The sequence below is a fragment of the Cibotium barometz genome, chromosome 3 (genome assembly GCF_041138505.1).
Source record: "Cibotium barometz isolate CiBa-2024 chromosome 3, ASM4113850v1, whole genome shotgun sequence".
Classification (NCBI taxonomy): Eukaryota; Viridiplantae; Streptophyta; class Polypodiopsida; order Cyatheales; family Cibotiaceae; genus Cibotium; species Cibotium barometz.
In genome coordinates this window covers 41,059,721-41,131,809 of record NC_141048.1, presented here as the reverse complement: position 1 = coordinate 41,131,809, position 72,089 = coordinate 41,059,721, and positions in this window count along the sequence as shown.

The following is a 72,089-nucleotide window of genomic DNA, read 5'->3' as shown; positions in this document are numbered from 1 at the left end:
CAAACATGGGTCTCAGATGTGTAATTCCTAGAGGATCATGCTCTTAGATGTGTTAATCCCAAGATACTAGATGTGTAATTTTCACAAAACTAATAATCTCATATGTGTCAATCCTGATAATCTTTCGATGTGTCAATCCCAAGACACCAGATGTGTAATTCTCAAAAAAATGAAGATCTCAGATGTATTAATCCTGACTGCCTTCAAATGTGGTGCTATGATAAGTATTTGATAGTTTTGAACTTTTAATGGATACAATGAAAGAAGCAAGCTCACCCTTGCTCGTGTCTAAAAATCGTAAGAAATGCCGAATTAGTTGGAAGCACTGTTGTCAATCTAACCATAAAAGTACACCTTCGTGAAAGGTTTTGTCCTCTAGGATTTCAAGAGGATAAAATGAATGATTTTTTTGAGCTAACCCAAGAAGGGAAGACCCTAAAAGAATACCACCAAACTTTTGTTAAACTTCTTCGATTTGCTCCAGAGATGGATGAGGTAACTCTTCTCCATCAATTCATTTGGAAGCTTAATCTATCTTTGAATAACCTCATCAAGAATGTGAAACCATCCTCTATTTCAGAAGCCATAATTATAGCCAGAGACTGTGATATAAAGTCTTTTTATATAGAAAGTGTCGAGAAGGACATGAGCTGTTAATCAAGAAGAGGTTCCCTAATTCAAGAGGAACGTCAAGTCCACTCTTGGCTACAAGGAATCATGAGCTAGAGCAAAAATTAGGTCAAGAAATAGGGATAGCAGGGTTAACGATAATCGAATTCAACAAGTATTTCTATACGTAAATAGATGATTGGTGCAAGATTCATGTGAAGTAATATGCATGATGAATAGAAGTATTCTATAAGACGATTCTAAGATTATGAAATTACTATCATAGGATAGATTGCGTAAAGAATTGATTTCCTTACGTTTTTCCATGATAATTTGTTAAGTACCATATTATATGGGGGTATAGAATAAGGAATTCGAAGGTCCATACCATATGAGAGGTATTTGGATACATGAAATTAGGATAATAATGACAATTGACTTTAGAATAATAAAGACCTTTTGGAGGTAAAATAAAACAAGCCAAACACATGAAATAAGGGACTCGGAACAATGTTTAGATAAAAGAAGATTTTTAACTAGTGGGGACACCGCTTTGAAAGAGACAGGAGGATTTACTTAGATACTACCCTAGCTCGCGAGATGAGGACATCTCGAATCTTTTAAGTGGGGGAGATTGTAAGGTCCCTCCCAAGCCATGTATGTATGTGTCTCTTTTAATATAGATTTCAATAAGAAAAGAGAATGTAATTAGAAAGAGTGAGACAATAAGGCTAGAAACATTAGAAAAGTGTTAGAATAAAAATATTAGCTCCAAAAATCCTAAAAGAAATAAGAACATAAGAATAGTTCTATTAAGAGATAAGTATCCCCAAAAAAAGAATTTTGATTTTAGGTGATAAAATGTCATATTTAGAGTACTTTTACACATTTAGAGTCCATGCATACTAAAAATGTGAAAAAACAACGTGTTTCCAAAGATGGCGCGTTTGTGGCTATATACACACGTTTTTGCCTATTCTGCACACGTTGGCTTGTAGACCAGATACCTTCCCGTTCTTTTGACTGGTTATATGACCATATTCTGAGTTTTTATCAGAGAGTTATGGCCGAAACAATTTACTGTTTCTGTCAGGGTCTTTACATAGAGAAAACTATGAGAAGACAGCAAGTAGCCTCAAGGTAATCCTAGAGTTTGAGATGCATATATCCCTTCATTCTTATCTAATATCTCAGAAAAGAAGCTTAGATTGCTATAGTCTTTCGGAGGAAGAGACCAAAACTCCATAGCTTTTCTTTTAGAGAAAGAATAGTATGCCGTAGTCCTGTAAGAGAAGGCTATTTTGCCATAGATCTTAGAAAGAGAGAAGTCACAGTATGAGTAAGAGGAGATAAAGCTTGAAGATGATTGGCTGATTTCAATCATAAGAGAAGGTATTAGAAGACTCTATATTCTAAAGCTCTTGTTAATAAACGAGCAAAGGCACAACGATAAATGACAAATTTCTATGAGGTATATACATATTTTGTTTTTCAATTATATATCATTCTTAGGGGTTGAGGTATGGTCCCAGCTTCTCTATTAATTGTTAATAGTGATCTATTTGATTGATTTACTATTTAAAGTTTGTATTCTTTTAAGCAATAGCATATGCCTTAATAAAGAATGTCTTATCGCAATCTCAAGTTGAAATGCTAAAATCTTTGTGAAAAAGATTGTTTTCTTAAAGAAGGTGACATGGATCCTAGTCATATGATTTAGTTGAGTAAATCTTGGTTAAATTAAGGTACAGGAATAACTTCTCCCTGTCTTGACGCTGCCTCGTTCTTGTGCTTGTGTAGCCGGACGGCGGAGACGTTAGTAAGGCCCGGAGTTGGCCCATGGTATCCCTCATACCATCGGGAGAATGAGGTTTGCCGATTGAGGCAAGTGATTGTGATGATGCTGCCTAGTTGTGAGGGCCCAGGCTAGTGCAGTGAATTAGCCCACCCTAGTGCGCAGACATCCCTCTGAGGGGCGGGAGGATCGAGCGATGGAGCCTGAGAGGGCGACAGGCCGGCTTGAGTCCTCACCAGCGGCCGACGATGAGGTGTATGGTCCCGTAGGGTTTTGCCCAGCATGTGGAGGCTAGAAGGCCAAATTCTAGATCATCGGTGGTATAAAGGAAAAGAATAAGAGAGCTAGTTTGGCTTCTATGAAATTGATTCATGTTTAAACTTTGTTTTTATAAATCTTGTCTTTGGCATTATTGTATTGTGAAAAAAGGATGTTTTAAAAAAGGGCCTTAATTAAGGAACATGTTTATTTATGTCAAAAAGTGTGGTAGGATTAATTAGAAAACAAATTGATGCATGAGCAGGGTTGAAAGTGGGAGGATGGAATGCCCCAATGGCACCATCCTACGGACGGGTGGACCCGATTAGTCGGGTAGCTTTCCAACAGATTAAGTGAAAGTCTTACGCTAGATAAATAGATTCTTGGGTAACTCTATTCTAGAAGACTAGGCCATCGGGCTGTGCCTTGCATGGATGAGGAAAAAAGCGTTGCCTCTAGAAATCAAGTCTTGTAGTTACCCAATTTATGTGATCAATTATCCTATTGGTGATTTGATTTTAGAAGACCATGCTCCCCCTACGGCGGGATAGAACTAGGTCTTACCTATGAATTGTATCCTTGAATCTCTGTATGGTCAAGGTGTCGATGAGTAGGAAATTTTCTCTAAGATAAGACTTAGTGGACTATCTTAAGTGTTTCCCCTATTTTTGGAAGGGGGGAACCTTACACCACCTACTTCTTTCCCAATCTTTTTCCTCAGCTCTCAATTTCCCAACCCCTCTAACGATGCCCTACATCTCATTAACAAAGGGCCTCTAGGAGCCTTGGAATGTTCCTCTCCTTTTAAGTCTCTGTACTGCCTCTTCAGTTTGTCTTATAAATACCACATCCTTAAGAAACAGGTTGTTTACTCTTAGTTTTGTAGTAGGAAACTTGTTTAGTTTAGCCTCTTCCCATCCCATTATATGCCAACCCCATTTCAGAGGCATATAATCAAACAAAGTAGTGCTAGAGTCAACTGCCATCATGAGAGTCAACTGCCATCATGAGAGTATGAGGAACGCATATAGCTTGTTGATGAAAAAAAACCCTGTCTATTCTAGATGTTGATCCAAAGTACTGTAAGCTAAAATAAGTATGTCAAGGATCAGAACCATAGTCCCCCATTTCCCATCCATCCCTTAAGCCCATTCTCCTTCTCAGACCCTCGCACCTCATCTTTTCTTGACCCATCAAGACAGTACTCCCCCCCCCACACCTATCCCTCTACTTCTCAACCATGCTAGAATTCCCCATAAAGATGCATTGACCTTGAACATTCAGATTAGCAATCCAATCCCACATCCCACTTCTAATTTTATGATTATGGGTACCATAAATATTCACTAGCCACACTCTTTCCCCATCTATTAGTATTTCCACAACCAAAATCCTACCATTAGGGTGGTTAGCTATAATATTAGGCTTCAAGCTACTTTTTACAATAGTCATTACTCCACTAAATCCCCCATTCACACCCCCATATAGCACAACCCAATCTTTAAATCTATCTTTCCTAAAGGTTTTAAGCCCAAACAAGTTACGTTCTTGTATAGCCGAAATGGAGAGACCCCAATCCTTAACTAAACCCCAAAAGGCAGAGTTTTTCTTTTTATCTTTGATTCCCTTAGCATTCCATGCACAACCATTAATCTTCAATGACTTACTCATGTTAAGGCAGTTTGAGGTACCATGTCTACTTCCTCACTCCCTCTATGATCCCCCGCCTTATGTATCTCTTTCTAGGCTTCATCCACCTGCTAATTAAATTTGAAAGTCAATATTAGATAAAGTGGAAAAAATCCCATTCCCATGCAAAAAGTGGGGGTATGGTAAACTCATCCAAAAGTTTGTCAAAACATATTCATGTGACATATCATTGGAAAGAGCTTGAAAAGTAGAATCTAGATCTACCTTGTCCGACAAATTTGGAGTTTGCATGTTCAAGTTATGGCCAAACTTTTTTTTTAAATACATTCCCATTTTGAGGGATTTTTCCCATTTTATCTAATATTGACTTTTGAGGTACCATGTCTACTTCCTCCTCACTCCCTCTATGATCCCCCGCCTTGTGTATCTCTTTCTAGGCTTCATCCACCTGCTAATTAAATTTTTGAATAGAGGAAGTCCCACTATCCTCCTCTCCTAGGGGACTAAAAGTATTCGAGTATAACATAGAACTTAGGATACTTGGAGTTTTATTTCCTTGATTATCCCTAATCACCTCTTTGTTAGACGTTTTCCTTGCCTCTTCTTTAGCGTGTCTCAAGCTAGTTTTCCCTTTAACATTTTTCCACACCCCTCACCCGAGGAATCCCTTCATTGAATAAGATCCCCTTTCCTTTTCCTTCTTCAACATTATCCATGCATGTCTCCTTTCCCTTAGTCGTATTAACTCTGCATGTTTCTCCTTTCTCCTTGGTTTCACTATTTGATTTTACTTGTACCCCCTGGTGCAGTTTCTTGCTATGTGCCCAAATCCACCACACCTAAAGAAAGCACCTGGGAGTGGCCCAAATTTTTAGTTTAGTTCTAATTTTCCCAACTCTCCTAAATTAACCCCTAATGTTTTGGGGGTTTCTACCATGGTGCTCCAAGAAATGCAAACATTATTAGCATGGCAGCCTCCACCATCTTCTTTGGGAAAATATAAGACCGAGCCAATAGCACTACCTATCTCGCTCAATGCAAACCTTAACCAAGGTGGTAACCCCACTATCTCGACCCAAATAGTATATGCCTTAGACAGACTTTTATTTACGTCAAAGAAAGGATCAAAAGGCATTGCATGCACCAATCTATGATCCATGAATAAAGGTGCTTTAGCAAAAAGCTCAAAGACTACTTGACCCTTGGTGAACAGAATATTAAAGAACCCTTTTCCTAGATTAAAAACCTGAGATACCACTCTATCTGAAGGTATTGTCTTGTAGCCATTTACCAATGTCATCTTTAGAAGGAGGCTTACCACTAGAGAGAAAAAGACGATCACACTCCACAATGAGAAAAGGTCAACTTGGCTCCTGACTAGGTTGGGAGAAACTTTTAGACATACCTTCCTACCCCTCGTTTGAGGCCTTTGAGATTATGTGATGAGCCTCTCTACTACCCACTCGGGAATAGCTCTCTTCCACTCCCTCTCCTCATCTTCCTGAGCATGTGATCATTCCATGTCCTCAGCACTCTCTTCTCCCCAGTCCCCCTAGCCTCCCATATACTCCTCTGATTGTTACATCCAAGTCTCCTCCATGCATGCATAAAGAGAATGTGGGGGAGAGGGAGAGCTTCAAACCCTAGTAAGCAAACACACAAACACAAGAGAGAGAAAGACACAAGAGAGAGATGGATAGCTGAATTTTCTCCTATCTTCTTCTTCTCTACTCAACCAACATAACATAACGATAAGAGTACACACTATATGGGTTAGTACTACAACATACAAGGGCCAGTCCATAATGTGAACCCAACTAAATGAGCTGGTGCTATAACTATGCCAATCTCTAGTAATCCAAAATGGCTGTCACACAGCCTGTCGTCCCATTGGCCACATATCACCCATAATCTCACCAACCATGCCAGTGGTGTAGATGCGGAAGCTATCACCCAAGCGGATCATCAATGTCCGCCATAGCACCAGTTGAGCTTGATATCTCAACACCTCGAGCTCAACTCCACACACTGCACCCCAAGTAAGCTCCTAAACTTGTGGAGCTTCTCTGTTCCCAATGCCTTTGTGATGTCAACCATCTGATCCTCTGTGCTGACATATACCAGATCTATATCTCCTGATAGAACCTTCTCCCTCACAAAGTGATAATGCACCTCAATGTGCTTTGTTCTAGCATGATATATTGGGTTACTGGGCAACTGTATGTTTCTCATGTTTTCACAATATATGACAACTGCCCTATCCACAGGCTCTCCCATGTCTCCTGATAGAACCTTCTCCCTCACAAAGTGATAATGCACCTCAATGTGCTTTGTTCTAGCATGATATATTGGGTTACTGGGCAACTGTATGTTTCTCATGTTCTCACAATATATGACAACTGCCCTATCCACAGGCTCTCCCATGTCACGAAGTAGCTTTTGAAACCAAGCTACCTCACAAGCTACCATAGCAACACCCCTGTACTTTGCCTCTGTACTCGACAAGGTAGCTATTGGCTGCCTTGTACTTTGCCTCTGTACTTGACAAGGCAGCTATTGTGGCTGCCTCTTGTACTTTGTCTCTGTACTCGACAAGGCAGCTATTGGCTGCTTCTACTACTCCAACTCATAGCAGCACTCCCAGATGAGAACATAAAACCACTGGTAGATCTCTTGTATGCAATACTACTAGCCCTATATCTCTGTAGTATCAGCCTCATAGAAAAGTCCATAATCAACTGTGGACTTTATGTACCTCAGGATCCGTCTAGCCGCATCCAAGTGTGGCTTCCTAGGGGCCTGCATAAACTAACTCACAAGTCCAACATCATAGCTCAAGTCTGGGCTTGTAATGGTCATGTAGATCAAACTACCCACTATGTGCTTGTATGCAGTGGGGTCCTCCAAAAGCTCATTTGTATCTGCGAAAAGCTTTGTGTTCTCCTCCAATGGCACTGAAATAGGCTTACAGCCTGTCATACCATACTTGGACAACATGTCCAAGCCATACATCCTTTGCAATAGAAAAATGCCATGAAGTGATCTCACCACCTCTATGCCCCAAAAATATCGCAGCTCACCCAAATCCTTCATCTCAAACTTCTGCTTCAAAAGCATCCTGACATCATGTATGTCTTCATCACTATCACTAGTGATAATCAAGTCATCCACATAGATGACTAATAGCAAGATCCCTCTGTCTGTCTTTTTCACATCTAATGAAAAATCTACATTGGATATCTGAAATCCAATGGTAACAAGATACTCCCTAATCTTGTTTGCTGGGTGCCTGCTTCAAGCCATACAACTGAAAGCTTTGCATAACCTACACACAAAATCTGGATGTGCATCACTCTCATAACCTAGTGGCTGCATCACTCAACCTGTGAACAGAGTATCTAGCCCTCATAGACCTGCGTTCACATGGATCACTGCCAGGTGTCCTCAAAATAGCCCTGATTCTCCTTACACCAGGAGTAACCAGAGATGGAATTCTAAGCTCCTCATCAAGGTTCTACTCAGAGCCACTAGAGTCGCCATCCACATATGAGTGACCTACTGACAAATCAGGCACAAAAGGTTGATCTACATTTTCCTTTCCTTTCCATGATACATGTGTACCTGCATCATTCCTCAACCTGCCTGACCATGGGCTAACATTGGATCCAGTGCTCGAGGACTCCCTAGGTACACTCAGCACTTGTGTGATTGCTGCTCTCTACATGTGGTGCACCATCAACACTTCTTACATTTGCATCTTCTATTGCCTTCACTACTGGTACATACCTCTCATCGAAGACAACATCTCTTCTTAATTGCATCTCATGAGTGGTAGGGTTATAGCATCTACAACCTTTTTGCTCCATAGCATAACTAATGAAGATGCATTTCTCTACCTTTGGATCCAACTTTGTTATCACTTCATCAAGAACATGTACATATGCAATACACCCAAACACTTTCAAGTGAGACATATCCGATCTTATGCCTATAAACTTATGTTCAGGAGTCATACCTTGAATAGCTATACACGTATTCATAATGTACATAGCTACTGCTTCTACCCAAAATTAATGTGGCATATTCTTTTTAGCCATCAAGGCACGTGCCACTTCTGCAATGTGCCTAATTTTTCTTTTTACAACACTATTCTATTTTTTGAGTGTACTTGCACGACGCAAACTGCCTCTTGATTCCTTGCTTTCTCAGGAAATCACTGAACTCATTGGAGAAATATTCTCCCCCACCATCTAATCTTAGGCATTTTATTTGCATGCCTTTTTCCTTCTCGACCAAGGCTTTAAATCTCTGAAAGTGAGCAAACACCTCACTTGTATCCTTCATGAAATAAACCCACACTTTCCTAGTGTGGTCATCCATGAATGTAACATAGTACCTGCGACTTGCAATTTTTGCAATCTTGGCCGGCCCCCATACATCTGAATGTATGACATCCAATGGCCTTGCACTGACATGCTTTTCATGTGGGAAAGCATGTTTGGTTTACTTACCAAGTTGGCATGCTTCACATACCTTATGCATACCATCAATCTTAAACTTTGGCAAACCTGCAACAATATTTTGGGCTTGCATAGACTTCAGTCGTTGTACATTCACATGACCAATGCGCTTATGCCATATGTCAATATTTACAAATGACATCTGTTTCATGCAGCACAAACATAACTGCCTTTATCTCATGCATGTTCACATCCAAAGTAAACATCTTGCCATTTCTATTACTCTTTGCAACCAAGAGACACTTATTTTTGAAGTCTTCCACAAAACATCCTTGAGGATTAAACCTCACTTGCAGACCCTGCTCTCAACCATCTGTCTAACAGAAACCAGGTTCTTTGTAATATTCGGAACATGAAGTATATCAGCCAAGTACTTCATTTTGCCATCCTGCACATAGACAATGGCACTTTACCAACATGCACAATGGGATGCGTAGTATCATCACCTGTTTCTACATAACCTGGTTTTTTCATTTTTGCATATCTCTAAATCACTCAACATGACTGGTCATGTGGTTAGAGGTTCCAGAATCCACATACCATATATCTCGAGATCCTGACACATCCCCTGTTATGGAACTGAGCATGTGATGCATCACAACCCGCTGCTCACTTTTGTCATCACCTCCATATTTCCAGATGATGCATAGTTGCCTTGCTACAACTTCCCACTTTTTATGTCATTCTGCTTTTTGTAGCAGAATTTACCATGTGTCCTGGTTTGCCACAGTAATAGCACTCTATGCTATTTGCATTTTGATTTCTTTCCCAACCACCTCGGCCTCTTTGGCTCCCCCTGCCTCAAGACTGGCCTCTTCCACCTGTGTATGATTGCTGATGTGAATCATTGGACTGTTGTTGTCCAAAATTCTAATTTCCTTATCGGCCACCATCTCAGCCTCGCCATCTTGGCCTCGACCATGGCCTCTACTTGAATTAGAGTAGAAGGCATGTTCCAATGTGTTCTTGGTTTGTGAAGAAGAATCTCACCTAAAGCCTTTTCTTCTATGATCAACATAGATATCAAGTCCCGAAAGTTGGGAATATTCTCCCTAACTACAATGGAGGTCTTGAATGGCTTGTACTCTTTGCCAAGCCCATTCAAATCGACACTCACCAAATCATCATCCTCCACTGATACATTGATAGACCCAAGGGATTCAACAATGCCCTTGATCTTTAAGGCATATTCATTGATGGTGGATAAATGCTTTTCTTTTCCATAGTATGCAACTCTTGCTTTAACTGAACTTCCGTGCCTTTGTGTTAGTCTAGAACATCTGAACCAGATTCTGCCGCTGCTGGAGTGTTTGCATCCTGTATGTGTCCTATCATAGTGTCTGTGACACTAATTGAAAGCCAATACATGACTTTTCTTGCACCCTGATTCCAATCCTTGAATGCCTTTATATCTGCAGGAGTGGCATTCTCCTCAGATAACTCTAGAGGCTTCTTATTATCTCCTTCTACATAATCCCAAAATCCTGTACCCACCATTAGGAAATTGTTCATTCTAAACTTCCAGGCATGGAAGTTATTCTTATCCAGCTTCTCACTAACAATCTGATTAATTCTGTCAGACATGTTTTCCTGTAGCAATCAAATAACCTGCAAACAGACAACTTCTGTATGCAAACTATAAGACAGCAGTATCTCCTGTAACTATTGCAAGTAGCGGTACTTCAGCATAGCCTGTGTGTCACCAAATGTGACCACAGTACATGTACATACACCCAGTATCAACAATACCTGTGCAAACCATGTCTGCACTTCCAAAATGCATTACTGCACTGCAACCAGATTTTGAGTAGAAACAGTTCTCTACCAGAACTTTCAAAAAACTTCTGAAAATACCATGTAGTGACGAAAGGGGTCCGTAACGCACCTGAAACACGAATCTGACTTTAAAAAATTATCCAATAGGACAATATATCTGCCTTGTAGCTCCGCTCCTACAAAGATAACTCCTCAATCAGAGATGTGTAGCTCCCAGAAATACTGAGGGGGTGTTGTACCTAAACCAAGAAGGGGAAAGAGATGATGGTGCTCTTACCCGTGTAGTGCCGCTTCCTTCCTTGCTTCTTCTTGCCTCTTGCTTGCCTCCTTAGCTCTCACATGAACTAGGCTCTAATACCATAAAGAGAATGTGGGGGAGAGGGAGAGCTTCAAACCATAGTAAGCAAACACACACACACAAGAGAGAGATGGATAGCTGAATTTTCTTCTATCTTCTTCTTCTCTACTCAACCAACATGACATAAAGATAAGAGTACACACTATATGGGTTAGTACTCAACTACTACAACATACAAGGGTGGGTCCGTAATGTGAACCTAACTAAATGAGCTGGTGCTATAACTATGCCAGTCTCTAGTAATCCAAAATGGCTCACACAGCCCGTCATCCCACTAGCCGCATATCACCCATAATCTCACCAACCATGTCAGTGGTGTAGATGCGGAAGCTATCACCCAAGCGGGTCATCAATGTCCGCCATAGCACTAGTTGAGCTCGATATCTTAACAATGCAGACTGTCACCCGCCGACTAGCGTACGGGGACATGCACCTCACATGCGTGAAGCAATGCCCACTCACCCACGTCCGCCCAAAATCGTGCGTCTTACCTAGTAATGATAACTCAACTCTCTCTCTCTCTCTCTCTCTCTCTCTCTCTCTCTCTCCTCTCCTCTCTAAGGTGCTCACATCTCTACCACCTCTCCAAATTCATCAATTCAAACAAATAAATTGCAACATTTAAATCATCATTAAAGATAATTTCAAACGTGCTAGAAGTATCAAATAATTTTAACTTCTAAATGAAAATTTATTAGCTATGAATAATTGGAACTTCCACGGGGACATGCACCTCACATGCGTGAAGCAATGCCCACTCACCCACGTCCGCCCAAAATCGTGCGTCTTACCTAGTAATGATAACTCAACTCTCTCTCTCTCTCTCTCTCTCTCTCTCTCTCTCTCTCCTCTCCTCTCTAAGGTGCTCACATCTCTACCACCTCTCCAAATTCATCAATTCAAACAAATAAATTGCAACATTTAAATCATCATTAAAGATAATTTCAAACGTGCTAGAAGTATCAAATAATTTTAACTTCTAAATGAAAATTTATTAGCTATGAATAATTGGAACTTCCAAAAGTATCAAACTTAAAAACTTACATTATGAAATTTACAAGCACTACAACAAACGAAGAGTACAACCGTGAAGAGCTGCAAAAATTTCAAAGGATCTAAAAATGGAAAAAACATTCCCATGACTATACACACGGCTATGTATGCGGGCACGCGACTATAACCATGCAAATAACCACACTTATAGTCGGGCTTATAGCAGTACTTATAGCCATGCATATAGTCGTGGTTACAACAGCACGTATACTGCAGGCAGCTATAGCTGCTTACTGTCTAGAAGAAAAAGGGGACATAATGGGTGAGATATGTGAGGACACATGTCCCCACATATCTCACCCATTTTGTCTCCATTTTTTTTAATCACATAATTTAAACCTTTTTTTAAGACAACATTTAAAAACACAAAAAACACTTAAAACACAAAAAAATTACAAAACAACAATGTCATGGTTTTTATTACTTTGCAAATTAAAGTACAAAGTTACAAAATAAATAAAGTGTTGATGTCCCAAAAATGAATAAAGACAAAGGTACTAATTAAATTAATTCATCGTGGTGCGTCTTCATGTTCATGTTCATCTTCATCTTCACCCATATATTCACCATGTGCACAATCGCCTTCAACATCACCATCACTTTTAGCATCCTCGTCTTCCTGTGTTAAATAGTGATACAACGCAAACATTTTATCCACACGCAAAACAAGTTGGGTAATTACAAATCAAGTTTATAGACTCACCAAGTTTCCCTCCCAAGCTCGTTCGATATTTGTTTCAGTGAGCACTCCATGATCCACTCCCAAGTGTCCGCTTCATTGTGGTGCTTGCGGAACCTGTTCTCCCCAGACGTTGTAAGGTGACGAGCAACAATCAGTCTTTTCCCTACAACTCTCCTTTGTCAAACTCTCAACCCTTAAAACATACAAGAGGAACGCCCTATGATTCTTTGTTGAACCCCAAAAACAATCATGCCACATGAACTCCCAGCGATATGGTATAATGCTAGATATTGGGTAAGTATGCACCCAACTAACAAGCAATCCACTGACACACTTGAATGGAATAAAACCCATAGATCTAAGCCTCACACATCAAATCCCATGAGAGTGATAAATAACTAGCCCATCACCATAGTCATCCTAAGGAAGACAAACACTATTGACAAGGAAGACCACTACTGGATATATCCATGAGATAGATACATGATTTTGCTTTACCACCACAAGATACAAGATATCCACATAAAATTAGTTACTATCCACATCTTCTTCTCCACTATTTCTGCATCAATGACCCATTCTGGAGCAATATGTACATTACCCAACACATCCCAACAACAAACTATCTCTAGGCTTGCGAGACAAGATTTCCACAAACACAAACCCACTAGCTATGAAATGAGCCATAAAAAACCTAAGATTGTTGCTTATGTTAACCTTTGTATCAGTGAGAATGAGAGGGATTATTCTTCACATGAACACAACACCAAAGAGTATGTGGCTAGCAAGACCCAAGGACTCTTTTTGATGAATTGTAGCTGATCATAGCTTCATACTGTTTCTGAACCTCCATGATTCTCATCTCATTTCATAGGGCGACCCTTCAACCAAACAGCATCCCGACCTTCATACTTTGATCATCAACGACGGTAGCTCATAAGATCACCACCTTCAGCGTTGCACCTTCTACCAAACTTGAGTAAAGATCTTTAGTTTTTGAATAGTAGCAAATAGCTTCAAGCTATACACCAGCCTTTGCTTTTATGGCATCTTTTAACAATATCTAGAGAAAACCTGAGAGAATCTTCCCTCATGTTAAACATTAGAATGGGTAACATGAACAAAACTAATCTATGCTCTAATCTATGCTGAATCTCCACAACAGAACATACTTAGCTCTCTTAGACAAAAACCAACATCGTCTCCTCCACTTATGGCAAAAACCCTTGATTGTTGTCCTACCACATCTATTTATAATAATTCAGGCCCAAGAACCTTGTGAGGCAACCGGGTCTTTCCTTGCTATTTGTGATGCCAACTGTGTCGGCTATATCCACATGCCTCCCATACTACTCTATCATAGGCCTCAGATGGTGGCCTTGCCCTTCTCATGTTGCTCCCATGCTCCTAATAAACATGTCCTCCTCACTTCCTCCTTGTGGTCGAGATGATTCTGGTGATTCTCCTCCTATTGACTCCTTCTTGCACCTGCCACCTTTGACGTGTTGTTTCCATCAAACGGTGGCCACGAACTTAGGTGTAAAACCATCAAAATTCCTTAAGAGTCTACATTTAATGCCTTTATATACATGATATAAAAAACCATCTTGTTACCACCATTGACCATTACCAGAACCTTATCACATCAAAAGAAGCCCCAAAAATAGCCTTTGTGATGATAAATTCTTAAAATGATGAACCAGTGCACCTAGTCTTCTAAGGCAACCATTGTCAAAGTTTACTATCCCTAGATATCATTACCAATGTGCTACTATTGGGTTCAAAGCATATCAACCATGGAGATCTCTTGGCAAGGTACATTATCATCTCTTAAGCTATGATGTTCACCCATACAATGCATTAAGCACAATGCTATAAATATTCAAAATCTAATGATGCATGTCAAGAAACAACCTCCTCTATTCTTAAGACCAAACATGCTATAACACCTTCCCTAAGTATAGCCAACCATCATTACTTAACACACAAACATCAGGGCTCTATACATATGTACATGTTTTTTTTGGGTTGTTTTTCTAGCCTCACTTATTTTTCCTGCCCCCCAAACTGCTAGAGCATTTACGCTCAACAGTAGAGAATAAAGTACATATGTCAAAGTTTCCTCCTTCTTCTTGTTGAGAAAGGTATTCAAATGCAACTTGGACCCAAAACAACTCATTTTTCATTATGGTCATGAGACGAGCTATGTACTGCAATCTAAATCCATTTATTCTCATCTTGTGCCCCTTCCTATCTAGATTTGCAAGTTGATAGGTTCCATTTTTGATCTAGAATTTTGTTTGAAAGGTACTATCTAGCATGTTGTTATATCTAAGTACAAGATCCCCTCTTCTAATGCCTTTGTCTTTGACTTCTTGATTGAACCTCTCTTGATTCCTCAGCAAAACTTTAGCATAATGCTCAAAAGCTCATATCCTGTCAAGTTGTAACTCCTAAAAATACAAAAATGTTTGTTGTAAGGCATTACTACTTACTTCTTCATGCTTCATCAATACTTTTACATATGGTATCTCCACTTCCATAGGTAGCAAAGCCTCCTTTCCAAACACAAAATGAAAAGGAGAAAACTTGGATTCTTCTTTGATTGCAACCTTGTAAGCCCATAGAGCTCCAGGCAAATCTAAATCCTAAGTTTTACCATATCCTTCCATCATTTTGGTTACATATTCATAAGTTTACCATTGAATCTTTCATTCATTCCATTACACTGAGGATAATAAGCAGTAGTGTACTTATGTTGCATTTTCAACTTAGCACACAAGTGGGTCATGAGATCTCCTCTAAATCCTGGTCCATTATCTGACAAAAGCTCTAAAGGCACACCAAACTTACAACAAATGTCTTCATACACAAATCTATTTACTTATTTAGCTTCAACCTTCTTCACAGCTTGAGCTTCCACCCATTTTGAAAGATAATCCACAATAGTAAGAATGTAGCACTTCCTCTTGATGTCACGGGCAAAGGCCCCATTGCATCAATACCCCATCTTTCAAAAACATCAAAAGACAGAAATGTATGCCTGAGCTCATACCTTAACACTCTCTTGCCCAATTGTTGACATTGTATGCAAGACATGCACTAATATGACACATCTTTTTGAATGCTAGGCCAGACATAACCCTCTAAAAACACTTCGTGTAGGGTTATTTTCATAGCATAATGATCACCACATGCTCCTTCATGTGATTGACTTCAAGGATCCTATAAATTTCCTCTCTACAGGGCACCCTTCTTTCTCCAAGCTCTCTGGAAAATGACCTGTCAACAAAAAATGCTCTTCATGCTCTAAGCTTTCCCTTCCTTGTATAAAGGAGAATTAGCCTTTACAACCGTAACACCTCTGAAATGCTTTGCTGAGTTGCTGCACATGAGCTTCCTCATTCTTCTTCCTCTCCACATGTTTGAGAGACCATGCTTCAAATTTGTTTAACAACCTTTTAATTTGTTGACACATCTTTTTCAAATCTATAATTTTTCATTGCCATACACCTAATACTTGTTTTACAACAAGTAAGGAATTACCTTTGATTTTCAATTTCTTAATTCTCATTTTTAAAGTGCAAAGATCAGACCTTTTTCCAAAGTTGCATATTCAGCCTCATTATGACTTGTTACCTGCAACTTCACAGTTAACTGTTTCACTAGGATCATACAAAACAATCCATCCTGAAGCTTCATGATGAGCCTTCTTGTAAGAACCATCAAAAAACATGGTAAAATCATTTGCCATCTTTGCATCCTCGGCTTCTTCCATTTTTGGTTCCACCTATTTATGATGAATAGGGCCCGCCTTATAAGTGAGTGTATCTACAAAGGTAGCTCTAGTTGACTCCTCTACTAGAAAAGAGTATTGGAATTCTTACAACTCCACAACCCACTTTATCATTATTTTAGACAGAACCACATTGTTTATAAGCGAGGAAGTAAAGCAGAGCTAGTTAAGAACACAAAAGGCTTTGGAAGGAGATAATGTTGAAACCTCCTATAAAAGCAAAGATTACACTGATTATCACGTGCTCTACTTCATTATAGCTTCATTATAGCTTCTTTCCACTGTAGCTTTCACCCTGCTTGCATAGTAGATGGGCTTCATGTAAAGACTTCCCTTTCCTTGTTGGAGTAAGACTGCTCCCACAACATCAGCACCACCTATTGAAGGAACCTATTGAAGGATTTACATAATAAAACACTTTGTCCCAGTCAAGAGCTTACACCGATGAAAGGCTACAAAGCACCTCCTTGACCTTGTTGAAAACCTTTTTACATTCATGGGTCCACTTTAGAGGGTCATGCATGATAACTTGTTGGAGAGGATACAAGACTTGAGAGGCCAAAGGAGTAAACCTACCTATATACTTGACCTTGTGAATTAAAACCATTAATTGCTTTGTGTCTTTAGGAGAAGGTAAGAGCACTAAAGCATTCATCTTGTCATCATCTGCTTCAATACCATTCTCTGAAATAACATGTCCAAGCAACTTGACTTTATGTTGAGCAAGGAAACATTTTTTGGGTTACGTTGACCACCAATCCTATCCAATCTTTCAAATGCAAGCTTCAGCATTTCATAATGCAAAATTCTACTACCGTATATGCAAATGTCATCAATGAAAACTTTGGTGAACTTCCCAAGATAAGGTGCAAACACATAATTTATCACCCTTTGAAAAGATTAAGGACCATTGGTTAAACCAAAAGGTAACACTTTGTAGCAAAAACACCCCCAAGGGGTTATGAAGGTGGTTTTCTTTTTATCTTCAAGAGAAATTTGAAGTTGAAAATACCCTAAATAACCATCACAAATGCTATACCTTTCATGGCCTGCAACAATTGAGTCCAATACTTCATCTATATAAGGAAGAGGATAATGGTCCCTTTTTGTAGCTGCATTTATTGGCTTGTAGTCCACACAAACTCTCCTTCTTCCATCTTTCTTTGGTCGAATGACCACTGGACTCACCCATTCAGAAGTTGTAACCGGGTAGATCAAGTTGGCCTTCAACAACTTTTCTACTTCATCCTTTAATGCATCTTGTTGACCTTTCCCTAAAGGCCTTAGCCTTTGGCCGAGTAGCTTGACACCTTCCTTGAGTTCAATATGAAGAGTCTCTCCTTTAAAGCCTCAAATCTCTTCATATGATGTGATGAAGAGATTAGGAAACTCTTGCAACATAGTTTTGTATTGATGCTGTTCCACAAAAGTAAGATCAAACATTTTGTCAACAAAATCTATCTTTACATTCTTTTTGGGTTCAAGAGAAACTCCTCTATTTCTTCAAAAAATCTCCTCTCACTACCCATCACTTGTCCTACATTCCCTTCATTCATGGGTTATAAGGTAAGCATGGATACATCAACATCACTTGAGTATGAACTTGTGCTCCCCTCATCATTATCCCTTTAACTCTTATCCTCACTCTCAGTGTTTTCCTTTTCCTCTTCCTCATCTTCTCCCAATAATTTTTTATCAATCATGATGCTAAAATTTTTCCTCATTATTTTTTAATCATAAAGTGTAATGGTATCCTTTTCCCAGTCTTGAATTGCACCCACTAACCTAAGTCATGGTCTACCTAGGATCAAAGGAAAAGCACCCATCCCTGTAGGAATAATATGACAAGTCACTTTAACACTTACACCAAAAACCTTTACATCAAGATCCTTGAGGGTAACTAAACACCTTACTTTAGCATGATTTTCAAGTCAAATTCTAAACTTAGAAACCCCACTACATTAGCCATATGCATAAGCATCATGTATAAAGCCATATGCACAAGCCTTATGTATAAAGCTTATGCATATGGCTAATGCATAAGCCATGTACATAAGCTTTATGCATGAGATTTTATGCATAAGCCTATGCATAAGTGGCATACATGAGACTTATGTATAAGATCTTGCATAAACCTTATGCATAAGCCGCATATATGAGGCTTATCCATATAGCTAATACATAAGCCTCATGTACGCGGTGGCTTATGTATAAGGTTTGTGCATGAGGCTTTGCATAGTTTTATGCAAGCTAGGAATACATAGCCTCGTGCAAGCTATAAATGCTATGCATATGCCTTAAACATAGCCTTGTGCAAGCTATGAATGATATGCATAATACTAGTATGCATGAGCCTTATGCATTAGTCGAGTACTACCTAGGCATGTGGGTAGCTATCGGAATGCATTGGGAGCTCCCATTATGTGTCAGGTGCTACCTAAGTATACCAGTAGGTTAGCTACTGACATGCCTAGGTAGCTATCCAGGGTGCTACCTAAGTATGCCGGTATGTTGGCATGCATCGAGAGCACCCACTAGTGCATGCCACGTGCTACCTAGGCATGTCGGTAGCTTCTTCCAATGCATGTATTGGAAGCTATTGACATGCACCAAGAGCACCCAATGTATACTGGTAACTTTTAATGCATTCCAATAGCTTCCAATACATGCCGGTAGCTACCGACATGCACTAGGAGCACCCACCAATGCATGGCGGTAGCTTCCAATGCATGCCGGTAGCTTCCAATGCATGCCGGTAACCACAAACATGCATCGGGAGCTCCCAATGCATGTCGGGTACTACCTAAGTATGCTAGTAGCTACCGACATGCACCGAGAGTACCCAATGCATGTTGGGTGTTACCTAGGCATGCTAATAACTACAGACATGCACCAGGAGTTCCCAAGGCATGCTGGGTACTACCTAAGTATGCTAGTAGATACCGACATGCATCGGGAGTACCCAATGCATGTTGGGTGTTACCTAGGCATGCTAATAACTACAGACATGCACCAGGAGTTCCCAAGGCATGCTGGGTACTACCTAAGTATGCCAGTAGATACCGACATGCACCAAGAGCACCCAATGCATGTTGGGTGCTCCCTAGGCATGTAGGTAGCTTTCAATGCATGCCAGTAACTCCTAGCATGCATTGAGAGCTCCCAATGCATGCTAGGTACTACCTAAGCATGCCACTAGATATTGGCATGTACCAAGAGAACCCAATGCATGTTGGGTGCTACCTAGGCATGTCGGTAGCTTTCCATGCATGCCGATAACTCTTGACATGCACTGAGAGCTCCCAATGCATGCCGAGTGCTACCTAAGTATGCTGGTACCTAGGAGCACCCAATGCGGGTGCTTTCTAGTCATGCCAATAACTTTCAATGCATGCCCATAACTATCGACATGCACTGAGAGCTACCGACATGTACTGAGAGCACCCAATGCATGCCTGTAGCTTCTAATACATGCCAGTAGCTACCGACATACATCGGGAGCATGCCGGTAGCTACCGACATACATCGGGAGCACCCAATGCATATTGGGTGCTACATAGGCACTTCGGTAGCTTCCAATGCATGCCGATAGCTACTGACATGCACCAAAAGCACCCAATGCATGCCGGGTGCTACCTAGGCATGCCAGTAGCTTCCTATGCATGCCGATAGCTACCGACATGTACACCGGGAGCACCCAATGTATGTTAGGTGCTACATAGGCAGGCCGGTATCTTCCAATGCATGTCGATAACTATCGACATGCGCTGGGAACACCGAATGCATATTGGTATATTACAATACATGCCGATAGCTACTCACAAACACCGGGAGCACCCATGGGTGCTATCTAGGCATGCTGGTAGATCTAATGCATGCCAGTAGCCTATCGACATGCACCGAGAGCTCCCAATGCATGCCGAGTACTACCTAAGTATGCCGGTAGCTACCGCCATGGACCAAGAGCAGCCAATGCATTACCTAGGCATGCCGATAACTCCCCCGAGAGCTCCCAATGCATGCTGGGTGCTACCTAAGTATCGGCATGCACTGGGAGCATCCAATGCATGTCGGCGGCGGATGCTACCTAGGTATGCCATTAGCTTTTAATGCATGCTGATAACTACCGTCATGCACCGGGAGTTCTTGACATGCACCAAGAGCTCCCAATGCATGCTGGGTGCTACCTAAGTACCGGCATGCACTGGGAGCATCCAATGCATGTCAGGTGCTACCTAGGTATGCCATTAGCTTTCAATGTATGCTGATAACTACCATCATGCACTGGGAGCATCCAATGCATACCTAGGTATGCCATTAGCTTTTAATGCATGCTGATAACTACCGTCATGCGCACCGGGAGTTACCGACATGCATCGAGAGCACCCAATGCATGTGCCAGTAGCTTCTAATGCATGCTAGTAGCTACCAACATGCACCGGGGCACCCAATGCATGTGGTGTGCCATATAGGAATTTCAGTAACTTCCAATGCATGTTGGTAGCTACTGACATGGACTGGGAGCACCCCCAATGCATGCTGGTGGTGGGTGCTACTACCTAGATAAGTCGAGTGCTTCTAATGCATGTTGGTAGCTATACCGGCATGCACCGAGAGCACCCAATGCAAGATGGGTGTTATCTAGGCATGCCGGTAGCATCTAATGCATGCCGGTAACTACCAACATGCACAGGGAGCTCCCAATGCATGTCGAGTACTACCTAAGTATGTTGGTAGCTACCAGCATGCACCAGGAGCACCCAATGTGTCGGGTGCTACCTAGGCATGCCGGTAGCTTTCAATGCATGCCCATAACTCCTGACATGCACTGAGAGTTCCCAATGCTTGTTGGGTATTACTACCTAAGTCATGTGGGTAGCTTCCAATGCATGCCAATAACTCCCGACATGGGAGCTACTGGCATATGCACCGAGAGCACCCAATGCATGCCAATAGCTTCTAATACATGCTAGTAGCTTCTAGTGCATGCCAATAGCTATCAACACACATCGGGAGCACCCAATGCATGCCAAGTGCTACATAGGCATTTCGGTAGCTTCCAATGCATGCCGGTGGCTACATACGTGCACCGGGAGCACACAATGTATGCTGGGTGCTATCTAGGCATGCCGGCAACTACAGACATGAACCAGGAGCTCCCAATGCATGCCCGGTACTATCTAAGTATGCCGGTAGCTATTGGCATGCACCAAGAGCACCGCCGGTAGCTACCCAATGCATGCCACCAGGTGCTTACATAGGCACTTCGATAGCTTTCAATGCATGTCGGTAGCTCTGACATGTACCGGGAGTACCCAATGCATGCCAGGTGCTACATAAGCACTTCGATAGCTTCCAATGCATATGCCGGTAGCTATTGACATACACCGAGAGCACCCAATGCATGCCGCGTGCTACACCTAGGTATGCCGGTAGCTTCCACCAATGCATAGCTACCAACATGCACTGGGAGCACCCACCACCTGGGTGCTACATAGACATGCCGGTACCTTCCAATGCAGCGGTAGCTACCGACATGCACCGAGACACCGAATGCATGCTGGTAGCTTCGAATGCATGTCGGTAGCTACTGGCATACATCGGGAGTACCCAATGTATGCCGAGTGCTATTTAGGCATGCTGGTAGCTTCTAATGCATGTTGGTAACTACCGACATGCACCGAGAGCTCCCAATGCATGCCGAGTACTACCTAAGTATGTCGGTAGCTACTAATGGCATGCACCAAGAGTATCCAATGCATGTCGGGTGTTCCCTAGGCATGCCGGTAGCTTTCAATGCATGCCGGTAACTCCCAACATGCACCGAGAGCTCCCAATGCATGTTGGGTGCTACCTAGGCACGCCGGTAGCTTCCAATGCATGCCGATAACTACCGTTATGCACCAGGAGCTACTGGGATACACCGAGAGCACCCAATGCATGCCGTAGCTACCATGTAAGGACCCCGACCCATAGGGCGGGGAATCCTTTTGATAGGCGGTTAAGTCTCGCGTTATTTTTCGATTGACGACACCTCGATCTCGTAGAAATATGAGGTTACGAGCAAACGGACGGACCTAACTCTATCTCGCAGGGGAAGCGTAGTCATCCTAAAGGAAATTCTAATCCCTAGCACGAAATGTGCTTGGAGATGGAACAAGACCCACACTTGGTTCAAGGAAGCCAACGCCTTTTTCCCCCGTATTTCATGAGGCACGGCCGCTGGCTCGGTCCCCTAAAACAAGTCTTGTTCGGGACTCTACTATTCCCTAAGTATCGCAAGTTACGACTAGTAGAAAGCTACCCGACTGATCGGGTCCACCCATCCTTAGAATGGTACCGTCAGGGCATCCATTCTCCCACTTTCCACACACTCACCCGTTCAATTGTTTTCTAATTAAGTCCTACCACATTGTGAAACACTTAAAAACAAATTCCTTTGTTAATTAATTACACTTGATTCCTTAAAGAAATCTTCCTTAGCACAACATTGAAATCAACGAACATACTTACAGTGAAAAATATTTACAAAGACCCTGGAACCGGGCCGATATTCCAATCCAAACTTCCATGTCCAAACCATAACCACAACCATAACCACAATCCAATCACAACCACAACCACAACCACACCGATAATCTAGAATTCGATCTTCCAGCCTCAACCAACTGGGTAAACCTCACGGACCATCTCCCCTCGTCGTTAGCCAGCCGATGAGGGCCAAGCCGTCCTGTCACCCCCTCAGGTACTGTCGCTTGTACCAAACCCTCTCGCCCTTCGGAGGGGACGTCTCCTCATGAGGTGGGGGTAAAGTCACCGCACTAGCCTGGACCCACAGAACTAGGCAGCATATATACATCACCCTGGTGGTGAAATCCAATTCCCAGTGGCATAGGAGGGGATTGCCCTGGGCCGACTCCCGGCCTCGCTATATCCTCCGCCCGACTACACAGGCAAGCACGGAGTTAGCTAAGGGGGGGAGAAGCTGTACCTACATGTTAGCAATAAACCAGTAGTGTATCCAATAAAAAGAGACATAGCCTTTATTCAATGAATTCACACATTAACAAAAAACCATCGTTTTGGAAAGACAATGATTCAAAAGCAAGATTATTTTCTTATAACTTTACTTAAGAATAACCATAAGGTACTTTAGGCCATCTATACTAGGGGTTTAACCTTGGTTCCTTTCCTATTATTTCGAATCTTTGCATTCAGCTTCATAAGAGAGAATTTTACTTAAACTTGTTAAATGACCAACCTGGTTATCGTTTTTGTGCCTATTCGCTTCAAGAGGGGCGAAGTCGATTGCAAGGACGCGATTCGCTTCATTCCCTCCTTGGGCAGCGCGCGGTTCTTCACTTCGGCGGCGTTTCGGCGCCATAGAAGCACTAGAGTTTTAAGAGGATAGAGAGAGAATGGGGTGAATATAAGAGGTTGGGAACGTGGAGAGAAGAGAGAGAATTCTACTGGTTCAAACGGATTCGAAAACGGAGTCCGTTTGGGGTAGGAAAAGCTTGTTGGGCTTATGGGTAGGAACGACCTCCTAGCCTAAGTTTAAGTCGCCGCATATGGGGGGGGGGAATTGAGAGGGTGTCCTTAACTTGGAGAGCTCTTGAGAAGAGTGTACGTCTAGGGAGGCCTAGGGAAGAGTAAGGCAAGGGTTGGAGGAGAAGCACACTTTAAGTCTATTCACACGGGGGGGGGAGAAGAGTGTAGGACATGTCCTAGAGCTTGAGGGAGGGCTTGCGCCTAGGGCCTTGCTTCTGGGGGCTTGTCTGGAGAAGGGGACTGGGAGGGTCCTTTTATAGGTGCTGGAGGGTGGACGTCCGGGTGGGGGAAGGTGACACCTGGGTGGTGTAGGTGTCCGGGAGAGAGTGTGGGCGTGAGACACCTGGGGGTGGAGGTGTCCCCAAGAGAGAGAGAGCGCGACACCTGTGGATAGAGGGTTCTGGGAGGAGGGGGTACGCGTAGGGGTGTTCTGGAGGGTGCATCTAGGTCGTGTACACGCTTGGGTGTCCCGAGTGGATTGTCGGTTTTTTCACGGGCGGCGCCCGTGGTGGGACCCACGCCGGCCGCCTGCCCCGTCGTCCCGGGGGGGTCAAAATTTTTTTTGACGAAAATGTCCGGCCTTGCCCCGTGACCATGTGGGCGTGTTCTATTCGTTGATTAGACGCCTAGATACTTACTATTTTAGGTCGAAAGTTCACAGATTAAAGGCCCGTTTTTAGTTCAGAAAAAACTATTTTAAGCGTAAAATTACGCGTAGATTCCAAATTTGGATTCAAAATTACAAATTTCTAAGCAAAAATGGCTCATTTTCTAAAAATAGAAGTTTTTTTATCGTAAAAATGACAAACTAAGTTATATTTTTCAACTCTGAAGCAAGTACATTGTTATTTACAATGGGTATGTTACATTTTCCAGCTCTGAAGCAAGTACATTGTTATTTACAATGGGTATGTTACATTTTCCAGCTCTGAAGCAAGTACATTGTTATTTACAATGGGTATGTTACATCCTTCCCTACTAAAAGAACTCGAGATGTCCTCATCTCGGTACGAACTCTGGGTAATTCTTTTGGAGGGTTGACTCTTCCTCCCTAGTGGCATCCTCCTCAGGGTAATCTTTCCATTCCACTAAGTGTTCCCTAAGGATTCTATTGCGAAGCACTCTTTCTCTAGAGTCGATGATTCTATTAGGTCTCATTTCAAGGACTCCCTGAGTTGGCATTACAACTTGTTCATCATCAAGAACATGATCAGGATGAGTCACATATGGCTTTAGTAAGCTTACATGGAATACATCATGGATTTTGAGGTGGGTCGGGAGGCGAAGTTTGTAGGCATGTTTTCCCAAACATTTGATGACTTCATAAGGCCCACAATACATTGGACTCAACTTCCTAAATTTTCCAAGAGATAAAGAACTTCTCTTTGGCCGCACTCGAAGAAAAACTTTGTCACCTTGCTAGAAAATTCTTTCAGATCTTTTGGTATCAGCATAATGCTTCTGTCGATCCTGGGCGGCTTTAATATCCTTACGAATAGCTTTGGTTTGTTCTTCCATTTCTTCAAGCATTATCCTAGAGGCTTCAACCTTTAGTGTGGGGTCAGAGAAATTTAAGGGAGACAAACATTCCTGACCATAAAGAGCTTTGAATGGTGACATCCCTATGCTTTGGTGATAGGATGTATTGTAAGAGAATTCCACTAGAGGGAGATACTGAATCCACTTCTTTAGTTCACTCGCCCACAATAGGCTCTCAGGATGTCTTCTATAACCTGATTAACTCTCTTAGTTTGACCATCTGTTTCTGGGTGGTAAGCTGTACTGAAACAAAGTTGTGTTCCAATAGTCTGGAATAATGATGTCCAAAACTTTGAAGTGAAGTCAGAGTCCCGGTCACTGACTATTCTTTTTGGCAATCCATGAAGCCTAAAGATTTCCTTGATGAAAAGGCGGGCAATATCAGAAGATTTAAATGTCTTCTTTACTGGGATAATATGGGTCACTTTGGTAAGCATATCCACAACTACTAAAATAGAATCATATCCTCCTTGTGTTGTGGGAAGACTTGTGACAAAATCCATACTGATACATTCCCACTTCATCTGAGGAATGTCCAGAGGTTGGAGTTTCCCAGGCATTTTGATTCTTTCAGCTTTAATCCTTTGACATGAAAGGCATTGTCTGATGTATTGAAGGATATCTCTCTTCATTCTAGGACAAAAGTAACTTCTCCTTAAGGCATTCAAGGTTTTTGCATAACGTGGATGTCCTGCTACTACGGGGCTATCATGAGCTTCATACAAGATCATCTTCTTCAGTGTAAGATCTTTGGGAATACATAACCTATGCATGAAGTAGAGGCAGTCATCATCGAGGGTGTATCCCTTGATCAATACATTTTCCTTTTCTGTGGGTGCCTCCTTATGAACTAGGCTTACTAGCTTTTGGTAATCAGGGTCATGAGGTGAAACTTGCTTTACCTTCTCTAGGATGGGGTTATTTGGCATAGAGATTGCACTTAGGAAGGATTTGCGACTGAGGGCATCTGCTACAACATTATCCTTTCCAGGACGAAATTTGATATCAAAATCAAACTCTTGCAGAATCTCAATCCACCTCCTTTGCCTCATGTTGAGATTGGGCTGGGTGAAGATCCACTTTAAACTCTGGTGGTCAGTTACAAGAAGAAACTTATGGCCTAGGAGATAGTGTCTCCATAACTTGAAACAATGAACAACTGCAAGGAGTTCCAAATCATGGGTGGCATAATTGACTTCATAGGGTTTAAGCTTACGAGAAGTGTAAGCCACAGGCCTTCCTTCTTGAATTAAAAGACACCACCAAGTGCAAGACCACTAGCATCAGTGACAACCTCAAACTCTTTGGTGAAGTCAGAGAGCTTCAGAACTGGTGCTGAGGTGAGGATAGTCTTAAGTTGGCTAAAACTGATTGGGTGGATTGGTAACCATACTATCTTACATTCCTTCTTGAGGAGATCAGTTAAGGGTGCGGCTATCTTGGCATAATCCTTGATGAAGATCCTATACCATCCTGTGATGTCTAGAAACCCACGGATTTCTTTGACTGTCCTAGGGGGTGGCCATTCCAATATATCCTTGACTTTGGCAGGGTCTACTGGGGTATTTGTTTTTGACAGTGACCTTGTTTAGGCCTCAGTAGTCAATACAAAGACGTAGCGTGCCATCCTTCTTTCTCTGGAAAAGAACAGGCGCTCCCCATGGGGAATTACTAGGGCGAATGAATCCTTGCTCAATGAGCTGCCTAAGCTGTTCCTTGAGCTCTATGGCTTCAGCAGGAGGAGACATTTTGTAGAGTCTCCTTGAAACTGATTCAGCCCCAGGGATTAACTCAATCCCATGATCTACTTCTCGAGATGGGGGTAGCTTTGTAAGTTCCTCTGGAAAGATGTCTGAAAACTCCTGGAGCCAAGAGGGTTCTAAATCTGGGTTGCTTTCTTCTACCTTGTTGAGTTTGACAAGGAAGATCTGTTGGCCCTTGCGCACTCCCTTAAGAAGGCGATTAGCTTTGACCAAATGAAATTTGGGTTTACCTGTTTTTCCTTGGGCTGATACTACCTGTCCTTGACTATTCTTAAAGGTGATGATTCCCTCAGCACAGTGAATGTCAGCATTGTTTTTCCCTGGGCTGATACTACCTATCCTTGACTATTCTTAAAGGTGATGATTCCCTCAGCACAGTGAATGTCAGCATTGTTTGCAATTAACCAGTCCATACCAAGGATTCCATCATAAATCCCTAATGGTAAGCTCCTGAAATACCCATGGGTCGATTCATCACCCAATTTAAATTCAAGATCTCCCACACAATGTCGGGATACTTCTTCTTTTCCACTAGCTAACTCAACAATCATTGCTCGGGCTGGTTTTTGATCTAACTGTAACTTACACAAGCATTTTGGAGAAAGAAATGAATGCGTACTACCACAATCAATCAAGAGCTGGAAAGATCTACCTTGATAAGTAGCCGGAGTTTGGATAACAAAAAATTGCTGATTAGGTCCTTGATGTTCTACAGCTGCATGAATGGTGGCTTGCTCTTCTTCTTCCATCTCTAAAGTCGGTTCACCAATCATAGAGCAGACACGGGCAGTCACTCCATGACCTCTACCATGGTCCACCACAACCTCGTCCAGCCTGGCGGTTATTAGGAATCCCACGACCTTGAACTACCCGGCCGCCTTGTGGAGCAGCAATGACACTAGGATTGAGAGAGGGTTTTGCAAGTTTGGGGCATTCATTGCAGAAGTGGCCAACTTCATTGCAATAAAAGCACCTTTGGTCCCCATAGGATTCTGAAGTGGAATTAGCATAACTGCGGGGGATAAAATTATTGGGGTACTGACCAATAGTGTTGTGGCGGAAATTTGATTGGTAATTCCTCTGAAGGCGTCCCCTTGGGTTAGACTCAAGATAGACTCTCTTCTTTGCTTGACCACTCTTTACTTCTTTAGCCAGAGGTTTGGCTCAGGTAAGAGCATCTTGCAAGGTAGTTGGCCTCATTGCTTCAAGGCGAGAATCCAAAGGTTCATTCAGCCCTTGGCAAAATCGGGCCACTTTTTGAGTGATCGACATAGGTGGAGCATATTTGCCAAGTGTGACAAATTTTGAGTAGTATTCCTCCAAGGTTAAGCTAAGCTGCTTGAGGCTGAAGAACTCGTTCATCTTAATAGATTCATGAGATGGGGGAAGATAACGGCCCTTCACATCTTGCTTAATGTCACTCCAGGTTTGGGTATCTTCAGTGACGCCCTTATCTCGGCACCATTGCTTCCACCAAAGTTTGGCGTCCCCAGTAAGATGAAATCTGGCAAGCATGGATTGATTGCCAATTCCTGTACCAGCAGCCGTCCATGGCTTCTATCCAAACTTCTGCATCCCTTTCAATCTTTGAACCTGCCCCATTAAATGAGGGAGGTTGCATTTGTTTGAGGAGAAGCTTCTTCTCCTGTGTATCTGTATATAATACATTGGGAGCAAGAAGTTGACAATCCTGGTTATCAATATGAAGCTAAATTTAGAATCATGTCACTTAGGCGGTTTAATACACATAAGACAATGAGTGTGAAAATCAAAACCTTTTATTCCAAGCTTTAATATTTACAAGTGAACCAAACCATTTACAAGGATTGGACTAAATCCAATCTTATTTATTTACATGGTAGTCCTCTAGGGAACTTAATAAAGATCTGCGGTGGTAGCATTGAAAAAGTAGGGGGGTTCTCCCATGGTTTCAAGAACTCGATAAGTCTCTGGTAGGGGAGGTAAACCTCGTCTAGAAAGACGGGTAACGGCTACTCTATCAGGGGATACAACTTGAGTCACCCTATCATAAACCCATCGATTCTGCAACACGCGATTCCCATCGATAGTGACATAGGTGTTACGAGGAGTGCCAATAAACCAAAACAGGTGAACCGTCCGCAACATCTTGGCATATCGGATCCGCCTCAAGTTGTTGGTGAGATTGCCGACGTGCTCAGCTCGAATGATGAAATAGGTAGATCGACGATGCCAATGCTCAGCTCTGTTCCATCCCCTTTCGATGCGAGTGTAATGAGGAAGGGTTAGCTTGTCTACAATGTGCATCATAGTGTCACAGAACTCAAATTTGGAAGAGCGACAAGCAGTCATGTACATGCATTGGAATACCAGGAAGCGAGAATAGGGATCCATCTCGTCCTCCTGCATCCAGCCGTAACTAGATTAGTTTAACAAGAATTCCTAGCGCAACAAGAGAATACAATATGAAATCTCCCAAGTCTAAACTTGCTCTGATACCACGTGTAAGGACCCCGACCCGTAGGGCGGGGAATCCTTTTGATAGGCGGTTAAGTTTCGTGTTATTTTTCGACTGACGACACCTCGATCTCGTAGAAATACGAGGTTACGAGCAAACGGACGGACCTAACTCTATCTCGCAGGGGAAGCATAGTCATCCTAAAGGAAATTCTAATCCCCAGCACGGAATGTGCTTGGAGATGGAACAAGACCCACACTTGGTTCAAGGAAGCCAACGCCTTTTTCCCCCGTATTTCATGAGGCGCGGCCGCTGGCTCGGTCCCCTAAAACAAGTCTTGTTCGGGACTCTACTATTCCCTAAGTATCGCAAGTTACGACTAGTAGAAAGCTACCCGACTGATTGGGTCCACCCATCCTTAGAATGGTACCGTCAGGTCATCCATTCTCCCACTTTCCACACACTCACCCGTTCAATTGTTTTCTAATTAAGTCCTACCACATTGTGAAACACTTAAAAATAAATTCCTTTGTTAATTAATTACACTTGATTCCTTAAAGAAATCTTCCTTAGCACAACATTGAAATCAACGAACATACTTACAATGAAAAATATTTACAAAGACCCTGGAACCGGGCCGATATTCCAATCCAAACTTCCATGTCCAAACCATAACCACAACCATAACCACAATCCAATCACAACCACAACCACACCGATGATCTAGAATTCGATCTTCCAGCCTCAACCAGCTGGGTAAACCTCACGGACCGTCTCCCCTCGTCGTCAGCCAGCTGATGAGGGCCAAGCCGTCCTGTCACCCCCTCAGGTATTGTCGCTTGTACCAAACCCTCTCGCCCTTCGGAGGGGATGTCTCCTCATGAGGTGGGGGTTGAGTCACTGCACTAGCCTGGACCCACAGAACTAGGCAGCATATATACATCACCCTGGTGGTGAAATCCAATTCCCAGTGGCATAGGAGGGGATTGCCCTGGTGGGCCGACTCTCGGCCTCGCTATATCCTCCGCCCGACTACACAGGCAAGCACGGAGTTAGCTAAGGGGGGGAGAAGCTATACCTGCATGTTAGCAATAAACCAGTAGTGTATCCAATAAAAAGAGACATAGCCTTTATTCAATGAATTCACACATTAACAAAAAACCATCGTTTCGGAAAGACAATGATTCAAAGCAAGATTATTTTCTTATAACTTTACTGAAGAATAACCATACGAAGGTACTTTAGGCCATCTATACTAGGGGTTTAACCTTGGTTCCTTTCCTATTATTTCGAATCTTTGCATTAAGCTTCATAAGAGAGAATTTTACTTAAACTTGTTAAATGACCAACCTGGTTATCGTTTTCGTGCCTATTCGCTTCAAGAGGGGCGAAGTCGATTGCAGGGATGCGATTCGCTTCATTCCCTCCTTGGGCAGCGCGTGGTTCTTCACTTCGGCGGCGTTTCGGCACCATAGAAGCACTAGAGTTTTAAGAGGATAGAGAGAGAACGGGGTGAATATAAGAGGTTGGAAACGTGGAGAGAAAAGATATAATTCTACTGGTTCAAACGGATTCGAAAACGGAGTCCGTTTGGGGTAGGAAAAGCTTGTTGAGCTTATGGGTAGGAACGACCTCTTAGCCTAAGTTTAAGTCGCCGCATATGGGGGGGAATTGAGAGGGTGTCCTTAACTTGGAGAGCTCTTGAGAAGAGTGTACGTCTAGGGAGGCCTAGGGAAGAGTAAGGCAAGGGTTAGAGGAGAAGCACACTTTAAGTCTATTGACACGGGGGGGAGAAGAGTGTAGGACATGTCCTAGAGCTTAAGGGAGGGCTTGCGCCTAGGGCCTTGCTGCTGGGGGCTTGTCTGGAGAAGGGGGCTAGGAGGGTCCTTTGGAGGGTGGACATCCGGGTGCTGGGGGCTTGTCTGGAGAAGGGGGCTGGGAGGGTCCTTTTATAGGTGCTGGAGGGTGGACGTCCGGGTGCGGGAAGGTGACACCTGGATGGTGTAGGTGTCCGGGAGAGAGTGTGGGCGTGAGACACCTGGGGGTGGAGGTGTCTCGAGGAGAAAGTGTGTGACACATGGGGGTGGAGGTGTCCCCAAGAGAGAGAGAGCGCGACACCTGTGGATAGAGGGTTCTAGGAGGAGGGGGTACGTGTAGCGGTGTGCTGGAGGATGCGTCTAGGTCGTGTACACGCTTGGGTGTCCCGGGTGGATTGTCGGTTTTTTTCATGGGTGGCGCTCGTGGTGGGGCCCACGCCGGCCGCTTGCCGTCGTCGTCTTGGGGGGGTCAAAATTTTTTTTGACGAAAATGTCCGGCCTTGCCCCGTGACCATGGGGGCGTGTTCCATTCGTTGATTAGACGCCTGGATAGTTACTATTTTAGGTCGAAAGTTCGCAGATTAAAGGCTTAAAAGCTTAATTAAACCCATTTCGGGTGCCCGTTTTTAGTTCAGAAAAAGCTATTTTAAGCGTAAAATTACGCGTAGATTCCAAATTTGGATTCAAAATTACAAATTTCTAAGCAAAAATGGCTCATTTTCTAAAAATAGAAGTTTTTTGATCGTAAAAATGACAAACTAAGTTATATTTTTCAACTCTGAAGCAAGTACATTGTTATTTACAATGGGTATGTTACATTTTCCAGCTTTGAAGCAAGTACATTGTTATTTACAATGGGTATGTTACATTTTCTAGCTCTGAAGCAAGTACATTGTTATTTACAATGGGTATGTTACATACCAACATGCACTTGGAGCACCCAATGCATGCCGTAGCTACTGACATGCACCTGGAGCACTGTCACGCAGGCTGTAACGCCTGTGACCGACGGCGGCAGACTGGGGATGGCCAAGGACGTGGCCATCCGGGGTTCAGTGGGAGAGGACGCCCATGCGGAGTCATGGGCGGCCAGGCTAGTGTGCCACACACTATATAGACTGGGGGATGAGGGGCAATGCTCATTCTTCCTCTATGGCTGGGTGGTGAGCGAGAGGCCGTCCCCTCGCTGTAACACTGCTACGGGTGCTACCACAAGAGGGGACGGCCTCTGGCTCACCACCCAGCCATAGAGGAAGAATGAGGATTGCCCCTCATCCCCCAGGCTATATAGTGTGTGGCCTGCCGTCCACACTAGCCTGGCCGCCCATGACTCCGCACGAGTGTCCTCTCCCACTGAACCTCGGATGGCCACTTCCTTGGCCATCCGGTCTGCCGCCGTCGATCTCACAGGCGTTACAGCCTACGTGACATTACAATGTTAGATCGCTGTAACACTGCTACGGGCGCTACCGCAAGAGGGGATGACCTCTAGCTCACCACCAAGCCATAGAGGAAGAATGAGGATTGCCCCTCATCCCCCAGGCTATATAGTGTGTGGCCTGTCGTCCACACTAGCCTGGCCGCCCATGACTCCGCAAGGGCGTCCTCTCCCATTGAACCCCGGATGGCCACTTCCTTGGCCATCCGGTCTGCCGCCATCGGTCTCACAGGCATTAGAGCCTACGTGAAAGCATAGCACCTTTCTGGTCATATCACACCCACGTCTCGTGTCTAACATCATAGCCGTGCATTACACATCCCATAGTTTATGTGCGCAACGGCACATCTCTACTACGTGAACTGCCCTTAAAAGAGCTAAACCAACACGAGAGAAGAAAAAAAATTGGGCGCCAAGAATAGTCGTTGCAAAAATGGGCTACACCCACGCTGGTAAAAGTGCTCTACAGCACATTGTGATCGGACTTAGGCATGAACGTGCTGAGTGGTGGAAACAAGGCTTAAGCTTAAAGCCTTTAATAATGAAAGAAGGAAATATTTTTTTTTACAAGGTTCATGGGCCCTATGTTCTTGCTGCGCCATGCCAGCTTTATCTCCTTGAGGGTCTTCTACGACCACACGGTGGCAAGCTGTGTTAGCTCTCCATATCTACATCAGCCCAGCATAGGTGGGACACGGCCTTCTTTCCTGCAGCCCCGAATATGTGCGCACATGTGTTGACCTGCTCGGCTACCTTTGCTCACGAGCTGCGTGGTGTTCCTTTTGCTCCCGCCGACTTGCTACTGTGCTGCGGTCTACTGTTGCACGGCTCTCCACTCTGCTAGTCTCTTCCATGGCCATAGCTTGGGGGTCCTTCAGCTCATCTAGGGCGCTGCTCCAAACAGCCTACAGCCACAAACCTTCGCTCTTGTTGTTGCGCATCTACTGGTAGTGATGTGCAGCTTCAAGGCAAGCCATACCACGCTCATTTCAGCGTGACAACTACGCAGGCTGAGTGCCCTTTGCCCATTCAGTGTGACAACTACGCAGGCTGAGTGCCCTTTGCCCATTCTCTACTTAACACGATACCTGCGTGCCCGCCATGTGAGCTGCTTGCTTGCTTTCACCAGCTCCCAGGTGGAGGTTGCCTCTCAAGCCCTAGTGTTTGCCATGTTATGGCCAACGTCTATGCAGCTCTAGGCCTATTGCCCCTTCTCCCCTACTTTCGCTTGCCTGCACCCACGGTGCCCTAGCAGCACAGCGAATGCTCTCTCTTCTAAACCAGCTGGTGCGTCTACGTTTATTGCACGCAGTCCTTGAAAAGATGCAGGGGGGAAGAGAGCTTGAGCTCTTGCAAGCACACACACACACTCACAAAACCCTAATAGAGAACACACAAGGTGAGAGGCTGAAAATCTTCTTCTTCTCTACTCAACACTCAACACACCATATACAAGGATAAGAGTACACACAATATGAAAGGTACTCAACCAAATACATACACGGGTTCTCTATAGGGTGAACCCGACTAAATGAGCTGGCGCTATAACTATGCCAGTCTCTAGAGTGGCTGTCACACAGCCTGTCATCCCACTGGCCGCATATCACCCAAGATCTCACCAACCATGCCAGTGGTGTAAGTGCGGGGCCTATCCCCCAGGCGGATCATCAGTGTCCACCGCCTCACTAGAGCTCGATATCTCAACACTCCCCCTCGAGCTCAACTCCATCTCATGTACACCAAGCGAAGCCCTGAATCTGCGGAGCTTCTCTGTACCCAATGCTTTGGTGAAGATGTCAGCTACCTGATCCTCTGTGCTGACATAAACAAGGTCAAGGTCTCCTGCCAAGACCTTCTCTCTGACGAAGTGGTAGTGGACCTCTATGAGCTTCGTACGAGCATGAAAGACTGGGTTCCTGGCCAACTATATACTGCTAATGTTGTCACAGAAAATGACAACTTGTCTATCCACTGATAGACCCAAATCTCCAAGTAGCTTTCTCAACCAAGCTACCTCACATGCTGCCATAGCAGCTCCTCTGTACTCGGCCTCCGTACTCGATAGAGCAACCGTAGGCTGCTTCTTGCTGCTCCAAGTCACAGCAGCACTCCCCAAAGAAAACATGAATCCACTGGTAGATCTTCTGTCTGAGATACTACCAGCCCAATCAGCATCTGTGTACCCATGTACACATATCTCTGTCCCAGTCTCATAGAATAGTCCACAATGTAAAGTAGACTTCACATACCTCAGTATGCGTCTCACAGCATCCAAATGCGGTTTCCGTGGAACCTGCATAAACTGACTCACCAACCCAACAGCATAGCTCAAATCTGGTCTGGTGATCGTCATGTAGATCAAACTTCCTACTATGCGTCTATACATAGTAGGATCCTCCAAGATCTCTCCTGAATCTGCACTCAACTTGCCATTCTGATCCAATGGCACAGAAATAGGCTTACAGCCTGTCATACCATACTTGGACAACATGTCCAAACCATACTGTCTCTGCAGTAATCCAATACCATGTGGTGACCTAATCACCTCAATGCCTAAGAAATATCTGAGCTCCCCCAGATCCTTCATCTCAAACTTCTGTCTTAGCAAGATCTTTACATCAAAGATCTCTGCATCATGGTCCCCCGTAATGATCAAGTCATCTACATAGATGACAACAAGCACAACCCCTCTATCACCATGTCTCACATACAGCGAGAAATCTGCATTGGCTACATGAAAGCCAATAGTGACAAGATATTCAGAAATCTTGTCAGACCATGCTCTTGGTGCTTGCTTTAAGCCATACAAGGCTTTCTTCAACCTGCAAACATGCTCGGGGTGACCCACATCCTCATATCCTGGTGGCTGCAACATATACACCTCTTCTTGCAAATCCCCATGCAAGAATGCATTCTTTACATCCATCTGATGTAAAGACCATTGTTTTGACGCAGCCACTGCTATCACAACTCTCACCGTTGCCATCTTGGCAACTGGGCTGAAAGTTTCCTCATAATCAATCCCATATGTCTGCGCATATCCTTTGGCTACCAATCTAGCCTTGTACCTGTTTATGCTTCCATCACTGTTATGTTTAACTTTGTACACCCACTTGCATCCAATGGCTTTCTTGCCTTCAGGCAATTGCACTAAATCCCAAGTCTCATTTCCATATAGTGCATCCATCTCCTCATCCATAGCTTTCTCCCAATGCACATTTCCAACAGCCTCATCAATGCATGTGGGCTCAACAACCTGCACAACCTTTGCCATATATGCATAGTGATGTGCCACATAACCATCATATGTAAATCTCTGCACAGGGTTCTTCACTCTCCCTGATCTTCGCAGCTTTTCATTCATGGCTTCCATAGCCTTCTTTACACCAGGTGTTCTCATAGCTGGGATCCCAAGCTCCTCATCAAGGCTCATATCTGAGCCACTAGACTCTCCATCAACATGAGAATGCCCTGCAGAAATGTCAGGCATACCAAGGGGCTCAACCACTTTCTCTTTTCCTTTACGTGATGTACTAATCACATTTGCAGGACTGGTATTATGGCGCAACCTGCCACTCCATGGTCTATCAACAGACCCACTAGATGAGGACTCTCCTGGTCCACTCAAAGACTGTGATTGCTGACCTGCATTCTGTGCAACCACACTTCCACTCACATCAGCCCCAACAGCTTCTTTTTCAGCAGCATACCAGCTGCTCATCTCATCAAAGACAACATCCCTGCCTACCCTCAACTCACGTGTAGCAGGGTTATAACACCTGTATCCCTTTTGCTCAAGGGAATATCCAATGAACACACATTTTTCAGCTTTCGGATCCAGCTTAGTTCTCAGCTCATCTGGCACATGCACATATGCAATGCATCCAAAGACTTTCAGATGAGACAAATCTGGTTTTCTTCCAGTAAACCTCTCCTCTGGAGTTACATCATGTATGGCTGCAGTTGGAGTCTTGTTCATGATGTATACTGCTGTAGAAACAGCCTCAGCCCAATAGCAATGCGGCATATTCTTCTCTTCCATCAATGCTCGCGCAATCTCAGCAATGTGCCTATTTTTCCGCTCAGCAACTCCATTTTGCTGCGGAGTGTATCTGCATGTAAACTGTCTCCGAATACCATTCTTCTTCAAAAATTTGGAGAACTCATTGGAGAAGTACTCTCCCCCTCCATCTGACCTTAGGCACTTTACATATTTTCCTGTTTGCTTTTCAACCAAAACTCTGAAATTCTGAAAGTGAGTGAACACCTCACTCTTCTCCTTCATGAAATATACCCACACTTTCCTTGTGTGGTCATCAATGAAAGTGACATAGTACCTGCAGCCTCCCATAGACACGGTCTTCGTAGGACCCCATACATCTGAATGCACAACATCTAGTGCATTTCTGCTCACATATCTGTTACGTGGAAACACATGCTTTGTTTGCTTCCCAAACTGGCATGCTTCATAGATTTTCTGCATACCTTCCACTTTAAATTTTGGCAGCCCTGTCACAATTCCTTTTGTCTGCATAGACTTCAATCTCTGCACATTTACATGTCCAATTCTTTTATGCCATATGTCTGTGTCTGCAACAACTCCTGAACCATTTGCAAACATCGCAGCACTCATCTCAGGCATGTCTACATCCAACGTAAACATTCTGCCCACTCTGTTGCCTTTTGCAACCAACCTGCACTTGTCTTTGAAATCTTCAACATAACACCCATCAGGGTTAAACCGAACCTGCAACCCCTGCTCAATCATCTGGCCAACTGAAACCAGATTCTTTGTTATGTTCGGTACATGAAGTACATCTGCAAGGTACTTCACTTTGCCATCCTGCATAGATAATGGCACATCTCCAACGTGGGCAATTGGATGAGCAGTGTCATCCCCTGTTTTCCACAAAACCTGGTCTTTCCGGGTTTTTCATCTCCTTGAACCACTCTCCATGACTCGTCATGTGGTTCGAAGCGCCTGAATCCACATACCATACATTATCTTTTTGTGCTGCATCAACATTTTCAGACATGGCATTCACAACATGCTGCATAACAAACAACCTTTCATTATCCTCATTATTTCTGCTTGAGGATGCATGTTTTGCTGCACTTTCCCATTTTGCATGTCAGCCTGCTTCTTATAACATTCTGACTGCACATGTCCAGGCTTACCACAATAGTAGCATTCACGTGCATCATTATACTGCCTCTGCCAATTTCCACGGCCTCTTTGACTCCCCCTGCCTCTGAATCTGCCTCTTCCACCTGCGTGTTGTTGTTGTTGTTGATTCTGGGACTGTTGTTGTTGCTGCTGCTGCTGGCCATAATTCTGATTACCTGTTCGGCCACCTCCTTGACCGCGTCCACGGCCTCCTCTACCTCGTCCTCTTCCTGAACTCGTGTAGAAAGCCTGTTGCTCTGAACTGTTTTTACTTTGTGAAGACTGTTGGTCTTCACCCAAGTTCTTCTCTTCGATAATCAGCATAGACACCAAATCTGTAAAGTTGGGAATGTTTTCCCGAGTCTGAATAGACGTCTTAAACGCCTTGTATTGTGGCCCGAGACCACGTAAACAGACTTCCACCTTGTCATCATCATCTACTGACACACCAATAGATGCAAGGGATTCCACAATACCCTTTATCTTCAGCGCATAGTCATTCACAGGCATGCTCTTTTTCTCCACAGTATGAAGTTCATTCTTCAACTGTATCTTACGTGCCTTGGTATTTGTTTCATAGAGCTTTACCAAGGTGTCCCACGCCTCCTTCCCACGCCTCCTTGGGGGACTTGGCATCCTGAATGTGCCCAATCATGGTGTCCTATATGCTAATGGATAGCCAATACATAACCTTCCTGGCTCCTTGGTTCCAGTCTTTAAACTCTTTCACATCTGCAGCAGTCGGATTTATATCCGGTATCTCCGGTGCCTCTTCATGCTCACCTTCTATGTAGTCCCAATAGCCTTTTCCCATAAGGAAATTTGTCAACCTGAACCTCCAAGCATGGAAGTTATTCTTATCCAGCTTCTCAGCCACAATCTGTGTTATGCCATCATTAGACATCTTGCTAAACACACAATTTTACCAGAAACTGCACTCTGGTTTTTCTGCACAACCTGCAGTATTTTCTGCACAGCGGTACTGTAGTACTCAAATGTCACAACCAGTGACTTCAATGTGCATACATACACCCAATGGCAACTGTAGACCTCTTTGCAGCACCCACAGTGTCTGCACAGTCAATCTGTCTTCCTGCAGTTCTTAAAACAGAGTTCTGCAGAGAATCGATGACTTACCCGTAGTGCTCGAAATCGCCTGCTTTCTGAAAAACGGAGGTCCAGACGCGCCCGAAACGCGTTTTCGGCCCGAAAATTGCAGTCCAAAGGACTGCATAGTTGCCCTGTAGCTTCACTCCCGCGAAGAAAGCTCCTCAATCGGAGATCGTTTGCCGGTGCCTCCCGTAGAGCTCCCGACAAGGGTGTAGTCACCAACACAATAGGGAAGAGTAGTTGAAGCTCTTACCCTCGTACCGCTTCCTGTGGTTCTCTTGCTTGCAGCTCAGCCCTTAGCACGAACCAGGCTCTGATACCATGAAAAGATGCAGGGGGGAAGAGAGCTTGAGCTCTTGCAAGCACACACACACACTCACAAAACCCTAATAGAGAACACACAAGGTGAGAGGCTGAAAATCTTCTTCTTCTCTACTCAACACTCAACACACCATATACAAGGATAAGAGTACACACAATATGAAAGGTACTCAACCAAATACATACACGGGTTCTCTATAGTGTGAACCCGACTAAATGAGCTGGCGCTATAACTATGCCAGTCTCTAGAGTGGCTGTCACACAGCCTGTCATCCCACTGGCCGCATATCACCCAAGATCTCACCAACCATGCCAGTGGTGTAAGTGCGGGGCCTATCCCCCAGGCGGATCATCAGTGTCCACCGCCTCACTAGAGCTCGATATCTCAACAGTCCTTACTGAGAAAACAAAGAGAGAGAGAGAGAGAGAGAGAGAGAGAGAGAGAGAGAGAGAAATGGGTTCTTCTTGTAGACCACAACTGCCCTACAGGCTTTGCAGCCCACAATCATCAAGGGCAACGCTATCCAAGCTCGTCTACCATGCTCTGCTGCAAACACAGCACCCCACATAGTTGCGCACTTGTGCTGGGCATAGCTTCCCCCCTTCTTCTTGTACTATTTGACCATGGATTCTCTGCATCTCCAGCAGCTTCTGTAGTATTGCATCACTACGGAGAGGCCAAGGGAGAGACCGATTAGCCTTTGTGTGTGCGATTTATGCACTGACCTGCTCGTCATGGGTCTAGCCTCCACGCTGCCCAAAAACGCTGCTAAGGCAATTATGGCCTTTGGTGCGAGTTGGTGGGTTGCGCCACCATACAGACGCACACAACACTTCTTCTCAGAAGAGGAGTTGTGTGTATGCTCCACACACACACACTCATCCATGCCCTATGTTGTCTTCTTTCCAAAGGGCTTCCATGTGTGACTATCGCACACACACACAAACTATCTACTCCTTGGCCCAAAAGACCAAGTATTTGGTGCATACACACCAACTTCTTTGCCTCAAGCAATACATATCTTGCTAACATGACATTATCTTCCTCTAATACAAGAAATTGAATCCAAGAAAGATAGATAATACTTCACACACTCTTATCTCCTTCTTCTTGCTTCTGACACACAAAAAACAAGATAAAGAATATGTGTTAAAAAAATGAAATCAAAAGACTTAGCTCTTATGATTCCGGAGAAAATTCCTGCGCGAGAAGCAAAACAAAGCAAATCGCCACCGCATGATACCAATGTTAGATCGCTGTAACGCCACTACGGGTGCCACTATGGGCATTACCACAGGAGGGGATGGCCTCTGGCTCACCACCCAGCCATAGAGGAAGAATGAGGATTGCCCCTCATCCCCCAGGCTATATAGTGTGTGGCTTATTGTCCACACTAGCCTGGCCGCCCATGACATCGCACGGGCATCCTCTCCCACTGAACCCCGGATGGCCACTTCCTTGGCCATCCGGTCTACCGTCGGTCACACAGGCGTTATAGCCTACGTGACATTAACCCCCCCTTAAGAAGAGTTTGCGTCCTCGAAAACAAACTGGGGAAACCTCTTGGAAATTGCACTACGGCGTTCCCAGGTAGCTACCTCCTCATCCCTATCTGTCCATTTAACAAGTACCTCCTGGTACACTTTATGTCAGGTTTGTCTGTCACGATACCCTAGAATCTTTTCAGGTACATGTGGTATCTTTGGTGGCTCTATCAAGTCCACCAAAATCTCCGGAGATACTGCGTTCTCTAACCCGTGAACTGATTTCTTCAGTTTACTGACATGGAAGACAGGATGGACATGAGAACTCTCCGGTAACTCAAGTTTATATGCTACGTCCCCAATCTTCTTAAGGATTTTAAAAGGACCACAATATCTTGGAGAAAGTTTATCACACTTTCCTGTTTTCATGGTTTCTGACTGCGCAGGAACCTTGAGGAATACAAAGTCATCTTCTGCAAAGGTCACCTTTCTACGTCCTTTATCTGCATAAGTTTTAGCGCGATCCTGAGCGCTACGAATGCTCTCACGTGCGGCTCTGAGTATATCATTCATATCTTCAAGGAAATCCTTGACAGATTGAATCTTCTCCTTTTCTAGGCCTACAACCCCATCCGAGATCTCAGCTAGAATCCATACATTAACATGAATGGTGTAAATCCAGTCACTGAGTGTTTGGAGCTGTTATAGGCAAACTCCAATAAGGGCAAGTACTCTTCCCAATTAGATTGCTTCTTACTAACATAAGAACGCAACATATCCTCTAGAATTTGCTTAACTCTTTCAGTTTGACCATTAGACTCCGGATGATCTGCCGTACTCATACTCAGAGTAGTATCCAACTTTTTGAAGACTTCCCTCCAAAAATGTCTGTTGAACTTTCTATCTCTATCCGACACTATATCTGCGGTGGCGGGCAGGCCATATAGCTTATAGAGATGTTCAATAAAGAGTTTTGCCAACTCTGGCGTTTTAACAGTTTTCTTCATGGCAATAAACTTTGCCATTTTAGGTAACCTGTCCACTACCACCCACACTGAGTCATTCCCTCGTCTTGGGGGGGTAAACCGGTAATGAAATCCATGGAAATGCTTTCCCATTTCCCTTGAGGAATCTCCAGCGGCGGCGGATGGAGTAGTCCTCCAACCTTAAGATGTTCATGTTTATTGACCTGGCACTTATTGCATTTCAGCACATAAGTCTGGACGTCCTTAAACAAACTAGACCAATAAAACTGTCTTTTTACTAGTGCATAGGTCTCCTGAATCCCGGGATGACCCGCACTTGGACTATCATGACTTTCTTTAAGAATTTGGGCCCGAAAGTCACCAATAGTTGGTACACATACTCTACCCTTGTAGAGTAAGTACCCGTCGTCAATGGAGTAATTAGCATATTTCTCCCCCTGACGAAGTTTATCACTCCCTTTTGAAGCCGTGGCAGTCAAAGGTGATGAAGGACCTACGTCAGAGCTCTCCGGCTCTAAACTATACCCAGAAGACACGACTAGTCTCTCCGGACTAACTCTCACTTCCGTTCCCATTGCACCTTCGGCCAGTCTCTCCAGACTAGCAATACGTGCCAACGAGGGAGGTGGTCGCATCTGTGAAGAAGTGCGTACGTGTACAGCACGCCAGACCTCTGTAAAAGATGGATCGTGCTCACATAAACCACGTAGTGACTTCAAGAAATCATTCTTGAAGACTGTGAAACTAAGTTCATTAATTTGTGGCATGCAACTAAGTGCATCTGCCACCACGTTATACTTACCTTTCTGGTAACGTATCTAAAGGTCAAACTCCTGTAGAATCTCCGCCCACCGAGCTTTTCTACTCTTCAGTTCATTTTGACTTGAAAGCCATTTCAGACTTTCATGGTCCGTCCGGACCTCAAAAGTAGCACCATATAAATAGTGTCTCCACTTTTTTAGTGCATGAACTATCGCTAGTAACTCTCGCTCGTAAGCCGAGTAGTTACGCTGTGCATGATCTAACTTTTTACTCTCAAATGCAATTGGGCATCCCCTTTGCATAAGTATGACCCCAATGGCCTCATTACTAGCGTCTATTTCCAAAACAAACGGCTCATTTGGATCGACAATAGTCAAAACAGGTGCAGCTGCTCGGTCACCTTGAGCTTATCAAAGCTCTTCTGTTGGGCTTCCCCCCAACTAATGTTTTTAGTTTTTGACCGTAATAACTGGTCAGTCACAAAACGGGCGATCTTCGCGTAGTCCTTCACATACTGTCGGTAGAACCCCGACATGCCAAGAAAAATCTGCAGTTCCTCGAGATTCTTCGGCGCTGGCCATTTAAGAATAGCCTCTACTTTTTCTGGCTCCATCCGCGTACCATCGACGGATATAATATGGCCAAGGTAGTGAATTTTTCGTTTCAAAAAATTCACATTTGCTCTTCTTTGCAAATAGTTTGTGCTCTTGCAACAACTCGAACACTAGACGCAAATGCTCTATGTGTTCTTTCTGTGTCTTACTGTACACAAGAATATCATCTAGGAAAACTACTACAAATTTTCCCAGATATGGACGTAAAATACTGTCCATCAGCGTCATAAATGTCACTGGAGCATTGGTTAGCCCAAATGGCATAACCAAAAACTCAAAATTCCCAAAACGGGTCCTAAATGTTGTCTTCGCAACATCTTCTTGTTTAATTCTAACCTGATGATACCCTGATCTCAGGTCTATTTTTGTGAAGTATCTCGATCCATAGAGTTGATCAAACAACTCATCCATGCGTGGCATCGGATACTTGTTCTTAATCGTTATCTGATTAAGAGCCCTATAGTCTATACACATTCGCATAGATCCGTCTTTCTTCTTTACCAGAAGAATAGGCGATGAGGGCGGACTTGAACTAGGCCGAATAAAGCCTTTGTTCAAATATTCCGTCAATTGTTTTTCCACCTCCTGTGCCTCGGAGTGGCTTAACCTATAAGCAGGTTTGCTTATAGGTTTTGATCCTGGCATCACTTCGATGCCATGGTCTACTTCTCTAGATGGTGGTAAGCCATCTGGCAAATCATCAGGAAAAACATCCTGAAATTCCTCTAATAAATTTGTTAAAGTATCTACGTACTTTTTCTTTAATGTCTCTTTCACCTTGGATTTTTTCTTGTTTGAATCACATGCATGCCAAACAGGGTTTTCAAACAGTGGGTCTCGTCCAAGGCTATTTTGTTTTCCTTGTTTGTCTATGCAAACATCATTTACAGTTTCATCTACGGAAATAGAATTTAAAAGAGGGTAACAAGCATATACCTCTACTATCTGGTCTTTGCAAACCGTTGTACACAGCTCCATGGAGGAAATAAGTGGTGTGGCGGGGACAGTACGGTCGCCTGGCAGGGTAATGACTCTACCTCCATGCTCTAGTTTCCAATGCATGCTGGTAGCTACATAGGCATGCACCGAGAGCACCCAATGCATGCCAGTAGCTATCGGGATGTACCGGGAGCACCCAATGCATGCCCATGCTATCTAGGCATGCTGGTAGCTTCTAATGCAACGGGAGCACCCAGCATGTGGAGTGCTACATAGGCATGTTGGTAGCTACTATTGACATGCACCTAGAGCACCCAATTCCAATGCATGCCGATAACTACAGGCATGTATTGGGAGCACCAATGCATGCTGGGTGCTATCTAGGCATGCCGGTAGCTTCTAATGCATGCTGGTAACTATCGACATGCATAGAGAACTCCCAATGCATGCCGGGTACTACCTAAGTATGATGGTAGCTACTGGCATGCACCAAGAGCACCCAATGCAAACTGGTGGGTGCTACTTAGGCATGCTGATAGCTTTCAATGCATGCCCCTAACTCCTGACATGCATCGGGAGCTCCCAATGCATTCCGGGTGCTACCTAAGTATGCTGGTAGCTACTGGCATGCACGGGGAGCACCCAATGCTTGCTGAGTTCTACCTAGGCATGCCGGTAGCTTCCAATGCATGCCGATAACTACCGACATGTACTCGGAGCTACTGGCATGCACGGAGAGCACCCAATGTATGCCGGTAGCTTCTAATGCATGCCAGTAGCTACCGGCATGCACAGGGAGCACCAACGCATGCCGGGTTCTACATAGGCATTTTGGTAGCGTCCAATCCATGCCGGTAGCTACCGACATGCACCAGGAGCATCCAATGCATGCCAGGTGCTACCTAGGCATGCCTGTAGCTTCTAATGCCCGGTAGCTACCGACATGCACTGGGAGCACCCAATGCATGTCTGCGGGTGCTACATAGACATGGTGGTAGCTTCCAATGTATTCCGTTAGCTATCGACATACATTGGGAGTACCCAATGCATGCCAGTAGCTACATGGTGGTAGCTTCCAATGTATTCCATTAGCTATCGAGTACCCAATGCATGCCAGTAGCTACCGACAAGAGTACCCAATGCATGCCAGGTGCTATCTAGGGGCATGTCGATAACTACCGACATGGCACTAGGAAATCCCAATGCATGCCGGGTAGTACTATCTAAGTATGTCGATAGCTACCGACATGCACCATGATCTCCCAATGCATGCCATGTGCTACCTAGGCATGCCGATAGCTTTCAATGCATGCCTATAACTCCCGCACTGGGAGCTCCCAATGCATACCGTGAAAGATCTCTGCCGCCTCCACGCAATGAATTCAGGGGTGCTAGCAGCGTAAGTAGCACTTCTTGCATGGGGTAGGGCCTCTCACTCAGGGCCTCGCCCACAGATATTCGAACAAGAGACTAGTCTCTTGGTTCTTCCAAAACCGAACTCGAAAAAAAACTTCCCCCACTTAGAAAGCACGAGCGATTTCTCCAAGATATTTTTACTCTAATGTAGTCAAGAGCCTTAACTAACTGAACTGATCTGACCAAACCCGCTGCACTTGGATCATAGAGACCAACGCTTTTTTTCTCATTGAGAGGCACAGCCGTTGATTCTTTTCCATAGAATAATTTCTATCCGGGATTTACTTCATCTATCGTACCATAACAGAATTGAGTCTCATTTTAGGGATCCATCAGTCCAACCTAACCCCATCTAGTCCCATGGGTTAGCCAACCGCCCAACCACTATAGTGATGGGATCCAATTATGAATTTGGTTCAGTTTTGTCCTGGGTGCCAGGGAAAAGAGTTCCTAGGCCCCCTAGCTGGAGCTTCATGCACACTTCAAGATAGTCACACCACTTACACACCCAATATAAAATTGCCTATTTCACAGATTCAGCTGACTTTAAAACAATCCTTTAATGAAACCATAGTATCAGTGATCATAATCCTCCAAAATATCTGGTTGAATTCTCATTTCCAATCATTCCTTCATCGGTGTACCTATGGCATCATTGGTAACCAGAACGCTCACCACCTGTCCACTCACGGGCCTTTTCGATAGTTCCTAGCCTCTTCCTAGCTCATAGTACCCGGCAAAATATTCACTTATAAAAATCCAGATGGAATCTCCATTGAAGATCAGCAATATCAACCAATAGATCCATATAAAAGAGTCATGGACTCATCTATTGAGGACCAGCAAGGTCAATCAACCAGATCCATGCCCGAATTCAGAAAACAACTCTTACTCCTTGTTCTAATATCTTTCTGGACGCACGCGTGGGTATCTTCGGCGACCCAGAGCCCGAGCATCGTATGGTCAATGCTCTCTAGGATCCTTCACAGGTCACCTAGCACTTCACTCATAGGCCGCTTCCTTGGTCCCTTATCCACCGTACCGGAAGCTCACCATTTAAATCGAGCCGAGGTTGATCAAGACCTTGGCCGACCTTGCTACGCGAGACGTCCTCTATTCACTCTCCGTCTCAGCTGTTGCAACTTTATCAGTTAGGTCTCCACTACGACCTCATTCACAAAATGATCAAAATGCTTCCCTAGTATTCTTGACATAAAACAGTCATTTAAAACAGGTCATAAATATAGTTTCTATAACGAACTCTCGTCTTTCCACATTGTTTCACATCAATCCACATTTAGTTCATATGTATTCCCATTCTCATCACATCATTTTCCATCTCATCACATCTTTCCTCATTTATCCTCATCAAATCTCATCCACTCGCATCTACCCATATCCACATCTCATCACTTCATATTCATTCACATCACATATTACATATCATCCATTCACATCTATCCCAATTTACATCACATCCATTTCACATCACATCTCATTCATTCACATCCTGATTCACATCACATCACATCTCATCCATTCACATCACATATTATTCATTCACATCTCGATTCACATCACATCACATCTCGATTCATTCACATCTCGATTCACATGACATCACATCTCATTCATTCACATCCTGATTCACATCACATCACATCTCATTCATTCACATCCTGATTCACATCACATCACATCTATTCACGTCCATCACATTCATTTACATCACATCCATTTACATGCATCATATCACATTCATTTATATCCATCACATTCATTCTCATCAATCCCATCCCATACATTCTATCCACATTACATCATATCACATCTATCCACATCATGTCTCATTCATCCACATCCATCCAATCATTCACATGTACGACTACACACGTCTATCCATACACATCCACATCCACATCCATTTTTTCACATACACATCTGCATCCCTTTACATCACATCACATCCTTTCACATACACATCCACATCCATTCTTTCACATACACATCCACATCCACCTCCATGTACTTCCTCCCATCTCACCCTTTCACATATCCTCTCATCTCATTCTCATCTCATCATTCTCATCCACATCCATTTACTTCACATCTCATCCCCATTCATTTTCATCACACCACATCCTATCACATCCCATTCACAGCTTATCGCATCTTATTTTTATCTTATCACATCCATTCATATCCTATCGCATTCCATTTATATCTTATCACATCCATTCACATCCTATCACATCCCATTTACATCCATTCACATTCATTCACATCCCATTTACATCTTATCACATCCGTTCCACGTCCTATTCCCATTTAGTAGTTTTAACTACTTTGATATCGATAATGGGACTGTTTCTAAATTTTTACCAATTGCTTTGCCTAATTAAAGGTTCTTTTTTCTCGACGACTATTTCCATATTCCTTCTCAATTCCTCAATTGAATTTTATTCAATATTCCTCTTTTGAATAAAAGAATTCATGATATTTACACAAATCAATTCTACCCATATTTCCACTTTTGATAAATAATCATAAATTGAATTATACTAAAAATTTCTCTTTTTCTCATTTAATTTCTTGGACCTCAAATATAATGGGAATTCCTCTTTTTGCATTGCATTCCAATGTCATGGGAATTCCTCTTTTATCATCAAATATTTCTCATAAAATAAATTTATAAAATATCCATTAATTCAATATGCTAGGAACTTCTCTTTTCCCATCTAAATGATTGAATTCCAAATGTCATAAGAATTCCTCTTTTACCATTTAAATATTTCTCATAGATAAAATAAATTTATCTTTAAATTTAAATAAAATATCCATTAATTCCAGTATGCTAGGAATTTCTCTTTTCCCATCTAAATGATTGAATTCTAAATGTCATAGGATTTCCTCTTTTACCATTTAAATATTTCTCATAGATAAAATAAATTCATCTAAAATTCATCTTTGAATTTAAATAAAATATCCATTAATTCCAATATGCTAGGGATTTCTCTTTTTCCATCTAAATTTTTGAATTCCAAATGTCATAGAAATTCCTCTTTTACCATTTAAATATTTCTCATAGATAAAATAAATTCATCTAAAATTCATCTTTGAATTTAAATAAAATATCCATTAATTCCAATATGCTAGGGATTTCTCTTTTCCCATCTAAATGATTGAATTCCAAATGTCATAGGAATTCCTCTTTTACCATTTAAATATTTCTCATAGATAAAATAAATTTATCTAAAATTCATCTTTGAATTTAAATAAAATATCCATTAATTCAATATGCTAGGAATTTCTCTTTTCCCATCCAAATGATTGAATTCCAAATGTCATAGGAATTCCTCTTTTATCATTTAAATATTTCTATGCATAAAATAAATTTAACTAAAATTCTTCTTTAACTTTTAAATAAAATATCCATTATTTTACTATTCCAAATTTTTCTCTTTCCTCATTGGAATACATGGATTTCAATTGTCATGGGAATTTCTCTTTTATCATGAATTACTAGAAATTTTTCTTTTTCCTAATTAATTATTTATGCATAAACATTAAAATCAAAATTTCCATGGTTATGATGAGAATTATTCAATTAACCTAGGATGATTAATCTTAGAATATGGTAGGAGGTCCTCTTTTCATATTATGCATGAAATTGATTTATGTGTTAATTTTTCAAAAATTTTGCTATAGGTCCGCAGCTATTATTGATAATTTTCAATAATTTTGAAAAAATAAAGTTTTAGTAATACAATATGATAGAATAACCATCATTTGGATCAATATCCAATTATGGACTTGATTTCTAAGTTTTTCATAATTTAAATAGCATAAAAGCATTAAAAAGCCACTTCTTTGGCCTTTGATTTGACAAGCATAGAAATTACTTTTAGATTTGAGAATTGCTTCATGAGAAGCATCATTTGAATATAGCATCATTTGAATATAGAATTGGTCATAGTAATGACCATTCTTTGGGGGAGAGAGAGATATGCTTAAAAAATATTTTAATTTAAGCATAAATGTAAACTTTATAAATGTGTTTAGTTACTAAAATTCATTAGAGAGCTTCAATTGCATTAAAGAGACATTGAATTGAATACTTCTCAAGCTTGAGAGGGGTTGAGAAGTGAGAAACATTTAGAGATTAAGAAAAAGGCCATAAAATCACACTTTACATCTTGTTTTGCTTGATTCTTTAGTCATTGGGGAGGCCCCCAACCAATCAATTGGTTTAGTATGTTGATGAAGACTCCAAAGAAGGTTGAAGAGAGAGAGCAGCTCCAATCTCTCCAATTTGTAGAGGATTTTTAGGGGATAATAGAAAATATCATTATTTCAGTATAATACTGGCATGGTATAGTTCACATATTTTTATACAAAAGACTAAGGATCTATTTATAGGTGAGGGAGGCCTCTAACCAAGTCCAACTAGGTTCTAGAATTTTCCAAGTTCAGTTTGGCTGAATTTGGACAAGATTTGGACCTAGTTTGGCTCCCTTTTGATTTGGTTTGATCCAGCAGAGAGGAGAGATAAAAATATCACAATATTTTTGAGTTAAAAACTCCACCACATGTGTGAAATAGGCGCTTCCTTGAAATGCCCCCTTCTCCTTACCAAGGTGTCAAAAATGTATCATTATACCCAAAATATCTCATTTTTTTAGTAATATATCATAGTTTTTTTAACTAGTAAACCTTTGTACTCAGTCAACTCTTCATCTTATGTGGGAATTTACTCATTTTTGGGTATTTTTCTTTTATAAATTGGATTTATCTCCTCCCCACACTTGGATTGATCCTATTGGCCCATAAGAACCTTAATTGGACCATAATCCAAAAATTTCTAAAAATCTAGACCCTTAGGATAAGGTCCTTTATACCTATTTTCAATTAATTCCAATTGCACATTGGAAAGTTCTTTTTGAATTTTTGTTTGAGGGAAAACCATTTTAGACACTAGGAGGATTTTTATATAAAAAATATCTCAATTTTAGACATTTTCTCTCTCCAGGCCAAAACAGGGTAAAACAAGATCTTTCTTTTATTTCAGAGAGGGGAATAATTATAAGATCAGAAGGGGAGGTTCTTACTCCTTTACACCTCAAAAGCTGGAGGAAGGAATCTCACATGCCCCGGGTGCTACCTAAGTATGCCAGTAGCTATCGGCATGCACCGAGAGAACCCAATGCATGCTAGTGATTTCCAATGCTTGTTGATAACTACCGACATGCACCGGGAGCTATTGGCATGCACTGGAAGCACCCAATGCATGTCGGGTGCTACATAGACATGTCGATAGCTTCCAATGCATGCCAGTAGTTACCGGCATAAATTGGGAGCACCCAATGCATGCCAACTGCTATGCCAGTAGCTTCCAATGTTGCATGCCGATAACTATCGATATGCATTGGGAGCAATGCATGCCGGGTGTTACCTAGGCGTGCTGGTAGCTTTCAATGCATGCGCATAAAATTGCAAACATACACTGAGAGCTCCCGGCATTCACCGCGAGCACCCAATGCATGCCAGGTGCTACCTAGGCATGCTAGTAGTTTCTAATGCATGTTGATAACTACTGACATGCACTGGGAGCACCCAATGTATGCCGAGTACTACCTAGGCATGCCAATAGCTTCTAACGCATGCTGGTAACTACCGACATGCACTAGGAGCTCCCAATGCATGCTGTACTACCTAAGTATGCCAGTAGCTACTAGCATGCATTGGGAGCACCCAACGCATGCGGATAACTATTGACATGCATCGGGAGCACCCAACGCATGCCAGGCGCTACCTAGGCATGCTAGTAGCCTCGCATGCCGATAAATGCGGACATGCACTGGGAGCTCCTGACATACACCGCGAGCACCCAATGCATACTAGGTGCTACCTAGGCATACCAATAGCTTCTACTGCATGATGATGCTGATAACTACAGAGATGTACGGAGAGCACTCATCAATGCATGCCGGATGCTACCTAGGCATGCCGGTAGCTTTGCATGCTGCGATAACTGCGGACATGCACTGGGAGCTCCTGACATACTAGGTGACTTTGCATGCCAATACCTGCTACTGCGGACATGCACCGTGAGCACCCAATGCATACTAGGTGCTATCTAGGCATACCGGTAGCTTCTCATGCATGCCCTTAACTATCAACATGCACCGGGAGCACCCACCAATGCATTCCGGGTGCTACCTAGGCATGCCGGTAGCTTCTAATGTATGCCGGTAACTACCGACATACACTGGGAGCATCCAATGTATGCCGGGTTCCACCTAGGCATGCTGGTAGCTTCTAATGCATGTTGGGAACTACTGACATACACCGAGAGCTCCCAATGCATGCTCGGTACTATCTAAGTATGCCGGTAGCTACCGGCATGCAATGGGAGCTTATGAAGCTCGGATAGACAACTTTTTTTTAAAGTTGGGGCAAACTCAGGAGTTCTGTGAGAACCCCCGACTTTGCCCTAGCTTTTTTTTTCTTGGTTTATTTTCCTTGCTTAGTAGCGTTGTTATTTTGTTGCTTAGAAACGCTATTAGTAGCGTTATTTGCATTATTTCACTGCTGTTTTCGCACTGGGTAGTGATACCGTTGTCACAGCAAAAAATAGCAACGAAACAGGCTCGACATCTTCATACCCTTCTAGTTATAAAAGCACTACTATTTTCACTGCTAGAACTTCATTCTATTGTAGTGATTCTAAAGACCAAACATGTTATAACACCTACCCTAGTATAGCCAACCATCATTACTTAACACACAAACATTAGGGCTCTATACATATGTACATGTTTTTTTTGGTTTGTTTTTGCAGCCTCACAACATTGGGGGAAACATGTTACCCTTTCCTATAATAAATTATGCGAGCCAGCCTCCCTTTCCTCCAGCTCCATACTTTGTCATGCCATACTTTAGCATTTGACTTGCGTGCACCACCTTCTGTTGAGGGTGTTGAGTACCTTCCCTTGCTTCCTTCTTCACCTTCTTCCAGTCCTTAATGGTGCAGTTGGCAGGCGTTTATTTTTCCTCTTTCGCGTACACCTCCTTGCACGAGACCTCCTAATTATTGAGGATCTTTATAATGCGATTCCTTGCCTAGTGCATTAAAAAACATGTGCTCGGTGGGTTTGGAAACCGCTTCTGCATGCACTGAACTATATACATGAAGTCTTTGTCTTTGTGTTCTCCACGTGGTTGAAAGTATGTTCGGTTGACTAAATGACAGAAGCTATAATAAACCCTCCATCGCGTGTCATCTGCATAAGGCCCGCTCTCCTCATCTAGGGTATAGTAAATCATTCCATCCTCCCATAGGTGAAGGTGACTGTGCACCTCTCCCAAAGCATCCATTGCATCCACCTCCCCCACTATTCGATCGACCATGGCTCTGAGAAGCACTCGAGCTATCACCACTTGAGTGGCGTCGTCAGGATACCGCATGCTGGGGGGAGATGGCACCGTGGATGGGATAGGAGTGCACTGAGCACTAGGAGGAGCTGATGGTGGGCGAGGAGTAGGGAAGTGGAAGTATGAGGGGTAGGCAAAGTAGAAGTGATATGGGTAGGGAAGGTGGTGGGAAGCATGGATGTGGCGACTGTGGGATAGTTGACGTGTCAGGCACATAATAGATGGGAGGTAAGCCCGAGCGACTCAATTGCTCAGCCCCGTACCTAGAGTTTAGGCATCGCCTATGCCTTTAAAACATGCTACAAATTTGGGTCATCTATGGGTATGGGCAAAACACTAGAGGATGCTTCTCTATATAAATCTGATCTTGGTTCATTTGTTGGCGATAAACCCCATGATGGACACATGGTCTAAAAACACATGATTGGCACAAGATGTTTTAGGTATGTTCAATTTAATTATATAAGTGGCATGATGGTCTTTCATTGTAATAACATATCATTGATTGCCATGTTTTGTGTTACAAAGTTCATTCTTTCCATATGCATTAGCAGGTGTGGAGATAAAAAAGTGTGCGAGGCCATCTACAAAATGGGGCAATGGTGAGGTATGAAAAACTAAAATTCTAACATGTTGTGCTAGTTTGTGAAACATGTCATGCTAATTAAATGGACTAAACTCCATCTTAGGTACATAAGGTCCAAAGGAGATCTATCCATCCACTATTAATGCAGCCCAAGTAATGAAGTAATGGCAGTGGAAGGCAATGTGCATGATAGAGGAGAACCTGCCAACAACTATTCTCACTACTCAAGTACATCTTATGGTACACATGATAGATGAAGTGTCGGTGTGTGGTGCTGTGCATGCTTGGTGGATGTTCTTCCTTGAGTGTTTCGTGAAGACCTTGAAGGATTTTGCTAGGTAAAGATTTAGGCTAGAGGCATGGCAGAGAGTTCGCTAGTCTAAGAAGCATGTGTCCACATTTCAAAGTATCTCTTTTGAGTGGATCCATGCCACAATGATTGTGGAGTAATGAGGAAGATGAGCGCATGGTGTCCCACGTACCTTAAGGTAAAGAAAGAGCAAGGATAATGGACACATCAATGTTAAAGCAGGTGGATATATTTTGTATTCTCAATAGTGAAGTTATGAAGAGGTGGATGGTAAGGTATTAAGAGGTGAGGAGAAACAAATGTGAGGAGAGAAGAGCATTCAGGATGTGTTTGAGAAGCTTGTCATTTCCTCCAGAGCTTGCATCACTTCCAAAAGATTGTACTATTGATGGACATGCATCGGGAGCTCCCAATGCATGTCGAGTACTACCTAAGTATACCTGTAACTATCGGCATCATGCACCACGAGCACCCAATGCATGTCGGGTGCTACCTAGGCATGCGGTAGCTTTCAATGCATGTCGGTAACTTTCATGCATCGGGAGCTTCCAATGCATGGCGGGTGCTACCTAAGTATGCCAGTAGTAGCTACCTAAGTATTGTAGTAGCTATTGGAATGCACCGGGAGCACCCAATGCATGCCAAGTGCTACCTAGGCATGTCGGCAGCTTCCAATGCGGGTGCTACCTAAGTATGCCAGTAGTAGCTACCTAAGTATTGTAGTAGCTATTGGAATGCACCGGGAGCACCCAATGCATGCCAAGTGCTACCTAGGCATGTCGGCAGCTTCCAATGCATGCTTAACTACCAACATGCACCGGAGCTACCGGCATGCACCGAGAGCACCCAATGCATGCCAGTAGCTTCTAATGCATGCCGGTAGCTTCTAATGCATGTTGGTAGCTAATTGACATGCACCGGGAGCACCCAATGCATTTCGGGTTCTACATGGACATTTTGGTAGCTTCCAATGCATATCGATAGCTATTGACATGCAGCAGGAGCACCCAATGCATGTCGGCGGGTGCTACGTAGGCATGCTGGTAGCTTCCAATGCATGGCGCTAGCTACTGGCATGCATTGGGAGCACCCAATGCATGTCGGGTATTACATAGGCATGCAGGTAGCTACAAAGGCATGCCGGTAGCTTACTACCAAAATACACCGGGAGTACCCAATGCATGTCAGTAGCTTCCAATGCATGCCAGTAGATACCAACATGCACCGGGAGTACCCAATGCAAGCAGGTGCTATCTAGGCATGCTGGTAGCTTGTAATGCATGTCGGTATGTCGGTAACTACTGACATGCACTAGAAGCTCCCAATGTCTGCTAGGTACTACCTAAATATGCCGATAGCTCTACTGGCATGCACTAGGAGCACCCAATGCATGCCGGGTGCTACCTAGGCATGCCGGTAGCTTTCAATGCATGCCGGTGTCTCCCACCATGCACCGAGAGCTCCAATGCATGATGGGTGCTACCTAAGTATGCCGGTAGCTACCTAAGTATACCGGTAGCCTACTGGCATGCATCGGGAGAATCCAATGCATGCCAAGTGCTTACCTAGGCATGCTGATAGCTTTCAATGCATGTTGATAACAACCGACATGCACCGAGAGCTATCGGCATCATCGAGAGCACCCAATGCATGCCGATAGCTTCTAATGTATGTCGATAGCTACTACTGGCATGCACCGAGAGCACCCAATGCAGGCTGGGTGCCATAAAGGCATTTCGATAGCTTCCAATGCATGCCAATAGCTACCAACATGCACCACGAGCACCCAATGCATGTCAGGTGCTACCTAGGCATACCAGTAGTTTTCAATTTGTGTCAGTAGCTACATCAACATGCGCATGAGGAGCACCCGTCGGGTGGTACATAGGCATGCTGTTAGCTACCGATTTGCACCGAGAGTACCCAATGCAAGTCGGCGGGTGCTATCTAGGTGCATGCCGGTAGCTTCTAATGCATGCCTATTATGGCTCACCCTAACCCAATGCAAGTCGGCGGGTGCTATCTAGGTGCATGCCGGTAGCTTCTAATGCATGCCTATTGTGGCTCACCCTAACCCTCCTTGAAACACATCCAACAAGAGATTACCTGGTGAACCACAACTATCGTGAGGATCTTTCCAATGGCTGAGCTCGTAACCCTTGAGGTATCCAAGCTCTAAGACTACTTGAGAAGCAATTCCACCACGTCTCCCACGAGCGTTGTCACACCGCCACATTGCACTATGGGTACTTGTCCCTCCTCTCACCTCACTTCACTCACACACACTCACTAGCATGCATGTCGGTAACTCTCCCGACATGCATCGGGAACTCCCAATGCATGCTGGGTGTTACCTAAGTATCCTGGTAGCTACCTAAGTATGCCGGGTGCTACCTAAGTCTATCGGTAGCTACGACATGCACCGGGAGCACTCAATGCATGCCGGTAGTTTCCATTGCATACCTGTAGTTTTCGACATGCATCGAGAGCTATCGGCATGCATCAGGAGCACCCAATGCATGTAACTACCGAAATGCAAAGGGAGCACCCACCAATGTATGCAAAGGGAGCACTCAATGCATGCTGGTGGGTGCTACATATGCTAGGTGCTTCTAATACATGCCGGTACTACCAACATGCATTGGGAGCACCCATGTATGCTGGGTGCTAGTAAGCATGCTGGTAGCTTCTAATGCATGCCGATAATTGTCGACATGCACCGAGATCTTCAATGCATGTGGGGTACTACCATATGCTAGTAGCTGTCACCGAGAGAACCCAATGCTTGCATGCCATGTGCTACCTAGGCATGGCGGTAACTTTCAATGCATGCTGGTAACTACTAACATGCACTGGGAGGAGCACCTGGGTGCTATCTAGGCATGTGGATAACTATGGACATGCATTAGGAGCTCCCAACATGGACTGCTAGCACCCTATACATATCGGGTGCTACCTAGGCATGCGAGTAGCTTCTAATGCATGCTGGTAACTATCGACATACACCGAGAGCTCCTGGCATGCACCGCAAGCATCCAATGCATGCCAAGTGTTACTAGGCATGCCGATAGCTTCTAATGCATATCGGTAACTTCCAACATGCATCGAGAGCACCCAATGTATGTCAGGTTTTACCTAGGCATGACGGTAGCTTCTAATGCATGCTTGTAAACTACCGACATGCAATATTGGGTACTACCTAAGTATGCCAGCTGCACATGAAGCTCGGATAGAAAACTTTTTTAAAAGCTGGGGAAAAGAGTCGGGAGCTTTGTGAGAACTCCCCAGTGTACCCTTTATTTTTTTTTGGGTTTATTTTCCATGCACAACAGCATTATTGTTTCGCTACTTAGAAAAAAGCAGCGTTTCTAGCAGCGAAATAGGCCCGACATCTTCATACCCTTCTAGTTATAAAAGCAATGATATTTTTGCTACTAGACCCTCATTCTGTTATAGTGATTCTGAAGACCAAACATGCTATAATACACACCTACCCTAAGTATAGCCAACTATCATTGCTCAACACACAAACATCAGGGCTCTATACATATGTATATGTTTTTTTTTTGTTTGTTTTTGTAGCCTCACAACATTGGGGGGTGACCTGTTACCCTTTCCTACAACAAATTTCAACATGCATGAGATCTGGAAATCACGATGACACATGAAGCAAACTTAGTGAAAAGAGAAACCTTACAAATAGTGCGAGCTAGCCTCCCTTTCCTCAGGATCCATACTTTGTCATACCATACTCTAGCAGTTGACTGGCATACATCGCCTTTTTTTGAAGGTGTGTAGCCTCTCTCACTTCCTTCTTCATCGTCTTCCAGTGCTTAATGGTGCAGTTGGGGCAGGCGTTTGTTTTCCCTGTTTTGCGCTCCTCCTTGTGCGAGACCTCTTATTATTGAGGATCTTTATAATGCAATTCCTTGCCTAGTCCATCAAAAAAACGTGTGCCCAATGGGTTTGGAAGCCGCTTATGCATGCATTGAACTACATACATGAAGTCTTTGTCTTTTTGTTCTCCCCATGGTTTGAAGTATATTTGGTTGACTAAATGACGGAAGTTATAATAAACCCTCCATCTTGTGTCATCCTATAAGACCCGCTCATCTAGGGTATAGTAAATCATCCCACCCTCCCTGGGCACGTTGCTCATCATAGTAGGCAAAGGTGACCATGCACCTCTCCCAAAGAATTCGCTGCACCCACCTCCCCCACTACTCGATTGCTGTACGAACGACTCTGAGAAGCCCTCGGCCTATCACCACTTGAGTGGTGCTGTGAGGATACCGCACGACACTTGGGGAGATGGCACCGTGGATGGGATAGGATTGCACTGAGCACTAGGAGGAGCCAAAGGGTGAGGAGTAGGGAAAGTAGAAGTATGAGGGGTAGGCACAGTAGAAGTGATAGGGGTAGGAAAGGTAGTGGGAAGTAGGGATGTGGGCGACTGTGGGATAGCTGACATGTCAAGCACATAATAGGTGAGAGAGGAGCCCGACGACTCAATTTCTCAGCCCTCCTGTATGAAGAGTTCAGGCAGTTCTAAGCCAGCCGTGCCTCTAAAACATGCTACAAATTCGGGTCATCTTGCAGCACTAGAGGATGCCCCCCTCTATAAATCTGATCTTAGTCCATTGGTGATGAATCCCATGATGGCCACATCTATATGCATAAAAACATTACATAAACACATAAAAACATAGCTCACATAAAGCATAAATTACATAAAAAGCTTATGCACAAAGCCTTAATGCATAGAGCTTATGCATAAGGCTTAATGCATAGACCTTTATACATAGAGTCTCATGCATATAGCTTTATACATGGAGTCTCATGCATGAAGCCTCATGCATGGAGCTCATGCATATAGCTTAATGCATTGAGCTTATGTATTGATCTTTATGCATAGCGCTCATCCATAGAGCTTAATGAAAGGTTTATGCATTGAGCTTTATGCATAGACTCTAATGCATAGAGCCTCATGCATAGAGATTTATGCATAGAGTCTCATGCATAGAGCTTAATGCATAAGGCCTCAACATATTGAGCTTTATGCATAGACTTTAATATGCATAGAGTCTCATGCATAAAGCTTAATGTGTAGAGATCATACAGAAGCCTCATGCATAGAGCCTTAATGCATTGAGCTTTATGCATAGAGCTCATGCATAGAGCCTGTCATGTGCAAGTTTTGCCCATGGACATATCCTGAAGCTAGTCTAGAAGGGGCAGCCAGAAAAAGATGATAAGAACCAAAATTTAGGAGCATGTTGTGCAGATTTGGCTAGTTTGGACTAGGATAAAGACAAATAATAACGTGTCGACTCCACAAGGGGGGCTGTCTCTACTACCAAAGGGCTGTCCGGCTGCATGGAGAATAGTGCTTATGAATTATAGACCAGTCGGCTGGCCGACCAGCCAGCACTCCTTTTGTCCAAGGGCCTATATAAAGGAGAATTTGCTCATTGATGTGTTCATTCACTCCACTAGGGAGTGGGTCCAACATTAGGATTATTTTGGGTGATCCACCTTTTCATGGAAGGCAGCCTATGGTTGTAGAACCTATGTACCTTTTTGTACCAATATGAATATACTAAATTTCTAGCTATCTCTCTCTCTCTCTCTCTTCTCTCCCTTCTGTCTGCATTTTTGCATCAGCATGTTCTAATTGGTGTTTAGGGCTAAAGAAGACTCTCAGAGCTTCCGCGTGTTACATTGGTATTAGAGCATTAGGCTCGGCAAGGCTAAACCCTGATTCAGTCCCATATGATGGTGTACAAATCCAAGGTATAGGAAAGTGCACGAGTACGAAGCCCAAGGCAGGGAACACAAGATCGGGAAGAGCTCCTAGGAGGTTTGTTGGTGGTGTTCCACAAAGCCAGAGGAGGGGATGGCATTCCTGTGAGAGCCAGATAGGTTTTCGGGCAATGGTCCCAAGGGAGGATGATCCTCCAAGGGGTGGAGGGAGAGTGCCAGACTCATTTCTCCGGAATGAAGACCAAGACGGTGTTCAGAGACAGGGCAGAATGGGGACTGGATGGAACAGATGCATAGATCAGAGTCATAGTGGCTTTGGAGACCGGGCTGGGTTTTTAGTGAATGAAAAGGGTTGCCAGAGACGGATGGATGATAGAGGGACTCAGGGAACAGAATGGGATGATGACAATCATCCCAAGAACAAGTTGGAATCCTGTCATCAAGTTTAGCAGAGGATGGATGATAGAGGGACTCAGGGAACAGAGTGGGATGATGACAATCATCCCAAGAACAAGTTGGAATCCTGTCATCAAGTTTAGTAGAGGATGGATGATAGAGAGACTCAGGGAACACAATGGGATGATGACAATCATCCAAGAACAAGTTGGAATCCTGTCATCAAGTTTAGCAGAGGATGGATGATAGAGAGACTCAGGGAACACAATGGGATGATGACAATCATCCAAGAACAAGTTGGAATCCTGTCATCAAGTTTAGCAGAGGAGGATGTCATGTGCAAGTTTTGCCCATGGACATATCTTGAAGCTAGTCCAGAAGGGGCAGCCACAAAAAGATGATAAGAACCAGAATTTAGGAGCATGTTGTGCAGATTTGGCTAGTTTGGACTAGGAGAAAGACAAAGAATAACTTATCGGTTGCATAAGGGTGGTTGCATAAGGGGGGCTATCGACGCTGTACCAAAGGGTTGTCGGTTGCATGGAGAACAATGCTTATGAATTATAGACCAGTCGGCTAGCCGACCAGCAGTTAACGAGCACTCCTTTTGTCCAAGGGCCTATATAAAGGCGTATTTTCTCATTGATGTGTTCATTCACTCCACTAGGGAGTGATTCTAGCATTAGGATTATTTTGGGTGATCCACCTTTTCATGGAAGGCAGCCTATGGCTGTAGAACCTATGTAGTGGTGTTTAGGGCTGAAAGAAGACTCTCAGAGCTTCCACATGTTACATTGGTATCAGAGCTTCCGCGTGTTACATTCCTCACACATAGAGTCCCATCATGCATGAAGCCTCATGCATGCATAAGGCCGCCTAGAGGCAAAACATATATAGGAAAAATAATCCCCAGTACTCGAAGGTGCAAAAATAACAAAGAGCAAGGTCAAGGGGCTTACGTCTTATGCTTGTGAGAAGGCTTGTAAGTGGTTGATCTTCTTTGGAGGAGAAACGCTAAACCTAGCTACAAAAAGCATTAAGTTAAGAAAAGTTTTTGAATATGCATAAGGTCATACATAAATCTTATTCATAAAGCTTTATGTATAAGCCTTACGTATTAAGCTTTATGCATAGAGCTTAATGTAAAAGGATTATGAATTGAGCTTTATCCTTAGACTCTAATGCATAGAACTCATGCATAGAGTCTCATGCATGAAGCCTCATGCATAGTGCTCATACATATAGACTAATGTATAGAGATCATGTATAGAACCTTATGCATTAAGCTCATGCATAGAGTCTCATGCATGAAGCTTATGCATGAAGCCTTATGCATAAAATCTCATGTATGCATAAGGCCTAGAGGCCAAACATATGTAAGATAAATAATCCCTGGCACTCAAAGGTGCAAAAATAACAAAGAGAAAAGGTGAAGGCGCTTACCTCTTATGCTTGTGAGAAGGGCTTGTACGCAGTTGGAGAAGAAACCGTAAACCTAGCCACAAAATGCATTAAGATAAGCAAAGTTTTTATTTATAAAAAATTATTAGTGCACTAGTTAAGCGTTCAAGAGAGCAAACAAACAATGCCATACAAGAGAGCAAGGTGACGGGGCTTACCTCTTATACTTGTGAGAAGGGCTTGAACATCGTCAATCGTCTTTGGAGAAGAAACCCTAAACCTAGCCACAAAATGCATTAATCGTTTCACTAGGGAAAATTCGGGCTCCAAATGGGCCTTTTAGAGCCCATTAAAATAATATAAGGCTATCCAATGAGCGTTCTTGGATTCTAGATCCATGTAACATGGATCTTTTTTGTCAGAGTGGTCTCTACAATGTCAAGCTCAAAAAGATGAATAAAAAATATTGGCATAAAACTCAAAAACAAAAGAATGTCAGGCTTGAATACCACCTACTAAAAATAGAAGGATGTCAGGCTTGAATACCACCTACCAAAATGTATGTTAGAAGGAATATCAGGAAAAGAAGCCAAATCGATTTTGAAAGCTAGTCTAATTGAAGACTTTCTCCACAATTTGAACGTAGTTCTCTTCTTTTCCCACCTCTCTTACAACGTCACTTATTTATGCCATATTTGCTTCATCTCTTCTTCGTCTTCTCCCAGCCTCTTTTTTCTTCCATCTTAATAGTTTGGTAAACTTCAGTAAGCTATGTTTGCTAATCATCATTTCTTTGTGATTTTATTTTGTTTATTATGTTCTTTAACCTTCCAGACCATGGTGTCATTTGTGAAAACTTACAGGGTTATTTGTCAACTCGACTACAAGGAAAACGGAGTGTAAGGTGCACACCATTTATTTAAAGTTTTATTTTTGTTATTTAGACTATTGAGCCCAACAAAATGGTAATAATGTTTTGTTTTCTCTTTGTAGATGAGCTCTAGGAGAAAACACATCTACAGCATTGAAAGTGTGGAGCTTTTCAATAGGAAGGATACTGATGGCATAGTTGGGTCCCTCAGTGTGGTTCAGGAAGTCAGACTAGATTACAATGAGACCCATCACTCAAGGAGCATTTAAGGTAAAACAAAAAGACATTGGTGATCCTTTACAAGCATTGGAATGGTAGGATTGTGTAGCATGTTTATATAAACACAGACATAATGCTACATCACCATGATGAAAGTATAAGATCTAAGACAAATAATAAGATTCAATAAGTAGTCTTTGTTTTTTTGTGTTCAATACCTAATTGTTTTGTGCTCTATATCTAAGCATTACAATTTTCTTGCAGCTTTATACCCATCGAATGTGGAGAAGTGACAGAATGTAGAGTGCATCAGTGGAAGAATTAATGTGTTCCATATAGAGATAGGCACATTGCTATATGATAACCCGCCCAGCCATTTATCTCAGCACATGAAATCTTCTTTTATAATTCCATGTATTTTTTGGCTAATGCAAATGATAATGTTGGTAGACGAGTCTATCCCACTGCCACCATTCTCTAGCCAAGAATGGTTTTGTTCTTGCACAAACATCATTGTAGCATACAAGAATAAGAAAATAACAGATATGCATGCAGCAATGAAACCATCATAGGCTCTAAGGACATCTATCTGAGTTGGTTTATACCATTTAATGCCTTTGCATAGATGTTTGCATCATGTGAGGGTGTCAAGAAAACAAAGTTAACATATCAAGTGAGGTCCCTTGATAATGATTGGATGAACCAATTTTTGTGAGAGGGATGGGATCTAAAGAGGACCTTTGCAGTAGAAGATGCCATTGAATGCAAAGTAATAATGCCAGATGTTACATTCAGGTGAAATCAAAACATAAAGTTTGTTTATGTTTTTAGAAAATTCTATTAGAGTGACATCCATTACTTTTTAGCATTGATTGTTTTTATGATCAGGTATTTCATCGGGAGGCAAACATTATGCATGCGGTTTCGTTATACAGAAGATGGCAACTATAGAGAGGCGTCTAGCAAAGCTTGGATCAAGACATGCATGATAGAACTCACTCTTCCATCATAGATGTTGTAATCCAATTACAAGGTCGAGGCCCGTTAGAGGTCAATCTAGAAAGCCATTAGCCATTGGTCTTTCTTAGACAAGAGATCCAATTGATGTGTAGTGATGCACTGAGGGATTTATATTTTAAGTTAGATGGTAAGAAAATCGGAAGCAAGAATGAAGTTTCCAAAATCTGGTCTATTTGTATCAAACCACATATCCTAGAGGTTGTGGAATCACCTTGAGATTGTAACCTTTACATCTATAATAAAATTTCAAGAGTTATCTTTGGTCTATATGTTGTTGTATAAATGTTATTTCTTTCTTCTTTTTGCATGTTTTTCTTTCTATTTTGCTTCAATGGAAACTACATGTCTTGGGCATCCCTGCTCCTCTGCCTTGAAAATGTCTAGATTTCAACATTAAGCCATAATTAGTCTTGGCCATTGTGGAGAGGGCACAAATGCATACGGCACATCAAGCTCTCGTTGCCTAATATTGTTAATTAGAGTTTCAATTATTGTGGCCTTGTATAGTCATACATCTAGATCCGTATATTTCGCTAATCAAAGATTCTACACATACAAAAAATTACACTTGTGCTATCAGTGAATGTACAAAGAAACTTAGATATCATTAGAAGAAGAAGTGCATTCTTACATTTTCTAAGAATAGTCCCAACCTTGAGTGCAGCAACAACAAGACATTGTAGCACACTCTCCAAGCCATCATGTTGGTGTGGGACTTTACATCTAATGATGTCTGTTGCCTCTAAAATCTCCTCCTGGGTAAAGTGTTAAGGAAAAAAGCTGATAATGCTCACACTGTTTTTAACTTTATTGCATAAGGTTATTTGATTAAAGCCATTATATTTTTTCAATGAATTAAAAGATTTAGATTGGTTTTATTTCCATGTGAATGCATTTAGAATGTGGTGCTCTTTCTCTTCAAGAAAGAGTGTCTAGCTAGAATCAAGTTATCGGACACATCACAAGAGAACATACGTGCTACCTCGGGATGATGATGATGCTAGCCTACTCTATATAGGAAGTCAAACAATTTCTCATGAGGAGTCTCTACAACTTCATCTAGAAGTTGCTCCTCAATCTAACTAATCCATCTACAAGTAAGTATTGATGTCATGAGGACTACACAAATGTGTTGAAAAGTAGTCAACAAAACAAGACAACTACCCTATAAGGACCCCGAGGCTTGAAGAATTTGATACAATACTATATGAGGCCAGAGTTATAGTCACATTGTGTTGATTTCCTAAGAAAAGGGCCAATAGTGTATAAATAATCAACATTTAAGAGAAACTAACCTTCAAGAACACTAATAGGACCACACGGCTTAAGGGATTCAATACAACGCGAGGTAGGGTCAAAGTTAAAGAGCAATACCACATATCGCGTTGTGTTAACTTCTTATAAAAAGGGCCAATGATGTATAAATAATCAAAAATTACAAGAAACTAGCCTGGAAGAACCTAATACCACAAGACGATGGAAGGAATTCAATACAATGCGATGTGAGGCTAGATTGAGAAAGGAATGGTACCTATCGTGTTGTGTTGATTTGGACCTGAAATTGTCAATTGTGCTAAAAAAACCAACACACAAGATTTGGATTTGTATGAACACGGGTTGTGCTCATCATCACGCCTTACATGTCTACCATACGTCGGTATGCAAAGTCATAATTGCACATGTCATCATCACCTGCTCGATGTCACATCGAGGTCTTCTTTGCGCGTCTTGCTTGCTCTTTGTCATCGAGGTCAAAGCGACATTGCCTCGGGTAAGTGCTCTCATTGCCTCAATGCCTTTTCTCACTGCTCTAATGTGGCGTCAATCTCACTATAGTGCAAGCAGGCATGCCAGCTCGAGAGGGTCCCCTCTTTGCATTGTATTGAATCAATGCAATACAACATGATGAGCAAGCCTAGCATGTGAGGTAGCCCTCCTTCTCGCGTTGTGTATTAAATCCAGTAGAAGGATCTATCGATGGCCAAATTTGGGAAGAGCGCCATCGGAAGGGTGGTGTTGTGGACTCAGGCTTAAGGAAAAGTATAGCATAACATAGTGCCATGTGGAAAAGAGCCTAGATTTCTATGGGGTAGCCATAGATTCCCCGCAAAATGAATGATAGAGTTGGTTAAATGGTCACTTTGGTATGAGTTTGCTCTGTGCGGACTAGCCGACCTGGTAAGGTGATTGAATCTCTGGGTGCATGGCCGAGTTTTAAAAACTAGACTAGCTGTATAAGCAATGAGGTAGTCGACCTAGTAAGGTGATTGAATCTCTAGGTGCATGGCCGAGTGTCAAAAACTCGACTAGCTGCAGTTGTAAGAAATGGATTAAGAAAAACTTAGTTAAGTTGGTGTTTAGTACTTAGACCAGACAAGCTCACCATCCTACGACGACGATCGACCATGCAGCAACCATCTGCACACAGTAAGGTAGGGAAGGTGTCAAAGCCTCCAGAGAGGCAAAGGTTGAGGACAAGGTGAATGCCGCGCTGGGCAGTTGGGCATGTCAACCAGGGAGTGGTCGCTCGTGACTTTGTGTAGGCATAGAGGAGGATGATCGATCAACCTAATCCCCATTCTAATCAACCTAATCCCCACGCTAATCAACTTCTAAATTCCCAGCTTTGTAGAGCTTTAATAGATTGCGTGCAGGCGATCACTAGCTTTGTCAATGAAGGATCGATCAGCCACCGTTGGCTCGTCGGCGCCTTCTCATGCGTCGACGCAGCTCCAACAAACGCAAAGGGACGCTAGAAGTTACTGCTTTTGCATACTATAAGTCGCATGACACGTATGTTGGACAAGGAGCAGGTCGGCGGGTGGGGACCCCACATTCCACGGTCCCACAGATGGTGGTGGGCCTGGGTCATGCTTCACCATGCCATTTGCACGAAGTCGCAACATAGAAGTGAGAAAGGTCTTTGATGGGCTAATAAACTCTTGAGTATGTGTGTATATGGTCAGCAAGGCAGTGCTCGTCGCCGTTTGCTATTGCCTGCCGTCGTCTGGGCTCGGTGGCTACTTTGCTAGAATTCATGTAGCTACACGGAGTACAAGGCCTTTAAACGTACCAATTAAAGGGGTGCCAATGGGCAGATCTCCTAAAATGAGGAGGCACCTAAGCGCATGATTAATGATTAATTGACCATGAAAGGATGCCTTGCTCGAGTTTTATAATGACGGCTTTAATCATGATACCCTAGGCACGCGGTTTGAGATCAACGGCACGTCGAACTGCTATGACTGGCGAGGTGTTACGTGCGCCGAGGATGGCCTTGTTGCTTATTAAGGTCATTGAAGCCACGTAGCACATATAACTTACCTCATAAAACATTGACGATGGGGCTTCACCCCTTGATTTGCCCTAATTTGTTGTAAGTTACATACTAAAGATTATTTTAAGTGTGAAATCACTACAATGTGAGGAGGGTACCCCTAACAACTATGTGCCAACCTCCTTGCATTGTAGTGATTTCACACTTAAAATAATAATCTTATAGTATGTAACTTGCAACAAATTAGTACAAATCGAGGGGGGTGCCTCATGTTCTTAATGCATTACAATGCGAGTAGGGGTGGGGTCACATCAGAGGAAGCCCTTCCTCACGTTGTAATGCATTGAGCACATTGAGACCCCCCCTCGATTTGTACTAATTTGTTGCAAGTTACGCAATATAAGATTGTTTTTGGGATAAAATCACTACAATGTGAGGTGGTTGGCATGCAGTTGTTAGGGATTCCCTTCTTGCGTTGTATTGATTTTCATTCAATAATATCACAGATAGATCTGACATGATCGGTACACATGTTAAACACCTATTTTACAAGTACGTGTACCGATCAATACAGCATGAGAGGAGAGCCCGTAAGTGTGCTGTCTAGGATAAGAAAAAGACACATCTTGTTGACTACTATACTCTTGGTCAGATATTATCAATGATGTACAAAGATTCTCTTCACTACTATGAAGCCAACCTTACTTAAATAAACTTTGTCATAAATACCTTGAGCTTCAGAAATGCATTCTTCACATCTTGCAATTGTGCATGCACGAGATCATCACTAATTGTTCTGAACTTTGAATGAGAAAGTGTAGACTTCACCATCTAGAAATGTGATGAGAGTGCTCCATTGTCTTGTTTAAGGTTCTTCAGCTTATCCATCTCAGCATGTATACAAAGTTTGTAGTTTCCACTATTTTTTGACAATGCAATAAAAGGTCTTTGTTCTCTTACTCAATCACGTGCATCTGAATTAGAGGTGGGCCCATGTTTGACTATCTTTTCTAATACCCCTTCTAATTTGTTCTTCTTGGTCTTTAGATCCTTTCTTTTTGTTCCAATTCATGGTTCTGCAAATGTTGAGCATGAACAACTTCTACCAACTCATTGTATTCATTCTCCTTGTTAGACGGTCGATCATTTAACTTCTTGATCTAAGCTTCCTTCAACATCCTTTATGATGATATCCAAATGCTTTGCACCTGATTAGCAAGCCTTGTTGTATAACTAAGCAAGTCAGCATTGCCCTCACAAACATATTTGATCAAAGAAGTTAGGCGTGAAAATTTAGGTTGTTATTGGGTCAAGGGATTAGGTGGGTAAATTGATCCTTCCACCCATATATCAACATGTTTTCTCCCTAATTCCTTGGCTTGTTGCATTACATAAGGATTGACCTTAGAAGCCTTTATTCTCTTATAGAGAGGAGCATACTCATCATCTAGGTCCACATGTACAAATCGCTTCTTAGAATTATCTTTTATGTTCTACAGAACATAAAACAATATTGAAATTACAATGAACTCCTTTATTTGTAAAAATATATGGTGTAGTAAAACATTATCATTAATGTCAAACACTTGTGTTTCAAATAACATAAAAATTAATGCCATCTAAACATATTCGTACCTCCATTGAGCACTTTCTTGATGCCCTTCTTGATGCAATAACACTTGGTAGTAAAATAATTGGGTATAGATAATCAATGAAGGTAAATATGACTTTTGGATTCCACTTGAAGGCACCAGAAAGTCAAATCTCTCTTCATTGTTGTCCATGCATAAACAATATGTGAGGAAAGAGGAGATTCAAGTGAAAGCTTAGAGGCTTCCTTGAGAGATTGAAGATTTCAATGGAGGGAAATTCAAATGGAGGAGTGGCTATTGAATAAGGAAAATCCGCCCAATGACAACCACCATAACTTCATGAAAATGCACTAGAATAGAACTTAAGCATGTTTAATTGCGTTGAAAAAAGAACTTTTCAAAATACAAAGTTTGCTTCAAGATATATTCGAGTTCTTTTAAAACATGCCACTATTTCCATCATCTTCTAATTCCATGTTGTACTTATGTCAAAAATATAGTTGCATAGTTACATATGTCAGAAATATTCTCGTACTTGTTTTCTTACTTTATAGAGTACTCGCTTTTCACATTTATTAATTTTCACTCGCAGTGGTTGAAGTTACGCAGAATTTAAGCACATTATAATAAAATAAGCATTGAATCTCTTTAGAAAATATGAAAAAAGGTGAATTTAGGTTTGAAAAGAAGAGAGAGAAACCCAATATAATAATATTATTATTGCACTATTCCACAAGGAGAGAGAGAGCCCTTAAAGGCGAATTTAGGTTTGAAAAGAAGAGAGAGAAACCCAATATAATAATATTATTTTTGCACTATTCCACAAGGAGAGAGCCCTTAAAGGGCCCTTTTGGAGCCCAAATTTTCCCTAATGTCTTTCTAGAATAAACCCTAAAACTAGCCACAAAAAGCATTAAGATAAGTAAACAAGCATACAAGAGACCGAGATGAAGGGGCTTACCTCTTATACTTGTGAGAAGGGCTTGTATATGGTTGATTGTAAGGTTCCCCCCTTCCAAAAAAAGGGGAAACACTTAAGATAGTCCACTAAGTCTTATCTTAGAGAAAAATTTCCTACTCATCATCGACACCTTGACCATACAGAGATTCAAGGATACGATTCATAGGTAAGACCTAGTTCTATCCCGTAGGGGGAGCGTGGTCTTCTAAAATCAAATCACCCATAGGGTAATTGATCATATAAATTGGACAACTACAAGACTTGATTTCTAGAGACAACGCTTTTTTCCTCATCCATGCAAGGCACAGCCGCTGGCCTAGTCTTCTAGAATAGAGTGGATGGGATGTGAATGAATGTAATGTGATGTGAATCGGGATGTGAATGAATGAGATGTGATGACATGTGAATCAGATAGATGTGAATGAATGGATGGATGTGTATGTGTATGTGATGAAAATGGATGTGAATGTGTATGTGAAGAATGGATGTGAATGTGTATGTGAAAATGGATGTGAATGTGTATGTAAAGAATGGATATGGATGTGTATGTGAAGAATGGATGTGGATGTGGATGTGTATGTGAAGAATGGATGTGGATGCGTATGTGAAAAATAGATGTGGATGAGTATGTGAAAGAATGGATGTGGATATATGTGAAAGAATGGATGTGGATATATGTAAAAGAATAGATGTGGATGTGTATATGAATGAATGTGATGTGATGGATGTAAATGGATGTGATGTTAATGAATGTGATGGACGTGAATAGATTTGATGTGATGTGAATCGGGATGTGAATGAATGAGATGTGATGTCATGTGAATCGGGATGTGAATGAATGAGATGTGATGTAAATTGGGATAGATGTAATATGTGATGTGAATGAATATGATGTGATGAGATGTGGATATGGGTAGATACGAGTGGATGATGAGATCTAATGTGGATAAATGAGGAAAGATGTGATGAGAATGGGAATACATATGAAATAAATGAGGATTGATGTGGAACAATGTGGAAAGATGAGAGTTCGTTATAGAAATTGTATTTATGACCTGTTTTTAAATGACTATTTTATTGTCAAGAATGCTGGGGAAGCATTTTGACCATCTTGTGAATAAGGTCATAGAGATCTAATTGATAAAGTTGCAACAGCTGACGGAGAGTCAATGGAGGACGTCTTGCGTAGCAAGGTCGGTCGAGGTCTTGACCAGCCTCGGTTCGATTTAAATGGTGAGCTTCCGGTACGATGGATGAGGGACCAAGGAAGCGGCCTATGAGTAAAGTGCTAGGTGACCAGAGGATGCTGACCGGGCTCTGGGTCGCCAAAGATACCCACACGTGCATCGAGGAAGATATTGAAACAAGGAGTAAGAGTTGTTTTCTGAATTCGAGCATGGATCTGGTTGATTGACCTTGATGGTCCTCAAAACGGATGAGTCCATGGCTCTTTTATATGGATTTATTGGTTGATCTTGCCGATCTTCAACGGAGATTCCATTTTGATTTTTATAAGTGAATATATTGCCAGGTACTATGAGCTAGAAACTATCAAAAAGGCCCCTGAGTGGACAGGTGATGAGCGTTCTGGTTTGCCAATAATGCCATAGGTACAGCGATGAAGGAAAAATTAGAAATTAGGATTCAACCGGATAATTTTGGAGGATTATGATCAGTGATAATATAGTTTCATTAAAAGATTGTTTTAAAGACAGCTGAATCTGTGAAAAAGGCAATTTCATATTGGGTGTGTAAGTGGTGTGACTAGTAAGTTTGCATGAATATCCAGCTAGGGGGCCTAGGAACTCTTTTGCCTGGTATCCGGGACAAAACCTAACCAAATTCTTAAATGGATCCCATCACTACAGTGGTTGGGCACGGTTGGCTAATCCACGGGACTGGATGGGGTTAGGTTGGATTGATGGATCCTTAAAAAGAGACTCAATTTTGTTATGGTACGATAGATGAAGTAAATCTCGGATAAAAATTATAAGCTATATTGTAACTTTAATATAAAAATCTAAATTCATAGCTATTATAAGACAAAAATTCATTGCTGAGTACACTTTTTTGAGGGCAAGGACTTTACAAAATTAACATACTTGAAGTAGCTTCAAAATTCACAAAATTCAAAATCCCCATTGAGCGATATACCATCAACATCCCAATCGGTATCTACCAAGGTCTTTGGCTCTAGTCGTTTTCAAATCTTCCTATTGTTCACTTGAATTGTGTTGTGCTAATATCCTCACCTCCCACGATATTGAGGTGCTCTCTAATATTTAGGAGGCTCCAATGTCTACTTGCACCTACAACTTCCACCAACCTAAGTGAACTTGAGTCTAAACGTAATTAGCACACTCTCATCACAATGAGTCTTATTCATTATTATCCACCTTAGATTAGTATTGTCATTA